General features: G+C 39.6%; 2 protein-coding genes and 2 long non-coding RNA genes across 5 annotated transcripts; all 4 read left to right on the top strand.

The window, feature by feature from the left end:
• The first annotated feature begins 15,301 nt into the window (after positions 1-15,301).
• On the top strand, positions 15,302-16,861 carry LOC133148569 (uncharacterized). Its single transcript, XM_061271611.1, has 3 exons — positions 15,302-15,754; positions 15,816-15,919; positions 16,160-16,861. Exons 1-3 carry the CDS (start codon positions 15,438-15,440, stop codon positions 16,174-16,176), a joined length of 438 nt encoding a protein of 145 aa, XP_061127595.1. The 5' UTR covers positions 15,302-15,437; the 3' UTR covers positions 16,177-16,861.
• Positions 16,862-19,552: 2,691 nt separating this feature from the next.
• Positions 19,553-20,056, top strand: LOC133148570 (uncharacterized). The gene is made up of 3 exons (XR_009712671.1): positions 19,553-19,648; positions 19,739-19,836; positions 19,920-20,056. It is a non-coding gene; the product is annotated as an uncharacterized LOC133148570 (long non-coding RNA).
• A 19,146-nt stretch (positions 20,057-39,202) lies between these two features.
• Positions 39,203-43,142, top strand: LOC133148567 (uncharacterized). Its single transcript, XM_061271610.1, has 2 exons — positions 39,203-39,820; positions 40,061-43,142. The coding sequence occupies exons 1-2, from the start codon at positions 39,339-39,341 to the stop codon at positions 41,055-41,057; spliced, it is 1,479 nt and encodes a 492-aa protein (XP_061127594.1). The 5' UTR covers positions 39,203-39,338; the 3' UTR covers positions 41,058-43,142.
• A 330-nt stretch (positions 43,143-43,472) lies between these two features.
• LOC133148571 (uncharacterized) lies at positions 43,473-43,978 on the top strand. Of its 2 annotated transcripts, none has more exons than XR_009712673.1 (3): positions 43,473-43,570; positions 43,666-43,758; positions 43,842-43,978. It is a non-coding gene; the product is annotated as an uncharacterized LOC133148571 (long non-coding RNA). The 2 variants fall into 2 exon arrangements; XR_009712672.1 differs by having other exon boundaries at positions 43,661-43,758.
• Positions 43,979-56,287: the final 12,309 nt, after the last annotated feature.

The following is a 56,287-nucleotide window of genomic DNA, read 5'->3' as shown; positions in this document are numbered from 1 at the left end:
GGCATGATTAGCCTTTGGGAAACGTTGTTTTCCATTCATAAAAATTAATTACATTTTGATTTTATTCAACAGGCCTGCAAATCCAGCCTCATCATTACCGTCGTTGGTATACTCTATGGGGAAGAGGTGGTGGAGGTTGTGTCGGATTCGGGGGAAGTGACAGTCATCAAACTTGATATCTGGCAAAAAACCTTCAGCCAGCCCCCCCATATCCCACAAGATGGGATGCCCATTATTGTCACTCGTGTGCAGGGTGACGTGACTAAGATCGAATGTGTGAATGAATGCATGCATGAATGTATGTATGTATGTATGTATGTATGTATGTATGTATGTATGTATGTATGTATGTATGTATGTATGTATGTATGTATGTATGTATGTATGTATGTATGTATGTATGTATGTATGTATGTATGTATGAATGTATGAATGAATGAATGAATGAATGAATGAATGATGCATAATTGAATGAATTGTTGAAATTTATTGAATGGTTGAAATTAATTGAATGTGTGATTGAATAAATGTTACATGTTTACTTTTCTAACAACAATTGTTCATCATATTTCTACCTATTCCACAACTTCCCACTTATCAAAAACTTCACATCTTTTATTTTGAAATCCACACCCAATTCGCCAATATTTCATTTTTCCCTTCTCATTTCTACATTTTTCAACCGATTCAACCCATTCCAACTTTCAACTGTTCATCATTTTTCTACCTATTCCACAACTTCCCACTTACCAAAAACTTCACGTCTTTTATTTTGAAATTCACACCCATTTCCTTTTTCCCTTCTCATTTCTACATTTTTCAACCGATTCAACCCATTCCAACTTTCAACTGTTCATCATTTTTTTTCCTATTCCACAACTTACCAAAAAGTTCACATCTTTTATTTTGAAATTCACACCCAGTTCCTTTTTCCCTTCTCATTTCTACATTTTTCAACCGATTCAACTCGTTTCAACATCATTCTGCAACATTCCTTAAATATTTATTCAACTTCTTCACCTTCACACGCAATTCCTTCAGGAATTGCAAATTCTAGTTGTGTGAAGGCGAAGGCCTTCACACATTGATATTCTACTTTAATGTGTGAAGGCGAAGGCCTTCACACATTGATATTGTACTTTATTATTAAACAACTTATTCCTCCCACTTTTTTGACATCTAACTACTCCCACATGCTTCAACCCATTCACCTCGTTCAAACTTTCACACGTTCCAAAAATTCATGGCACGCTTGCCAGTATTTTTCGCGTTCATAACATTTACCGTTTTTAAGTAATTAGCAAATTTGTGCCTTTTATTTCCCCATTCATTCTTAATGGCAATGTCAACCCGAGCCAGTTTCCTGTAGTGGGTTCGATTCCCACATTGGGCGTCATTAATTATTCTACTCTTTATTCTTCCCGCTTATCATTTTCAACGCTTATCATTTGTAACTAACATTCGCATTCAACATTCATTACATTAAGCAATTTCCACCACTTTGATTACGTATTCGCATTCAACAAACACATTCATTACATTAACCAAATTCAACCAATAAAAGAAAGGGACTCAATTAGCTCGTGGGAAACACAAGTGATTCCAGTACACGAGCATCTTTCCCGAGTGGTATCAAAACCCGCGTCAGTTCGATTCCCACATTGGGCGTCATTATTTATTTTACTCTTTATCCTTCCCGGTTATCATTTTCAACGGTTATCATTTGTAACTTTTGTCATTCGCATTCAACATTCATTACATTAAGCAATTTCCACCACTTTGATTACGCATTCGCATTCAACAAACACATTCATTACATTAACCAAATTCAACAGTTACTGAGGTAGGAACCTGATTAGCTCAGTTGGAAACACAATGGCAATGTCAACCTGCGCCAGTTTCCTGTAGTGGGTTCGATTCCCACTTTGGGCGTCACAAAGTATTTTACTCTTTATTCTTCCCCCTTATCATTTGTACCTTTTTTGTAACATTTGTAACGTTTCATTTTTAACGCTTATCATTTGTACCTTTTTGTAACATGTATTTGTAACATTTTCCCATTTATTTCACAATTATCTATTTTCCCTTTGTATTCTTCCCGCTCATCATTTTTAACGCTTAACGTTTGTAACTTAACATCTGCCTTCGCCTTCACACGCAATTTCTTCCGAAATTGCAATTCTAGTTATTATTAAACAACTTATTCCTCCCACTTTTTTGACATCCAACTACTCCCACATGCTTCAACCAATTCACCTCGTTCAAACTTTCACACGTTCCAAAAATTCATGGCACCCTTGCCACCTTTTTTCCCCTTCATAACATTTACCGTTTTTAAGTAATTAGCAAATTTGTGCATTTATTTCCCCATTCATTCTTAATGGCAATGTCAACCCGAGCCAGTGTCCTGTAGTGGGTTCGATTCCCACATTGGGCGTCATTAATTATTTTACTCTTTATTCTTCCCGCTTATCATTTTCAACGCTTATCATTTGTAACTAACATTTGCATTCAACATTCATTACATTAAGCAATTTCCACCACTTTGATTACGTATTCGCATTCAACAAACACATTCATTACATTAACCAAATTCTACCAGTATGTAGACAGGGACACAATTAGCTCGTGGGAAACACAAGTGATTCCAGAACACGAGCGGCTTTCCCGAGTGGTATCAAAACCCGCGCCGGTTCGATTCCCACATTGGGCGTCGTTATTTATTTTACTCTTTATCCTTCCCGGTTATCATTTTCAACGGTTATCATTTGTAACTTTTGTCATTCGCATTCAACATTCATTACATTAAGCAATTTCCACCACATTGATTACGCATTCGCATTCAACAAACACATTCATTACATTAACCAAATTCAACCAGCATGAAGGAAGGATCCTCATTAGCTCAGTCGGAAACACAATGGAAATGTCAACCCGAGCCAGTTTCCTGTAGTGGGTTCGATTCCCACATTGGGAGTCATAAATTATTTTACTCTTTATTCTTCCCCCTTATCACTTTAAACGCTTATCATTTGTACCTTTTTTGTAACATTTGTAACGTTTCATTTTTAACGCTTATCATTTGTACCTTTTTGTAACATGTATTTGTAACATTTTCCCATTTATTTCACAATTATCTATTTTCCCTTTGTATTCTTCCCGCTCATCATTTTTAACGCTTAACGTTTGTAACTTAACATCTGCCTTCGCCTTCACACGCAATTTCTTCCGAAATTGCAATTCTAGTTATTAGTGTGAAGGTGAAGACCTTCACACTATTGTTATTCCTGTCCTTTATTGTGTGAAGGCGAAGGCCTTCACACATTGTTATTCTACTTTATTATTATTTTTATTAAACAACTTATTCCTCCCACTTTTTTGACATCCAACTACTCCCACATGCTTCAACCGATTCACCTCGTTCAAACTTTCACACGTTCCAAAAATTCATGGCAAGCTTGCCACTTTTTTTCTCGTTCATAACATTTACCGTTTTTAAGTAATTAGCAAATTTGTGCCTTTTATTTCCCCATTCATTCTTAATGGCAATGTCAACCCGAGCCAGTTTCCTGTAGTGGGTTCGATTCCCACATTGGGCGTCATTATTTATTTTACTCTTTATTCTTCCCGCTTATCATTTTCAACGCTTATCATTTGTAACTAACATTCGCATTCAACATTCATTACATTAAGCAATTTCCACCACTTTAATTACGTATTCGCATTCAACAAACACATTCATTACATTAACCAATTTCAACCACGGCATAGTAAGGGACTCAATTAGCTCGTGGGAAACACAAGTGATTCCAGTACACGAGCATCATTCCCGAGTGGTATCAAAACCCGCGTCAGTTCGATTCCCACGTTGGGCGTCATTATTTATTTTACTCTTTATCCTTTCCCTTATCATTTTCAACGCTTATCATTTGTACCTTTTTTGTAACATTTGTAACATTTCATTTTTAACGCTTATCATTTGTACCTTTTTGTAACATGTATTTGTAACATTTTCCCATTTATTTCACAATTATTTCTTTCCCTTTTCATTCTTCCCTCTCATCATTTTTAACGCTTAACGTTTCTAAATTACCATCTGCCTTCGCCTTCACACGCAATTTCTTCCGAAATTGCAATTCTAGTTATTATTATTCTACTTATTCTGCCCACTTTTTCGGCGCTTAACTACTTCCACATACTTCAACCGATTCACTCCATTCCACTTTTCACTTATTCCAAATATTCATGGCAACACTGCTTAGATTTTTTTCCTTCCAAAAATTTTCCGTTTTCGCAAAATTCACAAATTTACGGCGATTTTTGCCCCATTCATTCTTAATGGCAGATTCAACATTTCACATTTATGTTGTTCCAGTTTGAAATTCACATAATTCAACACATTCAAATCACATTGGGGACATTCCCAAACTTGCCAAATTCAACATTTTCACGTTTTCATCTTTTATTTTGAAATTCACACTCTATTCCTTTTTCCCTTTTCCCTTCTCATTTCTACATTTTTCAACCGATTCAACCCATTCCAACTTTCAACTGTTCATCTTTTCTCTACCTATTCCACAACTTCCCACTTACCAAAAACTTCACATCTTTTATTTTGAAATTCAACCAAAATTCTCTAAAATTTCCTTTTTTCTACTCTAATTTCTACATTTTTCAACCGATTCAACCCATTCCAACTTTCAACTGTTCATAATTTTTCTACCTATTCAACAACTTCCCACTTATCAAAAACTTCACTTCTTTTATTTTGAAATTCACACCCAATTCCTTTTTCCCTTCTCATTTCTACATTTTTCAACCGATCCAACCCATTCCAACTTTCAACTGTTCATCATTTTTCTACCTATTCAACAACTTCCCACTTATCAAAAACTTCACTTCTTTTATTTTGAAATTCACACCCAATTCCTTTTTCCCTTCTCCTTTCTACATTTTCAACCGATTCAACCCATTCCAACTTTCAACTGTTCATCATTTTTCTACCTATTCCACAACTTCCCACTTACCAAAAAATTCACATCTTTTATTTTGAAATTCACTCCCAATTCCTTTTTCCCTTCTCATTTCTACATTTTTCAACTGATTCAACCCATTCCAACTTTCAACTGTTCATCATTTTTCTACCTATTCCACAACTTCCCCCTTACCAAAAACTTCACATCTTTTATTTTGAAATTCACACCCACTTCCTTTTTCCCTTCTCATTTCTACATTTTTCAACCGATTCAACCCATTCCAACTTTCAATTGTTCATCATTCTTCTACCTATTCCACAACTTCCCACTTACCAAAAACTTCACATCTTTTATTTTGAAATTCACACCCAATTCCTTTTTCCCTTCTCATTTCTACATTTTTCAACCGATTCAACCCATTCCAACTTTCAACTGTTCATCATTTTTCTACCTATTCCACAACTTCCCACTTACCAAAAACTTCACGTCTTTTATTTTGAAATTCACGCCCAATTCCTTTTTCCCTTCTCATTTCTACATTTTTCAACCGATTCAACCCATTCCAACTTTCAACTGTTCATCATTCTTCTACCTATTCCACAACTTCCCACTTACCAAAAACTTCAAATCTTTTATTTTGAAATTCACTCCCAATTCCTTTTTCCCTTCTTATTTCTACATTTTTCAACCGATTCAACCCATTCCAACTTTCAACTGTTCATCATTTTTCTACCTATTCCACAACTTCCCACTTACCAAAAACTTCACATCTTTTGTTTTGAAATTCACACCCAATTCCTTTTTCCCTTCTCATTTCTAAATTTTTCAACCGATTCAACCCATTCCAACTTTCAACTGTTCATCTTTTTTCTACCTATTCCACAACTTCCCACTTACCACAAACTTCACGTCTTTTATTTCTAAATTCACACCCATTTCCTTTTTCCGTTCTCATTTCTACATTTTTCAACCCATTCAACCCATTCCAACTTTCAACTGTTCATCATTTTTTTTCCTATTCCACAACTTACCAAAAACTTCACATCTTTTATTTTGAAATTCACACCCAATTCACCAATATTTTCTTTTTCCCTTCTCATTTCTACATTTTTCAACCGATTCAACCCATTCCAACTTTCAACTGTTCATCATTTTTCTACCTATTCCACAACTTACCAAAAACTTCACATATTTTATTTTGAAATTCACACCTACTTCCTTTTTCCCTTCTCATTTCTACATTTTTCAACCGATTCAACCCATTCCAACTTTCAACTGTTCATCCTTTTTCTACCTATTCCACAACTTACCAAAAACTTCACATCTTTTATTTTAAAATTCACACCCAATTCTCCAATAATTCCTTTTTCCCTTCTCATTTCTACATTTTTCAACCGATTCGACCCATTCCAACTTTCAACTGTTCATCCTTTTTCTACCTATTCCACAACTTACCAAAAACTTCACATCTTTTATTTTGAAATTCACACCCAATTCTCCAATAATTCCTTTTTCCCTTCTCATTTCTACATTTTTCAACCGATTCAACCCATTCCAACTTTCAACTGTTCATCCTTTTTCTACCTATTCCACAACTTACCAAAAACTTCACATTTTTTATTTTGAAATTCACACCCAATTCTCCAATATTTCCTTTTTCCCTTCTCATTTCTACATTTTTCAACCGATTCAACCCATTCCAACTTTCAACTGTTCATCCTTTTTCTACCTATTCCACAACTTACCAAAAAATTCACATCTTTTATTTTGAAATTCACACCCAATTCTCCAATATTTCCTTTTTCCCTTCTCATTTCTACATTTTTCAACCGAATCAACCCATTCAAACTTTATTCACTTTGTTCACCTTATGCTTACCATATTCACCCCCTTCACCACCACTTCTACTATGCTTTCGCAATTCAGCCCTTGACCCCCACTTCCAGTGTAGCGGCCATCTTGGATTGACCCTGAAGTGACCTAATGAACCCAGAATGAACCGAAAGTGCCCGCGGGCAAACTGCGTCCCGTGGTGCAGTTTTTATTGGCCCGCAGCAAATTCTGAAAACATGCATATGGCCCGCACAAGAAGCTTGAGCTCAACGCTGTTGCACTTCTCAGTTTCACCACTAGATGGAGCCCGCCACACAAATGAAATCAAGCAAAGAAAATCTTTTACCACGAGTCCCCACAAATGGCTGCCCCTACACCACCACCCCCCCACCCCCGGAAGAGAAGCGAACACGCTGCGTTTGACGTCTCGCGTGAGTTAGATCCGCTTATCGCGATTGTTGCAGGCCGCGCACAGTGCTCAGTCACAGACGGCGGTTACCGAAAGAGATTGTTGCTGTGATTGTGTGCGTGTTTGCCAAAAAGTAAGTATAGACTTTTAAGTGTTACATTGTTTACTGTTGTGCTGATGTCTGATCCCAGACTGTTTCGTGTGTGCGCCGTTTGGTTGGTAATGCTTCACATAAGAAGTCGTTTATTTGCTTTATAATCTCAGTGAAGCATCGCCGCTAGCTAGCATTAGCGAAACGTCCACTAGCAACTACCTTGTAGCTCGGCTCCGGAGTTCAATAGGCGTAAAGAGATTCAACATAAGAGGCGGTTGCTGTGTCGAATCAAATATTTTATGTCAAACTTTGATTCTTTAAATAATCGCAATAATATGTATACAAGTGTCTTTATTTCATCGGGACTTTTGCGGTGGCGCACGGCGACCCGATATGACGTCATATTGTAGTTTTTTCCCCCTCGCGTTTACTTGTAGCCAACAAATCGGCGACTAAATATGACGTCACATTGTAGTTTTGACCGTCGCGTTTTCACTATTCTTAGGCATACTGTAATAGAAATAAATTGTTATGTTTAGTAGACAAACAAAGCATCTTGACAACCTGTTGTTTCAGTGTCCTATGTTGCAAAATCAATGTACATTTTGGCGTTAAATTGTTGCTTTGGAAAGTGACGTCACCACGCCTAGTCTCGCGTGAGTTATATCCGCTTATCGCGATTGTTGCGGCCCGCGCGCAGTGGTCAGTCACAGACGGCGCGTATCGAGAGAGACCGTTGCTGTGATCGTGTGGCTGTTTGCCAAAAAGTGAGTTATACATTTAAGTGTTACTCCTGTTTACTTTTGTGCTGTTTGTCTGATTCCACATTGTTTCGTGTATGCGCCGTTGGGTTGGTAGCTTCGGCGATGCTTTACATAAGTCGTTTATTTGGTTTCTTTTCTCAGTGAAGCATTGCCGCTAGCTAGCTAGCTAGCATTAGCGAAACGTCTTCGTTGCAGCTCGGCTCCGGAGTTCAATAGGCGTAAAGAGCTTCAACATAAGAGGCGGTTGCTGTGTCGAATTACATTTTCTATATCAAACTTTGATTCATTATATAATCGCAATAAATGTCTTTATTTCGTCGGCGCGTTTACGGTGGCGCACGACGACCGGATATGACGTCACATTGTAGTTTTCCCGCCTCGCGTTTACTTGTATGCTACAAATCGCCGACCAAAAATGACGTCATATTGTAGTTTTTTTCCTTCGCGTTTATTTACATGCCACAAATATATGGTTTTAAATTATGACGGGATTAAAAGTAATCATATGGCATCGTGCTGACATTTCAGGCTGTCATGAGATTAAAAATCATGTATACATTTACATATAAAGTAGACATGTAAATCTAGGTCTCTTTTCTCATGCCAGATGACAAAATTACTTATACCTGCTCTCGTACAAAAGAAGCATCCAGGAGCAAATGATTAGTTTCTCAATTGTGCGTTTTTTGTACTGTTCAAGTTTGGGATAAAGTCAAATAGCATTCATTAAAAAATAGGATGATGAATTATCATTAGTACTACAGTTGTGCATTGTGACTACTGTATCATTAAAAGCTGTTTTTGACTAGTTAGGAAATATTGACTTTCAATCTCGCCACCGTATTTCTCTCACTATTTGTAATCATAAAAGACATTCAAAGCATTGTGGAAATGTCAGTTAATTATTTGTTTCCTGCTTTCTGTTATTTCTTTCCTTGCAGTACATAACTACTTCCAAGGTGAGGCATGATTCAGTCAGTCAATTTTATGTTATCATCATTATAAAGTGATTGTATTTCAAGTTCCTGTGATGATAGCTTTGAAATCGTGATTAAATTTGGCTACTGTTTACGTATTTTAGTCAATGGTTTGTTTAATTTTGATTACTATGCTTATGTATTGTTATTGTGCTTTTGGTTAAGTAGTGAGCACTGAAGTTCAAAACCTGTGTCTTTTCCCATGCTGGATGACAAAATTACTTATACCTGATCTGATACAAAAGAATCATCCAGGAGCAAATTGTTAGTTTAGCATTCTTTTATGTTATAATTGGGGTCACTGTACCATTTACATTTTTACATTGCGGTAACATTGTATACTGACATGCTTCCGCCATAATCAAAGTTTCATTTTCTCCATCTCATAAACTCCAGTGCGAAGGACACCGTCACTGTACATCATTACATTGTGCCATAATATTTTCAAGATGTGATATACCACCCACAAATTCTTTAGTACCACATTCTTCTCACTATTAAGCCTCTTGTATACAAGTTAAAACTACAGTTAAAACAGTTTTGCGTCTGATTTTTCCAATGTTATGTAATGTCTTATTTTAATAAATAACTTCATCAATTCTAATGTAATTTTGCTTTCAGTTCGTTGTAAATCGAAAGTATGACTAATTACATTGTACCTTATTGATATATGTTGTTTTTTTTCCTGCAGAGCTCTGTGACCTGCGGTTCTGGCACGCTCCGTGGACCTGTATTTCTGAGACGCTCCGTGGCCTGTAGTTCTGTGACGCTCCAGGGACCCTGTGGCTGACCCCCTATACCCTCTTTGTGGCTGCTCTATCTTTTGTCTTCTGTCTTCCTTCTATCTCACATCCATCATAACTTGCCATGCCGAGGAAAGGAAGGCGATCCCAGGCTGTAAAGTTGAGCTGGGAGCGACGTTTAAATCGTCGATGCTCCCCGCCGCCAGTTACATGCAGTGATCCAACCTTACCTACCCGGCATAATGACGTCACAAGTGCAGATTCTGCACGTTTTGAAACTCCTGACACATGTGCCAATACTGCACTTTTTGAACCTACTGCACTTTTTGAACCTGAACATGGCCTTGAGCCACACTTTGAAACTGAACGCGGTCATGCTCCACGCTCTCAAACTTACGCACGTGGTCATGATCCGCCTTTTGAAACTGACGCACGTGGCCATGATCCACTTTGTCAAACTCCTGCACGTGCCCTTGATGCACAATTTGAGACTGATTCTTGTGACACTGGGCCTGACATTCCCGCTGCAGCCACGGCTTCTGTGCAACCTCATTTGGTAACGTATGTGTTGGCATCTCACAGCCAAAATCATCCCAGATATGGAGAATTCAGAAACAGTCAATGTGTGGCTAACTCTGTTACATTTCTGGCTTTCTTGCAGGAGTTAAATCACCTGACCAGCTCTGATCTTGATGCTGTTCTTAATGTTGGCAATGAACTGTATACATGTACTGTTGCTGCACTGAAAGCCCAAGGATGCTTCTTGGACAGATTTCTGACGGCTGATGAACTTCCAGGGGTTGTGCGTGGTTTTTCTAAGCAGCATGTCTTAATAAAGAGTCAGTCAATGGGTGGTTTGTTCACCTCTTTCTACGGAGATGAGCTGTTCCTGAACCTTCGTGACAGACTCCGGTGCTTGACCTCAGGGGTCAATTGTGCGCTTCTGATTATGCGGTTAACGTGCATTGCTGTTTTCCGAGACCACCAAGGCAGGTATGGTTTTTTTGATCCCCACTCTAGAGGACGAGACGGCCTCCATGATGACAACGGCACAGCGATCATGATGCTCTTCACATGTGTGTCCGACCTGATCGATAAGTTGACGAAGGTTTATACAAGCTTGAGGTGCTCTGGCGATGAGCCATATGAGCTTGTACCGATCTGCTTCGAACCTGTTGAAGTTCCCGTAAGTAACCATGAGATGGCGCCATGTACACAGATTCCTCCCGTGATGAGCATCGATGACGCTGCCGCAAGCAGACCTGTTGCTGAAATTGTCCCACGTGTTGAGACGAGCGAGACTACACCGTGTTCAGGTGAACATCACTACCAAGAATTTCCCGATAACGGTGAAGTGGTTTTGACAACAGGTAAACAGCTGCCAAATGTGTCAAAAATTGCGAAATCTAGTAGGAGAAAGTTCCTACGACAAATAAAAGCACAGGAAACAAAAGAAAAATCTGAAGTAAGACGTAAAAAACAGGAACTAAAGAGAATGATGAAAAACTCTAAACAGAAGGAACAGTACAGTCAAAATGCAGAGGTAAGACAAAGGAAATTGGGTTATATTAGGACCCGTTATCAACAGGACAAGCGTTTTTGTGCCAAACAAAAGTCCTATTTTACACAACGTTGTCAGACAGATCCTGAGTTTAAGAAGAAAAACCGTACCCGTTTCTCACGTCGTTATAGGACAGATGAGTGTTTTACGATGAGACGACGCGCTTACATTACACAACGTTACCGTGACGATGTTGCGTTTAAGAACCGACAGCGTTCTTACATCACAGAACGTTACCGTGACGATGTTGGGTTTAAGAACAGACAGCGTTCTTACATCACAGAACGTTACCGTGATGATGTTGAGTTTCGAAACAGGCAGCGATATTACATTACACGCCGTTATTTAAACAACCCTGAATTCCGATTAAAACATCAGGAAATCATGAGGCGCATAATGAAAACAAAATCTGATTCACTGAGGACCAAAACAATGCGCAGAGTAAGTACGCTTTTGAAAAAATACAAAGTCATAAACCGACTGTGTAGGGAGCGAAACGACTGTGTGCTTATGAAAGCTGTTGATGTATTCAAAGCCCAAATTAAGAATGGCCCCACATTTGTCTGCACTGTTTGCCACAGAGCATTGTTTCCGAACCAAGTACGCGCTTGTCAACGTAGATTTTATAAGAAAAACAGACATGTTGTTGCAAGTTGTCTCACGGGACAATTTGTCCATATCTGTGATGATGAATGTCAGCCCTCGTGCAGCGTACCAGCTGAAAGAAAACTGGAGTGGATATGTCACACTTGCTTTAGTCACCTCAAAGATGGTAAAATGCCTGCACTTGCTGTTGCGAACAATCTGACACTCTCTGATATTCCAAAGGAACTGTGTGGATTGAACATACTGGAGAGACACCTCATTTCCAAATGCATATCATTTGCCAAAATTGTACCTCTTCCCAAAGGTCAACAACGAGCCATTCGTGGAAATGTGGTGTGCGTGCCATCGGAAGTACAAGAGACGGTCAATGTCTTGCCCAGACTAAGAAGTAAGTCACAGATGTTGAGAGTGAAACTGAAGAGACGGCTTTGCTACAAAGGCCATCAGTTTTTTCAAACCGTCACTTGGTCCAAGCTAATGAGCGCTCTGATGAAACTGCAACAAGTCCATCCACAGTACAGAGACATAACTATTCGCGACGATGCGGACCTTTGCGACCCAACCCTCACTGACGATGAGAGCAGCTCCGATGAAGCGCAAATGAGCGACAGTGAGTACAATGTGGAAGCTCTGGAGGAGATATACAGATTTGAGAGTGATGCTCTGTGTGGGATGAACAGTGACTCACAACATGACAACAGTGGTAACAAACAGCAACAAGAAAATGTGGAAGACGGTGATCAACCAAATGGTGGAGTGATACTTGAATCATGTCTCCAACCCAATGATGTGTCAGAGGAAATTATGAGTTTTACAGAGGGCATTTATTGTGTTGCTCCTGCAGAAAGAAACAACCCAGTAAGCTTTTTCAAGACTCCCAAGCTTGAGGCCATGGCTTTTCCAGTGCAGTTTCCCACTGGTCAAAACACCCTCGATGAAGAGAGAGCAATTAAACTCACACCAAGCAAATATTTCAAAACGCGTCTGTGTTGTGTGGATGAACGCTTTGCTCGAGATACCAACTACTTGTTCTTTGCCCAGTTTGTGACTGAAATTTACCAGGCAACGTCGAGCATGACAATACAGCTGCGCAAAGGTAAGCCTTTTACCAGGGATGGTCGAAGGATAAACAATGCCATGCTTCAGGACAAACGTGAAGTTGAGAAACTGGTGCGCAGCAAAGATGCTGTCCGATTCATGACACCGCTGAGAGGTACGCCGGCCTATTGGGAGAGAACCACCAAAGATCTTTTTGCTATGATCCGGCAGCTGGGCACACCCACGTTCTTTTGCACATTTTCTGCTGCCGAAATGCGTTGGGAAGAGGTCATCACCGCCATCAAAGCGCAACAAGGTGAAGTAGTGAATTTCGCCCAACTTGACTGGGCTACCAAGTGTGAGATCCTACGCAGCAATCCTGTGACGACGATGCGCATGTTCGACAAGCGTGTGGAAGCTCTGTTCAGAGATTTGATCCTCTCTCCGGCGCAACCGATTGGTGAGGTCGTCGACTACTTTTACCGACTGGAGTTTCAACACAGAGGAAGTCCTCACATTCATTGCCTCATATGGGTTCGAGGTGCCCCTGTATTTGAGGAAGCCACGGATGGAGCCATCTGTCATTTTGTGTCTCGCTACATCTCGGCCGAGCTGCCGGACCCGCAGAAGGAACCGGAATTGTACAAAAAGGTCACAGAGGTTCAGATGCACAGCAAAAGTCACTCCAAATCGTGCGTCAAACACCAAGGTGCAAATTGCCGCTTTGGATTCCCCAAACAACCGTGCGATGAAACAATGATCGTCAGACCTGCGCCCGTCGACGACGACAATCGAGATCAACGCAATGATGATCGCTTGGCGTCGAATGCCAAGCTTGTTCCCGTGCTAAATCTGCTGAATGAGCCTGAAACGGCATGCCTGACTTTGCCTCAGCTACTGGCTAAATGTAAGCTCACCGGTGACGAGTACATGAACTGTTTGCGCATGACGGCCTCGTCGAGTTCTGTCGTGCTTAAGCGAGAACCGAAAGACTGCTGGGTCAACAACTACAACCGCCATTTGCTTCTTGCCTGGGATGGAAACCTGGACATCCAATACATCCTGAATGCCTACTCTTGCATCGCATACATCTGCAGCTACATCAGCAAGGCTGAACACGGTCTGAGCCAATACCTGAAATCGGTCATTGAAAACTCCCGCTGCGCAAATGTCAACGAGAGCGATGAAATGAAGCAAATTATGCAAGCGTACTCCAAGAAAAGAGAAGTGAGTGCTCAGGAATGCGTCGCACGTGCGTGCGGCTTGCATATGAAACAGTCCTCCCGCATGGTGGTATTTGTACAAACGAGTGACAATGCGCTGAAAATGAGTTATCCTCTCTCGCTCCTTGAGGGCAAAACGCAGGAATCTCATGAAGTGTGGATGACTGGCCTGCCGGAAAAATACAAATCCAGACCTCAAACAGAGGAATTCGAAGTCATGTGCTTGGCTGATTTTGCATCAATGTGCAGAATTGTTTATGGCAAACAAGCCAAAGGTAAGAATGTTTTGCCTCTGCTGAACGACATGGGCTTTGTCCAGAAAAGAACAGAAAAACATGCGGTCATCAAATACTGCAAATACTCTGAACAAAAGAATCCGGAGGAATATTACTGCTGCTTGCTCAAGCTGTACCTGCCTCATCGTGCTGATTGCCAATTAAAATCTGAACGCTGTCCTTCCTATCAGTTGTTTCATGATAACGCCTGTGTGCAGTTACCGTATAACGACTCTGTGGAGCGCGTGTGCCAAATTGTCAGAAGGAACAGAGAAAGGTATGAGAAATACAGTCGAGACATTGACAACGCCATCCAAGAGGTGGAGGAGAGTGGGCTCATCATAAACGAATGGTGCCACCTGGCTCCCGAGAGTGAGTTGCAAAGACTCGAATGCGTTGAGGAAATGAACGCGAGAGATGAACCGAACGACAACGTGGAGGAAAATGTCCCGGACTATAACGTCAGGTCCAAAACAACCCAAATGTCCATCGTGACAGAGCCTGCTGCCATCGATCCCGCGGTGTTACGCGACATGTATCGTAACCTGAACCAAAAGCAAGCGTCCGTCTTCTACAAGGTCAGAGATTGGTGCATAAAACGTGTGTGTAGCTCAAAGCCCATTGAGCAGTTCTTCTACCACATCAACGGTGGCGCCGGGACCGGCAAATCTCATCTCATCAAGTGTATCCACGCTGACGCTACCAAAATACTGCAGAGACTACCACGACTGGCTGAGGAGGCTGACATTTCCAAGCAAACGGTTGTTCTCGCAGCTTTCACTGGCACGGCGGCGTTCAACATTTCCGGGGCAACGTTGCATTGTCTACTCAAACTGCCGAGAAGTCTCAAACCCCCGTACCACGGGCTGGGCAATAAACTGGACGAAGTCCGAGCCGAGCTGTCCATCGCCGAAATACTCATCATCGATGAGATTTCCATGGTGTCGAAAGACCTCTTCGCCTACGTGAATGCCAGGTTGAAACAAATCAAAGGAATTAATTTACCTTTCGGTGGCATGTCTGTTCTTGCTGTTGGAGATTTCTTTCAGCTCCCTCCCGTGAGACAGTCCAAACCTCTGTGCGTGTACGATCCTACGCGGCTGGACCACTGGCGTGACGACTTCAAAAAGATCACGCTCACCGCCATCATGAGGCAGAAAGACGATGTCGCCTTTGCCGAACTGCTGAACCGACTCCGCGTCAAAGAAAAGTCAGATGAACTGTCGGAAATGGACAGAGCTCTCCTTGCCACGAGGTACACTTCCCCAGAAATGTGTCCAAAGCATATTCTGCATGTTTTTGCCACCAATAAACAGGTGGATGGCCATAACTCTGCGATGCTGGAACTGCTTCATAAGGACATTGTGCAGATTGACGCGGATGACTACAAGAAAGACAAAGGAACTGGCAGAATGGCAAGGCAAGCTTCCCCTGTGCAAGGCGCTAAGAATGAGCTCCCGGACTCCATCAAAGTTGCCCTGGGTGCTCGTGTTATGATCACACGGAACGTTGATGTTCAATCAGGTCTGTGCAACGGAATGTTTGCAAAAGTTGTCAAATTGGTGAACTATCCAAATGAAGCCCGTGTCCAGAAACTTGGGTTGGAACTCGATCATGTGAGTAACAATGCGCGTGCTGCTAACCCCGTGTACATTGACAGACTGGAGGAGAAGCTGAACAAGGCTGGAGTGACGCGCCGACAGTTTCCCATCAAGCTTGCTTTTGCCTGCACGATCCACAAGGTACAAGGCATGACAACGTCACAGGCTGCAGTTTCGCTGAAAGGTGTTTTCGAACACGGCATGGGGTACGTAGCTCTGAGTAGAGTGACTTCGCTCAGTGGTCTGCATATTCTGCATATGGATGAGAGAAGGCTTCATGCAAATCCACAAATCACTGCTGCTCTTGCTGAGATGGCAGAGGATTCTTTGGAGAGCGTCATGCCCCTCCTTCACGTGATGCCGTCGGTAGATCGGGCAAATCACCTGGTTGTCGTCCATCATAACACCGAAGGGCTGTCTTGTCACGTGCAAGATATCGTGTCTCATCACGAACTGCTTTTCGCTGATGTTTTGTGCTTCACAGAGACACACCTCCAAGGATCAGTGGCCGATGGACGTGCTTGCTTGGAAGGCTACACGATGTTTTGCAGGAACCGAAGTGATTCTTACACAAACTGTCCTGACTTGGCGACAAAACGTGGTGGCGGCGTAGGTATTTGTGTCAAAAGTCACATCGCGGCCCAGGAAAAGAAATACGTTCAGGGTGTGACCGACATTGAATTTGTTGTGGTGAAACTTGAAGATCCCCTCAATGTGTTGATTGCTGCCGTTTACAGGCCTCCAGGCAACAGTCTGCGCACTTTTCTGCCGTACCTTGAAGTAATGGAGCATCATCAGATCTTGGTATGTGGAGATTTTAATGAAGATATGCTATCTGCCTCATTCAAGCCCATTCTTGATTTGTTCCGCTCGAAAGGCTACACGCAACTCATAGCCACTGCTACCACTGACAAAAACACATTGCTTGACCTCATTTTTGTCTCTCGACCTCAGTGTGCCCTTCATTCAGGTGTCCTGCAAACGTACTACAGCTATCACAATCCTGTTTTCTGTGTTTTGACCAGTGAAAGGTAAGTCACAGCTAAATCAGCATTTTCTAAAACAACAAGGATGGAAATCGAAACGTCAACGGTGTCGTAAGTGTATAATAATAGTGGTGGGATGCGGTGGGTGATTTGTTGACTTGAGGAGAGATGGGATCCAGAGTGGAAGTGCTCATTACTTGACCTCTTTTTCTTTCTCTCGACCTCTGTGCTCTTTATTCAGGTTCCGTGCGAACATACAACAGCTATCACAATCCTGTTTTCTGTGTTTTGACCAGTGAAAGGTAAGTCAAATCTATATCATGTTTTTCAGTAGTTGGAAAAACAACGAGGACAGACGTCGAATGGCGTAAGTGTATAATATTAGTGGTGGGATGTGGTGGGTGATTTGTTGACTAGAGATGAAATGGGATCTGGGGCTCAGAATGGTAAACGTAATGTTGCCATTAGCCTCACAATTTCCACATAGAAAATAACTACCAACCCATGTGGATAGCGATAGCTGGAAAAGCAGCTTTATACTGATAATATAAATTGGTGGCAATGAAGTCCACCCCTATTTTGGACACTGAGGTTTGTGCATGATGCTAGCAATAAACCTGTTGCCTGGCTGGCATTACAAATGGAGAAAACATCGAATTGGAAAATACTTATCGATGGCAAAGGTTTGCTTGACGCGAGAAACATGCTTCAGAGTGAGTGAAGGGGAGACGGAGAGGAGTGGCCTTTTTAACTTGGATTCACTTTTATCATTTTTAAATGGTCCCAGGCAAATCATAGAAGAGTGATAAATGGAAACAAACCGTGAGTAAAGCCTTACATGAAACTGTCATTAAAAAGTATCATGAGTAAAGGTGGTCATACATGTAAAGACAAGGACAGTTGATGTAGCTGAACTCATGTCTGTGGTGGTAAGTTGAGATGGGCCTGTATGTTGAGATGGAATGGGGGTTGTTGTGGACTCAAGTTCAGTTAAGGGAAGGCCAAGGCTTTTGAAATTTTCTACAAGCCTTCCCTTAACTTGATGTAACTTTTTAAAATTTTAAACTTTTTAGACTTTTTAATTAGCTTTCAAAAAGTCTTCCCTTAACTCAAGTTGATTTAACTTTTTAACTTGTAACATTTTTAACTTTTTAAACTTTTAACTTAAAATGCTCACTTTCTAAATTTTTAACTCTTGTAACATTTTTAACTTTTTAAACTTTTAACTTAAAATGCTCACTTTCTAAATTTTTAACTCTTGTAACATTTTTAACTTTTTAAACTTTTAACTTAAAATGTTTCACTTTCCAAATTTTTAACTTTTGAAACTTTTACATTTTTTAAACTATCTTAGACGAGTTAAGGGGAGACTTTTTAGCGTTTTACATGTTTTTATTTCTGATTTTAGTTATAGAAAGGCCTTTTAAACTTTTTTTTTTGAATTGTTTTTCACATTAATTACTTCATTTTTTTATGTATTATATTTTTTCTACGTCATAATCGTGAGGCGACAACAGAAAACAGACGAGGTAAGTTTCTCATCATTAGACATGTTTTATCTTTCTTTCAAAAGACACTAAATGCTGCTATTTCACTCTTCTGTATTTTAACAGTTCATTTTATGTGGCGAAAGCAGCTCATCCACAGTCCACTGACCAAAGACATCCTCTCTTCGGCCATGTACCAGCCAAATGCCGCCTTAAGTCCAGGAAAAGTTTTCTGAAAAGTGTCCCACCCCTCAGAACGCCGAACACAGGCAGTGAAAGAGTCACTCGGCGGGAAGAAAGACTTGACAATCTTCCACCAGAAACTACAATGGAGCTTAAAGCAAGCGAGGCAATGACCCCAGGAGCAGACACCAACTATGTATGCAACGTGGAAATGCCTAAATAGACTAAGATCTGGTGTTGGACGTGCAAAAGTCACTCTCGCCAAATGGGGACATCTGGAGGATCGGAACAGCGAGTGTGACTGTGGCACTGAACCACAGACCATGCAACACCTCCTGCCCCTGCTGGAACATCCCTGCACAGCATCGAATTTAGCAGAGTTTAACGAGAAGGGACAGAAATGTGTTCAGCTGTGGCTCAACCACATCTAGCCAAGCCTGTAACTAACTGCCTTGTAGCCACGATAAGAAGTAGCTCATCCCAGAATCGAGGCCAGAGGTAGCCATGACATATTACTTTATTGTAATGTAAGTGTAGAAACTCAATGTTTTTTTGATGAGAACCCACCTAACAGACCAAACAGAACTACTTTACAGGCTTTCTTGTCGTCACAGAGGGCAACAGTTTCAAGAACACCTGTATAAGGGAGGCCTGCATCATGGAACACAAACTCCCAAACACACATGACTTCTCCTGCTTCTTCTGTGAGTAGCCAAGACGGTAATTTGTCAGGAAGCGCTCTTTAATTTTACCGCTTCTCCTCAACATGAATTGATTAACATATTATGTTGCAGCACAGCGAGAGCCACGCATTTCAAGAAGACTTGTACAAGGGAGGCCTGCATCATGGAACACAAACTCCCAAACACACATGACTTCTCCTGATTCTTCTGTGAGTAGGCAAAGAGGAAATTTGTCAGGAACCACTTTTTAATTTTACCGCTTCTCCTCAACATGAATTGATTAACATATTATGTTGTAGCACAGCGAGAGCCACGCATTTCAAGAAGACTTGTACAAGGGAGGCCTGCATCATGGAACACAAACTCCCAAACACACATGACTTCTCCTGCTTCATCTGTGAGTAGCCAACAAGGAAAATTGTCAGGAAGCACTCTTTAATTTTACCCCTTCTCCTCAACACCTCTTTCATGTTCCTCTAGTATGTTCCTGGGTCTTGCCTGTGGTTCTACATGCATCCAGTCATGCAGACAGAGAACACCTTAGCCTTTAACTGTCGGAAGCTGTCCCTCTGCGAGGCCTCATAGTATAGTCTGTTTTCTGTTCTCATTCATTCATTTATTTATTTATTTATTTATTTATTTATTTATTTATTTATTTATTTATTTATTTATTTATTTATTGATTGATTGATTGATTGATTGATTGATTTATTGATTGATTGATTTATTGATTTATTGGCCTTTCTATATTTCTTTGCCTTAAATTTTGTTTATTAAGTTTTGTGTTTCCAATATGTGCATGTTCATTTCATCACATACAAGTCCAGTCCAATGTATACGTTCTTGTTTGTCATTTTGTATGTTCAGTATTTATTGAGTCAGTTAAACATTTTATCTATTTTTTTTATTATTTATAAGATTTCACGCATTATATATTCCATTCTGCCCAAAACAACTAATATCATGCTGTATTTTGGTTCCAAAAAGCACCATGCAACTGTTTTTTTTCCTTCTTGTTTAGAAGGAAAAGTGTAAAGTGTATGTTGACAACTTATGTTGTGATTTGTCGTATAAAATAACCTGTTTTGAATGACATTATTCATAATTGACATTTATTTAATTCTTTCTTTAATAGAAAATAGGTCTTTTCTGTGTTGATATGAAACTGTAATTAAATACTTATTTTTGATTTTAACTCTGCATGTTCATTCATTACTTTCACACTACTCACTAAATATTTTAATGTGATGTTATCATTATTCATCAGCCAATGCATGCATCAGGGGGGAAGTGGGTTGTTTTTGGGGAAATGAGACAATTATTGAAAGTTTATTAATATATTGTCTTGTGATCATAGTTTATTGTTATGTTGTCTTGTATGTATGTTGTCTTGTATGTACATTCTATAAGTTGATATAGTGTCCATTATTTTATCTTCGCGATTGTACTGATCACGTTGCATTGAAATACTTTGAAAACAAATCGGAAACCTCATAAACCGTGGCGATTATAGTTATTACCATTACTGTAAGGCTATTTTATTACTATCATGATCATATTTTAAATATACTGAAATATCGCCACTCAATCGTATCGTCACGTATCGCGTGATTTTACGGGGACGTCTTTTTCTGTCTCTACTTAAAGTGGACGCTACCATTTTTCACCTTTTAAGGGGGGGGGCTCTAAAAGCGTTGAGTCCACGTAAATATAAACATGCACATGTTCACTCAATTGTGTAATCATATTTCACACGAATTTAGAGCGATGTGTTCCGGTCTCAGTGTTTTTTTTCTGTATGTACTAAAGTTTTGACGGTACGACTAAAACTTACCCTCTCTTTTCAGACTTCGCTCAGACCTTTCGCGCCGACCTTTCGCGCCGCCGAAAAGTGGGGAGGGACTTTACACGGTCTCATTATCAACTTGAAGACGAGATAGGTAAGTGGAAAGCCGAGATTTCCTCACAACTGTATTAAAACCCCTAAGTATATACTTACATTTTAACCAGGATTGTTGCGTTAGTGGGGAAAGTAGCACTTCCCCACTTCTAATTACGATCGTCACAGTTCTATTACTGTACTATTACATGTTATTACTCATTAACTGTACATATAGAAAAAAATAGTCTCCTGTTCTCACGACGGACTTTTGCCGAGTTGTTTCTCGGTGAATTTAGTATGGATTAATTCCATCGGTTGATGAACGTGAACATTATTCGCGGCACAAGTATTGTATTTTCAGTGACCACATCTTTGGTTTGCGTCGAGCAAAAAAAAAAAAAAAAAAAAAAAAGGCCGCCATTACGAAATGCGCATATAGCAAATGAACTTGTAATTATTAATTAACTAGTCAGTCGAAAATACATGTTTGTTTTGCGTTCCTATTTATGACGGAGGATTCCCCATTTTATTGCTCTTGCGTTTAAGTATTATACACTATCGTCCGCCGTGTGCATTTGCCATCTAACAAGATGGACGCATGATGCTTGCACTTTGCGTTACGGAGTAACGACATTTCTGGAAAGATACACGACGCGTAATTCATTTATTTCAGACGACACCTCGTAGTCGCCACACGCAAATGGATAAAAATGGTTTACGGTGTTCTTTTATTAAAATCTTTGTTTTAGGTTAGCCCCCCCAAAAAACGCACAGGCGCCATTATGAAATGTGCTTCCAAATTTATATAGCAGATGACATTGTAACTGTAACCACTGATATGCACTGACCGAGTAAGATCAGTAGTATTCATTGCCCAGTGTTAATTTGTAGCAGTCTTGATATGCTCCACACCAATGAACTATTGACTTTGGCACTCTGCAGTGACATCTGGTGGATGTTAAAATCATTGCTGGCAAACTCTTTCTTTTTTCAGTATAACATTTAAATAATTGTTGTTGTTTTTATTATACGTGGTATCCATTTATTTTTATCCAATTTCAATATGGTAATGATATCTTGTGTCGCTAATAAAATAATCTCAAAGTCAGTCAGATGTATTATAATATTTATTATTAAATGAATAATTTGCCATTTGCCATCTACTAACTAAACAAGTCAATTTATCTCTTTTTTTTCTCTTTCAGAATGGCGACAAAAATGATTGCTGCTAAAGCCGTTGCTATAAGGAGTGCTGTTCGAGCGCGGAGCTGGATTTGTGGTGCGGATGGCACCTTGTCCATGCAAGGACAGCATAATAATGTAACTGTTGCCCTCTGTGACGGCAAGAAAGCCTATCAAGTCGTTCTGTTTGAACACTTGGCAGCCCTTGTCACAGAGGGCAACAGTTACATATTTTTAAACTTTGGTGTCGACGAACGGGGCGTTTTGCTCCTCACTAAACCCGGCTCCAAGATCTTCATCGGGGCGGAAGTGCAGACCAGCCCACAGTTGGAGGAAGAGGCCAGGGCCCTGGTCTACCCCAACTCAGTGGCATCATCTCCTCAGGAAGTAGTGAAAAAACTACCTGACGAGATGGTGTCACTGGATGGCATAATTACAGATGTAAGTCACCTGCACCCACAAATGCACATATACACACATGTATTTGTGTACACCTGTGAAGACATGATGCATGTGCAATAATGTACATGCATGCGTATGCAAAGCCAACCAACCGACCCACCCACCCACCGACCCACACGCACGCACACACACACAATATCATTGAAATCCTCTGTTTAGTACTAAGGTACCAATTTTTTTTTTTTTTTTGTCATCGTTAAGGTTGTGTACACTGACACATGACACGCTCATTGTCAAACATAATTATTCTAATTGTGATATCAATTTGGTTCACTTTAGATGCGTCCAATCCGCATGGTGCGCCAAAGGGGGAACCACCTTGCGCCTTTTCGGCATTTGACACTTAAAAAGGTAAGTAGCCATTTGTACTTCCCCTGTTGTAGCACTTTGCACACATACTTTTTTTAAACTACCGCAGGATGATGCCACTGTCAAAATTGGCCTTTGGCGGGATGCGAATCTCATGGAGTTGAAAGTAGGGGGTTCCTTCCTCTTCACCCACCTGAGTGCCCGGGTGACCGATTCTGGAGTAATGCTCCACTCCACTATATACACAGATATAACGGTTAGTAAATGGCTTCATAGCAGTGGAATTGAAAAGGTGCTTGCTTATTATTTTTTTTGCTCATTTTTGCAGTTGCAATTGCAGCCTTCCGCCCAGCGCGTAACCGTAGCCCGCTGCCGACCGCGCAACTGCTCCGCGCTGGTTGCATTATTGTGACAGAGTCGTCGCTGAAATTTAGAAATGATTTGTAACGTCCTGATGTACTTTCCAAAATTGAAGTGTACCTCAGTGCGCAGGGAGCTTAATTTGGTCCGATCGCGCAACCGCCCGCAGCGCGCCAGGCGCTCACTGTCGCATTGTCTTTGTGTTTTAGGATGGCTTTACTGCTCCCACTTGCTTTTTTTGGAGGCATGATTAGCCTTTGGTAAACGTTGTTTTCCATTCATAAAAACTAATTTGCTTTTTATTTTATTCAACAGGCCTGCAACTCCAGCCTCATCGTCACGGTCGTTGGTATCCTCTATGGGGAAGAGGTGGTGGAGGTTGTCTCGGATTTGGGAGAAGTCACAAGCATCAAGCTGGATATCTGGCTAAAAACTTTCAGCCAGCCCCCCCATATCCCACAAGATGGGATGCCCATTATTGTCACTCGTGTGCAGGGTGACGTGACTAAGATCGAATGTGTGAATGAATGCATGCATGAATGTATGTATGTATGTATGTATGTATGTATGTATGTATGTATGTATGTATGTATGTATGTATGTATGTATGTATGTATGTATGTATGTATGTATGTATGTATGTATGTATGTATGTATGTATGTATGTATGTATGTATGTATGTATGTATGAATGTATGAATGAATGAATGAATGAATGAATGAATGATGCATAATTGAATGAATTGTTGAAATTTATTGAATGGTTGAAATTAATTGAATGTGTGATTGAATAAATGTTACATGTTTACTTTTCTAACAACAATTGTTCATCATATTTCTACCTATTCCACAACTTCCCACTTATCAAAAACTTCACATCTTTTATTTTGAAATCCACACCCAATTCGCCAATATTTCATTTTTCCCTTCTCATTTCTACATTTTTCAACCGATTCAACCCATTCCAACTTTCAACTGTTCATCATTTTTCTACCTATTCCACAACTTCCCACTTACCAAAAACTTCACGTCTTTTATTTTGAAATTCACACCCATTTCCTTTTTCCCTTCTCATTTCTACATTTTTCAACCGATTCAACCCATTCCAACTTTCAACTGTTCATCATTTTTTTTCCTATTCCACAACTTACCAAAAAGTTCACATCTTTTATTTTGAAATTCACACCCAGTTCCTTTTTCCCTTCTCATTTCTACATTTTTCAACCGATTCAACTCGTTTCAACATCATTCTGCAACATTCCTTAAATATTTATTCAACTTCTTCACCTTCACACGCAATTCCTTCAGGAATTGCAAATTCTAGTTGTGTGAAGGCGAAGGCCTTCACACATTGATATTCTACTTTAATGTGTGAAGGCGAAGGCCTTCACACATTGATATTGTACTTTATTATTAAACAACTTATTCCTCCCACTTTTTTGACATCTAACTACTCCCACATGCTTCAACCCATTCACCTCGTTCAAACTTTCACACGTTCCAAAAATTCATGGCACGCTTGCCAGTATTTTTCGCGTTCATAACATTTACCGTTTTTAAGTAATTAGCAAATTTGTGCCTTTTATTTCCCCATTCATTCTTAATGGCAATGTCAACCCGAGCCAGTTTCCTGTAGTGGGTTCGATTCCCACATTGGGCGTCATTAATTATTCTACTCTTTATTCTTCCCGCTTATCATTTTCAACGCTTATCATTTGTAACTAACATTCGCATTCAACATTCATTACATTAAGCAATTTCCACCACTTTGATTACGTATTCGCATTCAACAAACACATTCATTACATTAACCAAATTCAACCAATAAAAGAAAGGGACTCAATTAGCTCGTGGGAAACACAAGTGATTCCAGTACACGAGCATCTTTCCCGAGTGGTATCAAAACCCGCGTCAGTTCGATTCCCACATTGGGCGTCATTATTTATTTTACTCTTTATCCTTCCCGGTTATCATTTTCAACGGTTATCATTTGTAACTTTTGTCATTCGCATTCAACATTCATTACATTAAGCAATTTCCACCACTTTGATTACGCATTCGCATTCAACAAACACATTCATTACATTAACCAAATTCAACAGTTACTGAGGTAGGAACCTGATTAGCTCAGTTGGAAACACAATGGCAATGTCAACCTGCGCCAGTTTCCTGTAGTGGGTTCGATTCCCACTTTGGGCGTCATAAAGTATTTTACTCTTTATTCTTCCCCCTTATCATTTGTACCTTTTTTGTAACATTTGTAACGTTTCATTTTTAACGCTTATCATTTGTACCTTTTTGTAACATGTATTTGTAACATTTTCCCATTTATTTCACAATTATCTATTTTCCCTTTGTATTCTTCCCGCTCATCATTTTTAACGCTTAACGTTTGTAACTTAACATCTGCCTTCGCCTTCACACGCAATTTCTTCCGAAATTGCAATTCTAGTTATTATTAAACAACTTATTCCTCCCACTTTTTTGACATCCAACTACTCCCACATGCTTCAACCAATTCACCTCGTTCAAACTTTCACACGTTCCAAAAATTCATGGCACCCTTGCCACCTTTTTTCCCCTTCATAACATTTACCGTTTTTAAGTAATTAGCAAATTTGTGCATTTATTTCCCCATTCATTCTTAATGGCAATGTCAACCCGAGCCAGTGTCCTGTAGTGGGTTCGATTCCCACATTGGGCGTCATTAATTATTTTACTCTTTATTCTTCCCGCTTATCATTTTCAACGCTTATCATTTGTAACTAACATTTGCATTCAACATTCATTACATTAAGCAATTTCCACCACTTTGATTACGTATTCGCATTCAACAAACACATTCATTACATTAACCAAATTCTACCAGTATGTAGACAGGGACACAATTAGCTCGTGGGAAACACAAGTGATTCCAGAACACGAGCGGCTTTCCCGAGTGGTATCAAAACCCGCGCCGGTTCGATTCCCACATTGGGCGTCGTTATTTATTTTACTCTTTATCCTTCCCGGTTATCATTTTCAACGGTTATCATTTGTAACTTTTGTCATTCGCATTCAACATTCATTACATTAAGCAATTTCCACCACATTGATTACGCATTCGCATTCAACAAACACATTCATTACATTAACCAAATTCAACCAGCATGAAGGAAGGATCCTCATTAGCTCAGTCGGAAACACAATGGAAATGTCAACCCGAGCCAGTTTCCTGTAGTGGGTTCGATTCCCACATTGGGAGTCATAAATTATTTTACTCTTTATTCTTCCCCCTTATCACTTTAAACGCTTATCATTTGTACCTTTTTTGTAACATTTGTAACGTTTCATTTTTAACGCTTATCATTTGTACCTTTTTGTAACATGTATTTGTAACATTTTCCCATTTATTTCACAATTATCTATTTTCCCTTTGTATTCTTCCCGCTCATCATTTTTAACGCTTAACGTTTGTAACTTAACATCTGCCTTCGCCTTCACACGCAATTTCTTCCGAAATTGCAATTCTAGTTATTAGTGTGAAGGTGAAGACCTTCACACTATTGTTATTCCTGTCCTTTATTGTGTGAAGGCGAAGGCCTTCACACATTGTTATTCTACTTTATTATTATTTTTATTAAACAACTTATTCCTCCCACTTTTTTGACATCCAACTACTCCCACATGCTTCAACCGATTCACCTCGTTCAAACTTTCACACGTTCCAAAAATTCATGGCAAGCTTGCCACTTTTTTTCTCGTTCATAACATTTACCGTTTTTAAGTAATTAGCAAATTTGTGCCTTTTATTTCCCCATTCATTCTTAATGGCAATGTCAACCCGAGCCAGTTTCCTGTAGTGGGTTCGATTCCCACATTGGGCGTCATTATTTATTTTACTCTTTATTCTTCCCGCTTATCATTTTCAACGCTTATCATTTGTAACTAACATTCGCATTCAACATTCATTACATTAAGCAATTTCCACCACTTTAATTACGTATTCGCATTCAACAAACACATTCATTACATTAACCAATTTCAACCACGGCATAGTAAGGGACTCAATTAGCTCGTGGGAAACACAAGTGATTCCAGTACACGAGCATCATTCCCGAGTGGTATCAAAACCCGCGTCAGTTCGATTCCCACGTTGGGCGTCATTATTTATTTTACTCTTTATCCTTTCCCTTATCATTTTCAACGCTTATCATTTGTACCTTTTTTGTAACATTTGTAACATTTCATTTTTAACGCTTATCATTTGTACCTTTTTGTAACATGTATTTGTAACATTTTCCCATTTATTTCACAATTATTTCTTTCCCTTTTCATTCTTCCCTCTCATCATTTTTAACGCTTAACGTTTCTAAATTACCATCTGCCTTCGCCTTCACACGCAATTTCTTCCGAAATTGCAATTCTAGTTATTATTATTCTACTTATTCTGCCCACTTTTTCGGCGCTTAACTACTTCCACATACTTCAACCGATTCACTCCATTCCACTTTTCACTTATTCCAAATATTCATGGCAACACTGCTTAGATTTTTTTCCTTCCAAAAATTTTCCGTTTTCGCAAAATTCACAAATTTACGGCGATTTTTGCCCCATTCATTCTTAATGGCAGATTCAACATTTCACATTTATGTTGTTCCAGTTTGAAATTCACATAATTCAACACATTCAAATCACATTGGGGACATTCCCAAACTTGCCAAATTCAACATTTTCACGTTTTCATCTTTTATTTTGAAATTCACACTCTATTCCTTTTTCCCTTTTCCCTTCTCATTTCTACATTTTTCAACCGATTCAACCCATTCCAACTTTCAACTGTTCATCTTTTCTCTACCTATTCCACAACTTCCCACTTACCAAAAACTTCACATCTTTTATTTTGAAATTCAACCAAAATTCTCTAAAATTTCCTTTTTTCTACTCTAATTTCTACATTTTTCAACCGATTCAACCCATTCCAACTTTCAACTGTTCATAATTTTTCTACCTATTCAACAACTTCCCACTTATCAAAAACTTCACCTCTTTTATTTTGAAATTCACACCCAATTCCTTTTTCCCTTCTCATTTCTACATTTTTCAACCGATCCAACCCATTCCAACTTTCAACTGTTCATCATTTTTCTACCTATTCAACAACTTCCCACTTATCAAAAACTTCACTTCTTTTATTTTGAAATTCACACCCAATTCCTTTTTCCCTTCTCCTTTCTACATTTTCAACCGATTCAACCCATTCCAACTTTCAACTGTTCATCATTTTTCTACCTATTCCACAACTTCCCACTTACCAAAAAATTCACATCTTTTATTTTGAAATTCACTCCCAATTCCTTTTTCCCTTCTCATTTCTACATTTTTCAACTGATTCAACCCATTCCAACTTTCAACTGTTCATCATTTTTCTACCTATTCCACAACTTCCCCCTTACCAAAAACTTCACATCTTTTATTTTGAAATTCACACCCACTTCCTTTTTCCCTTCTCATTTCTACATTTTTCAACCGATTCAACCCATTCCAACTTTCAATTGTTCATCATTCTTCTACCTATTCCACAACTTCCCACTTACCAAAAACTTCACATCTTTTATTTTGAAATTCACACCCAATTCCTTTTTCCCTTCTCATTTCTACATTTTTCAACCGATTCAACCCATTCCAACTTTCAACTGTTCATCATTTTTCTACCTATTCCACAACTTCCCACTTACCAAAAACTTCACGTCTTTTATTTTGAAATTCACGCCCAATTCCTTTTTCCCTTCTCATTTCTACATTTTTCAACCGATTCAACCCATTCCAACTTTCAACTGTTCATCATTCTTCTACCTATTCCACAACTTCCCACTTACCAAAAACTTCAAATCTTTTATTTTGAAATTCACTCCCAATTCCTTTTTCCCTTCTTATTTCTACATTTTTCAACCGATTCAACCCATTCCAACTTTCAACTGTTCATCATTTTTCTACCTATTCCACAACTTCCCACTTACCAAAAACTTCACATCTTTTGTTTTGAAATTCACACCCAATTCCTTTTTCCCTTCTCATTTCTAAATTTTTCAACCGATTCAACCCATTCCAACTTTCAACTGTTCATCTTTTTTCTACCTATTCCACAACTTCCCACTTACCACAAACTTCACGTCTTTTATTTCTAAATTCACACCCATTTCCTTTTTCCGTTCTCATTTCTACATTTTTCAACCCATTCAACCCATTCCAACTTTCAACTGTTCATCATTTTTTTTCCTATTCCACAACTTACCAAAAACTTCACATCTTTTATTTTGAAATTCACACCCAATTCACCAATATTTTCTTTTTCCCTTCTCATTTCTACATTTTTCAACCGATTCAACCCATTCCAACTTTCAACTGTTCATCATTTTTCTACCTATTCCACAACTTACCAAAAACTTCACATATTTTATTTTGAAATTCACACCTACTTCCTTTTTCCCTTCTCATTTCTACATTTTTCAACCGATTCAACCCATTCCAACTTTCAACTGTTCATCCTTTTTCTACCTATTCCACAACTTACCAAAAACTTCACATCTTTTATTTTAAAATTCACACCCAATTCTCCAATAATTCCTTTTTCCCTTCTCATTTCTACATTTTTCAACCGATTCGACCCATTCCAACTTTCAACTGTTCATCCTTTTTCTACCTATTCCACAACTTACCAAAAACTTCACATCTTTTATTTTGAAATTCACACCCAATTCTCCAATAATTCCTTTTTCCCTTCTCATTTCTACATTTTTCAACCGATTCAACCCATTCCAACTTTCAACTGTTCATCCTTTTTCTACCTATTCCACAACTTACCAAAAACTTCACATTTTTTATTTTGAAATTCACACCCAATTCTCCAATATTTCCTTTTTCCCTTCTCATTTCTACATTTTTCAACCGATTCAACCCATTCCAACTTTCAACTGTTCATCCTTTTTCTACCTATTCCACAACTTACCAAAAAATTCACATCTTTTATTTTGAAATTCACACCCAATTCTCCAATATTTCCTTTTTCCCTTCTCATTTCTACATTTTTCAACCGAATCAACCCATTCAAACTTTATTCACTTTGTTCACCTTATGCTTACCATATTCACCCCCTTCACCACCACTTCTACTATGCTTTCGCAATTCAGCCCTTGACCCCCACTTCCAGTGTAGCGGCCATCTTGGATTGACCCTGAAGTGACCTAATGAACCCAGAATGAACCGAAAGTGCCCGCGGGCAAACTGCGTCCCGTGGTGCAGTTTTTATTGGCCCGCAGCAAATTCTGAAAACATGCATATGGCCCGCACAAGAAGCTTGAGCTCAACGCTGTTGCACTTCTCAGTTTCACCACTAGATGGAGCCCGCCACACAAATGAAATCAAGCAAAGAAAATCTTTTACCACGAGTCCCCACAAATGGCTGCCCCTACACCACCACCCCCCCACCCCCGGAAGAGAAGCGAACACGCTGCGTTTGACGTCTCGCGTGAGTTAGATCCGCTTATCGCGATTGTTGCAGGCCGCGCACAGTGCTCAGTCACAGACGGCGGTTACCGAAAGAGATTGTTGCTGTGATTGTGTGCGTGTTTGCCAAAAAGTAAGTATAGACTTTTAAGTGTTACATTGTTTACTGTTGTGCTGATGTCTGATCCCAGACTGTTTCGTGTGTGCGCCGTTTGGTTGGTAATGCTTCACATAAGAAGTCGTTTATTTGCTTTATAATCTCAGTGAAGCATCGCCGCTAGCTAGCATTAGCGAAACGTCCACTAGCAACTACCTTGTAGCTCGGCTCCGGAGTTCAATAGGCGTAAAGAGATTCAACATAAGAGGCGGTTGCTGTGTCGAATCAAATATTTTATGTCAAACTTTGATTCTTTAAATAATCGCAATAATATGTATACAAGTGTCTTTATTTCATCGGGACTTTTGCGGTGGCGCACGGCGACCCGATATGACGTCATATTGTAGTTTTTTCCCCCTCGCGTTTACTTGTAGCCAACAAATCGGCGACTAAATATGACGTCACATTGTAGTTTTGACCGTCGCGTTTTCACTATTCTTAGGCATACTGTAATAGAAATAAATTGTTATGTTTAGTAGACAAACAAAGCATCTTGACAACCTGTTGTTTCAGTGTCCTATGTTGCAAAATCAATGTACATTTTGGCGTTAAATTGTTGCTTTGGAAAGTGACGTCACCACGCCTAGTCTCGCGTGAGTTATATCCGCTTATCGCGATTGTTGCGGCCCGCGCGCAGTGGTCAGTCACAGACGGCGCGTATCGAGAGAGACCGTTGCTGTGATCGTGTGGCTGTTTGCCAAAAAGTGAGTTATACATTTAAGTGTTACTCCTGTTTACTTTTGTGCTGTTTGTCTGATTCCACATTGTTTCGTGTATGCGCCGTTGGGTTGGTAGCTTCGGCGATGCTTTACATAAGTCGTTTATTTGGTTTCTTTTCTCAGTGAAGCATTGCCGCTAGCTAGCTAGCTAGCATTAGCGAAACGTCTTCGTTGCAGCTCGGCTCCGGAGTTCAATAGGCGTAAAGAGCTTCAACATAAGAGGCGGTTGCTGTGTCGAATTACATTTTCTATATCAAACTTTGATTCATTATATAATCGCAATAAATGTCTTTATTTCGTCGGCGCGTTTACGGTGGCGCACGACGACCGGATATGACGTCACATTGTAGTTTTCCCGCCTCGCGTTTACTTGTATGCTACAAATCGCCGACCAAAAATGACGTCATATTGTAGTTTTTTTCCTTCGCGTTTATTTACATGCCACAAATATATGGTTTTAAATTATGACGGGATTAAAAGTAATCATATGGCATCGTGCTGACATTTCAGGCTGTCATGAGATTAAAAATCATGTATACATTTACATATAAAGTAGACATGTAAATCTAGGTCTCTTTTCTCATGCCAGATGACAAAATTACTTATACCTGCTCTCGTACAAAAGAAGCATCCAGGAGCAAATGATTAGTTTCTCAATTGTGCGTTTTTTGTACTGTTCAAGTTTGGGATAAAGTCAAATAGCATTCATTAAAAAATAGGATGATGAATTATCATTAGTACTACAGTTGTGCATTGTGACTACTGTATCATTAAAAGCTGTTTTTGACTAGTTAGGAAATATTGACTTTCAATCTCGCCACCGTATTTCTCTCACTATTTGTAATCATAAAAGACATTCAAAGCATTGTGGAAATGTCAGTTAATTATTTGTTTCCTGCTTTCTGTTATTTCTTTCCTTGCAGTACATAACTACTTCCAAGGTGAGGCATGATTCAGTCAGTCAATTTTATGTTATCATCATTATAAAGTGATTGTATTTCAAGTTCCTGTGATGATAGCTTTGAAATCGTGATTAAATTTGGCTACTGTTTACGTATTTTAGTCAATGGTTTGTTTAATTTTGATTACTATGCTTATGTATTGTTATTGTGCTTTTGGTTAAGTAGTGAGCACTGAAGTTCAAAACCTGTGTCTTTTCCCATGCTGGATGACAAAATTACTTATACCTGATCTGATACAAAAGAATCATCCAGGAGCAAATTGTTAGTTTAGCATTCTTTTATGTTATAATTGGGGTCACTGTACCATTTACATTTTTACATTGCGGTAACATTGTATACTGACATGCTTCCGCCATAATCAAAGTTTCATTTTCTCCATCTCATAAACTCCAGTGCGAAGGACACCGTCACTGTACATCATTACATTGTGCCATAATATTTTCAAGATGTGATATACCACCCACAAATTCTTTAGTACCACATTCTTCTCACTATTAAGCCTCTTGTATACAAGTTAAAACTACAGTTAAAACAGTTTTGCGTCTGATTTTTCCAATGTTATGTAATGTCTTATTTTAATAAATAACTTCATCAATTCTAATGTAATTTTGCTTTCAGTTCGTTGTAAATCGAAAGTATGACTAATTACATTGTACCTTATTGATATATGTTGTTTTTTTTCCTGCAGAGCTCTGTGACCTGCGGTTCTGGCACGCTCCGTGGACCTGTATTTCTGAGACGCTCCGTGGCCTGTAGTTCTGTGACGCTCCAGGGACCCTGTGGCTGACCCCCTATACCCTCTTTGTGGCTGCTCTATCTTTTGTCTTCTGTCTTCCTTCTATCTCACATCCATCATAACTTGCCATGCCGAGGAAAGGAAGGCGATCCCAGGCTGTAAAGTTGAGCTGGGAGCGACGTTTAAATCGTCGATGCTCCCCGCCGCCAGTTACATGCAGTGATCCAACCTTACCTACCCGGCATAATGACGTCACAAGTGCAGATTCTGCACGTTTTGAAACTCCTGACACATGTGCCAATACTGCACTTTTTGAACCTACTGCACTTTTTGAACCTGAACATGGCCTTGAGCCACACTTTGAAACTGAACGCGGTCATGCTCCACGCTCTCAAACTTACGCACGTGGTCATGATCCGCCTTTTGAAACTGACGCACGTGGCCATGATCCACTTTGTCAAACTCCTGCACGTGCCCTTGATGCACAATTTGAGACTGATTCTTGTGACACTGGGCCTGACATTCCCGCTGCAGCCACGGCTTCTGTGCAACCTCATTTGGTAACGTATGTGTTGGCATCTCACAGCCAAAATCATCCCAGATATGGAGAATTCAGAAACAGTCAATGTGTGGCTAACTCTGTTACATTTCTGGCTTTCTTGCAGGAGTTAAATCACCTGACCAGCTCTGATCTTGATGCTGTTCTTAATGTTGGCAATGAACTGTATACATGTACTGTTGCTGCACTGAAAGCCCAAGGATGCTTCTTGGACAGATTTCTGACGGCTGATGAACTTCCAGGGGTTGTGCGTGGTTTTTCTAAGCAGCATGTCTTAATAAAGAGTCAGTCAATGGGTGGTTTGTTCACCTCTTTCTACGGAGATGAGCTGTTCCTGAACCTTCGTGACAGACTCCGGTGCTTGACCTCAGGGGTCAATTGTGCGCTTCTGATTATGCGGTTAACGTGCATTGCTGTTTTCCGAGACCACCAAGGCAGGTATGGTTTTTTTGATCCCCACTCTAGAGGACGAGACGGCCTCCATGATGACAACGGCACAGCGATCATGATGCTCTTCACATGTGTGTCCGACCTGATCGATAAGTTGACGAAGGTTTATACAAGCTTGAGGTGCTCTGGCGATGAGCCATATGAGCTTGTACCGATCTGCTTCGAACCTGTTGAAGTTCCCGTAAGTAACCATGAGATGGCGCCATGTACACAGATTCCTCCCGTGATGAGCATCGATGACGCTGCCGCAAGCAGACCTGTTGCTGAAATTGTCCCACGTGTTGAGACGAGCGAGACTACACCGTGTTCAGGTGAACATCACTACCAAGAATTTCCCGATAACGGTGAAGTGGTTTTGACAACAGGTAAACAGCTGCCAAATGTGTCAAAAATTGCGAAATCTAGTAGGAGAAAGTTCCTACGACAAATAAAAGCACAGGAAACAAAAGAAAAATCTGAAGTAAGACGTAAAAAACAGGAACTAAAGAGAATGATGAAAAACTCTAAACAGAAGGAACAGTACAGTCAAAATGCAGAGGTAAGACAAAGGAAATTGGGTTATATTAGGACCCGTTATCAACAGGACAAGCGTTTTTGTGCCAAACAAAAGTCCTATTTTACACAACGTTGTCAGACAGATCCTGAGTTTAAGAAGAAAAACCGTACCCGTTTCTCACGTCGTTATAGGACAGATGAGTGTTTTACGATGAGACGACGCGCTTACATTACACAACGTTACCGTGACGATGTTGCGTTTAAGAACCGACAGCGTTCTTACATCACAGAACGTTACCGTGACGATGTTGGGTTTAAGAACAGACAGCGTTCTTACATCACAGAACGTTACCGTGATGATGTTGAGTTTCGAAACAGGCAGCGATATTACATTACACGCCGTTATTTAAACAACCCTGAATTCCGATTAAAACATCAGGAAATCATGAGGCGCATAATGAAAACAAAATCTGATTCACTGAGGACCAAAACAATGCGCAGAGTAAGTACGCTTTTGAAAAAATACAAAGTCATAAACCGACTGTGTAGGGAGCGAAACGACTGTGTGCTTATGAAAGCTGTTGATGTATTCAAAGCCCAAATTAAGAATGGCCCCACATTTGTCTGCACTGTTTGCCACAGAGCATTGTTTCCGAACCAAGTACGCGCTTGTCAACGTAGATTTTATAAGAAAAACAGACATGTTGTTGCAAGTTGTCTCACGGGACAATTTGTCCATATCTGTGATGATGAATGTCAGCCCTCGTGCAGCGTACCAGCTGAAAGAAAACTGGAGTGGATATGTCACACTTGCTTTAGTCACCTCAAAGATGGTAAAATGCCTGCACTTGCTGTTGCGAACAATCTGACACTCTCTGATATTCCAAAGGAACTGTGTGGATTGAACATACTGGAGAGACACCTCATTTCCAAATGCATATCATTTGCCAAAATTGTACCTCTTCCCAAAGGTCAACAACGAGCCATTCGTGGAAATGTGGTGTGCGTGCCATCGGAAGTACAAGAGACGGTCAATGTCTTGCCCAGACTAAGAAGTAAGTCACAGATGTTGAGAGTGAAACTGAAGAGACGGCTTTGCTACAAAGGCCATCAGTTTTTTCAAACCGTCACTTGGTCCAAGCTAATGAGCGCTCTGATGAAACTGCAACAAGTCCATCCACAGTACAGAGACATAACTATTCGCGACGATGCGGACCTTTGCGACCCAACCCTCACTGACGATGAGAGCAGCTCCGATGAAGCGCAAATGAGCGACAGTGAGTACAATGTGGAAGCTCTGGAGGAGATATACAGATTTGAGAGTGATGCTCTGTGTGGGATGAACAGTGACTCACAACATGACAACAGTGGTAACAAACAGCAACAAGAAAATGTGGAAGACGGTGATCAACCAAATGGTGGAGTGATACTTGAATCATGTCTCCAACCCAATGATGTGTCAGAGGAAATTATGAGTTTTACAGAGGGCATTTATTGTGTTGCTCCTGCAGAAAGAAACAACCCAGTAAGCTTTTTCAAGACTCCCAAGCTTGAGGCCATGGCTTTTCCAGTGCAGTTTCCCACTGGTCAAAACACCCTCGATGAAGAGAGAGCAATTAAACTCACACCAAGCAAATATTTCAAAACGCGTCTGTGTTGTGTGGATGAACGCTTTGCTCGAGATACCAACTACTTGTTCTTTGCCCAGTTTGTGACTGAAATTTACCAGGCAACGTCGAGCATGACAATACAGCTGCGCAAAGGTAAGCCTTTTACCAGGGATGGTCGAAGGATAAACAATGCCATGCTTCAGGACAAACGTGAAGTTGAGAAACTGGTGCGCAGCAAAGATGCTGTCCGATTCATGACACCGCTGAGAGGTACGCCGGCCTATTGGGAGAGAACCACCAAAGATCTTTTTGCTATGATCCGGCAGCTGGGCACACCCACGTTCTTTTGCACATTTTCTGCTGCCGAAATGCGTTGGGAAGAGGTCATCACCGCCATCAAAGCGCAACAAGGTGAAGTAGTGAATTTCGCCCAACTTGACTGGGCTACCAAGTGTGAGATCCTACGCAGCAATCCTGTGACGACGATGCGCATGTTCGACAAGCGTGTGGAAGCTCTGTTCAGAGATTTGATCCTCTCTCCGGCGCAACCGATTGGTGAGGTCGTCGACTACTTTTACCGACTGGAGTTTCAACACAGAGGAAGTCCTCACATTCATTGCCTCATATGGGTTCGAGGTGCCCCTGTATTTGAGGAAGCCACGGATGGAGCCATCTGTCATTTTGTGTCTCGCTACATCTCGGCCGAGCTGCCGGACCCGCAGAAGGAACCGGAATTGTACAAAAAGGTCACAGAGGTTCAGATGCACAGCAAAAGTCACTCCAAATCGTGCGTCAAACACCAAGGTGCAAATTGCCGCTTTGGATTCCCCAAACAACCGTGCGATGAAACAATGATCGTCAGACCTGCGCCCGTCGACGACGACAATCGAGATCAACGCAATGATGATCGCTTGGCGTCGAATGCCAAGCTTGTTCCCGTGCTAAATCTGCTGAATGAGCCTGAAACGGCATGCCTGACTTTGCCTCAGCTACTGGCTAAATGTAAGCTCACCGGTGACGAGTACATGAACTGTTTGCGCATGACGGCCTCGTCGAGTTCTGTCGTGCTTAAGCGAGAACCGAAAGACTGCTGGGTCAACAACTACAACCGCCATTTGCTTCTTGCCTGGGATGGAAACCTGGACATCCAATACATCCTGAATGCCTACTCTTGCATCGCATACATCTGCAGCTACATCAGCAAGGCTGAACACGGTCTGAGCCAATACCTGAAATCGGTCATTGAAAACTCCCGCTGCGCAAATGTCAACGAGAGCGATGAAATGAAGCAAATTATGCAAGCGTACTCCAAGAAAAGAGAAGTGAGTGCTCAGGAATGCGTCGCACGTGCGTGCGGCTTGCATATGAAACAGTCCTCCCGCATGGTGGTATTTGTACAAACGAGTGACAATGCGCTGAAAATGAGTTATCCTCTCTCGCTCCTTGAGGGCAAAACGCAGGAATCTCATGAAGTGTGGATGACTGGCCTGCCGGAAAAATACAAATCCAGACCTCAAACAGAGGAATTCGAAGTCATGTGCTTGGCTGATTTTGCATCAATGTGCAGAATTGTTTATGGCAAACAAGCCAAAGGTAAGAATGTTTTGCCTCTGCTGAACGACATGGGCTTTGTCCAGAAAAGAACAGAAAAACATGCGGTCATCAAATACTGCAAATACTCTGAACAAAAGAATCCGGAGGAATATTACTGCTGCTTGCTCAAGCTGTACCTGCCTCATCGTGCTGATTGCCAATTAAAATCTGAACGCTGTCCTTCCTATCAGTTGTTTCATGATAACGCCTGTGTGCAGTTACCGTATAACGACTCTGTGGAGCGCGTGTGCCAAATTGTCAGAAGGAACAGAGAAAGGTATGAGAAATACAGTCGAGACATTGACAACGCCATCCAAGAGGTGGAGGAGAGTGGGCTCATCATAAACGAATGGTGCCACCTGGCTCCCGAGAGTGAGTTGCAAAGACTCGAATGCGTTGAGGAAATGAACGCGAGAGATGAACCGAACGACAACGTGGAGGAAAATGTCCCGGACTATAACGTCAGGTCCAAAACAACCCAAATGTCCATCGTGACAGAGCCTGCTGCCATCGATCCCGCGGTGTTACGCGACATGTATCGTAACCTGAACCAAAAGCAAGCGTCCGTCTTCTACAAGGTCAGAGATTGGTGCATAAAACGTGTGTGTAGCTCAAAGCCCATTGAGCAGTTCTTCTACCACATCAACGGTGGCGCCGGGACCGGCAAATCTCATCTCATCAAGTGTATCCACGCTGACGCTACCAAAATACTGCAGAGACTACCACGACTGGCTGAGGAGGCTGACATTTCCAAGCAAACGGTTGTTCTCGCAGCTTTCACTGGCACGGCGGCGTTCAACATTTCCGGGGCAACGTTGCATTGTCTACTCAAACTGCCGAGAAGTCTCAAACCCCCGTACCACGGGCTGGGCAATAAACTGGACGAAGTCCGAGCCGAGCTGTCCATCGCCGAAATACTCATCATCGATGAGATTTCCATGGTGTCGAAAGACCTCTTCGCCTACGTGAATGCCAGGTTGAAACAAATCAAAGGAATTAATTTACCTTTCGGTGGCATGTCTGTTCTTGCTGTTGGAGATTTCTTTCAGCTCCCTCCCGTGAGACAGTCCAAACCTCTGTGCGTGTACGATCCTACGCGGCTGGACCACTGGCGTGACGACTTCAAAAAGATCACGCTCACCGCCATCATGAGGCAGAAAGACGATGTCGCCTTTGCCGAACTGCTGAACCGACTCCGCGTCAAAGAAAAGTCAGATGAACTGTCGGAAATGGACAGAGCTCTCCTTGCCACGAGGTACACTTCCCCAGAAATGTGTCCAAAGCATATTCTGCATGTTTTTGCCACCAATAAACAGGTGGATGGCCATAACTCTGCGATGCTGGAACTGCTTCATAAGGACATTGTGCAGATTGACGCGGATGACTACAAGAAAGACAAAGGAACTGGCAGAATGGCAAGGCAAGCTTCCCCTGTGCAAGGCGCTAAGAATGAGCTCCCGGACTCCATCAAAGTTGCCCTGGGTGCTCGTGTTATGATCACACGGAACGTTGATGTTCAATCAGGTCTGTGCAACGGAATGTTTGCAAAAGTTGTCAAATTGGTGAACTATCCAAATGAAGCCCGTGTCCAGAAACTTGGGTTGGAACTCGATCATGTGAGTAACAATGCGCGTGCTGCTAACCCCGTGTACATTGACAGACTGGAGGAGAAGCTGAACAAGGCTGGAGTGACGCGCCGACAGTTTCCCATCAAGCTTGCTTTTGCCTGCACGATCCACAAGGTACAAGGCATGACAACGTCACAGGCTGCAGTTTCGCTGAAAGGTGTTTTCGAACACGGCATGGGGTACGTAGCTCTGAGTAGAGTGACTTCGCTCAGTGGTCTGCATATTCTGCATATGGATGAGAGAAGGCTTCATGCAAATCCACAAATCACTGCTGCTCTTGCTGAGATGGCAGAGGATTCTTTGGAGAGCGTCATGCCCCTCCTTCACGTGATGCCGTCGGTAGATCGGGCAAATCACCTGGTTGTCGTCCATCATAACACCGAAGGGCTGTCTTGTCACGTGCAAGATATCGTGTCTCATCACGAACTGCTTTTCGCTGATGTTTTGTGCTTCACAGAGACACACCTCCAAGGATCAGTGGCCGATGGACGTGCTTGCTTGGAAGGCTACACGATGTTTTGCAGGAACCGAAGTGATTCTTACACAAACTGTCCTGACTTGGCGACAAAACGTGGTGGCGGCGTAGGTATTTGTGTCAAAAGTCACATCGCGGCCCAGGAAAAGAAATACGTTCAGGGTGTGACCGACATTGAATTTGTTGTGGTGAAACTTGAAGATCCCCTCAATGTGTTGATTGCTGCCGTTTACAGGCCTCCAGGCAACAGTCTGCGCACTTTTCTGCCAAGCTTGGGAAATCTCTTGCGGTACCTTGAAGTAATGGAGCATCATCAGATCTTGGTATGTGGAGATTTTAATGAAGATATGCTATCTGCCTCATTCAAGCCCATTCTTGATTTGTTCCGCTCGAAAGGCTACACGCAACTCATAGCCACTGCTACCACTGACAAAAACACATTGCTTGACCTCATTTTTGTCTCTCGACCTCAGTGTGCCCTTCATTCAGGTGTCCTGCAAACGTACTACAGCTATCACAATCCTGTTTTCTGTGTTTTGACCAGTGAAAGGTAAGTCACAGCTAAATCAGCATTTTCTAAAACAACAAGGATGGAAATCGAAACGTCAACGGTGTCGTAAGTGTATAATAATAGTGGTGGGATGCGGTGGGTGATTTGTTGACTTGAGGAGAGATGGGATCCAGAGTGGAAGTGCTCATTACTTGACCTCTTTTTCTTTCTCTCGACCTCTGTGCTCTTTATTCAGGTTCCGTGCGAACATACAACAGCTATCACAATCCTGTTTTCTGTGTTTTGACCAGTGAAAGGTAAGTCAAATCTATATCATGTTTTTCAGTAGTTGGAAAAACAACGAGGACAGACGTCGAATGGCGTAAGTGTATAATATTAGTGGTGGGATGTGGTGGGTGATTTGTTGACTAGAGATGAAATGGGATCTGGGGCTCAGAATGGTAAACGTAATGTTGCCATTAGCCTCACAATTTCCACATAGAAAATAACTACCAACCCATGTGGATAGCGATAGCTGGAAAAGCAGCTTTATACTGATAATATAAATTGGTGGCAATGAAGTCCACCCCTATTTTGGACACTGAGGTTTGTGCATGATGCTAGCAATAAACCTGTTGCCTGGCTGGCATTACAAATGGAGAAAACATCGAATTGGAAAATACTTATCGATGGCAAAGGTTTGCTTGACGCGAGAAACATGCTTCAGAGTGAGTGAAGGGGAGACGGAGAGGAGTGGCCTTTTTAACTTGGATTCACTTTTATCATTTTTAAATGGTCCCAGGCAAATCATAGAAGAGTGATAAATGGAAACAAACCGTGAGTAAAGCCTTACATGAAACTGTCATTAAAAAGTATCATGAGTAAAGGTGGTCATACATGTAAAGACAAGGACAGTTGATGTAGCTGAACTCATGTCTGTGGTGGTAAGTTGAGATGGGCCTGTATGTTGAGATGGAATGGGGGTTGTTGTGGACTCAAGTTCAGTTAAGGGAAGGCCAAGGCTTTTGAAATTTTCTACAAGCCTTCCCTTAACTTGATGTAACTTTTTAAAATTTTAAACTTTTTAGACTTTTTAATTAGCTTTCAAAAAGTCTTCCCTTAACTCAAGTTGATTTAACTTTTTAACTTGTAACATTTTTAACTTTTTAAACTTTTAACTTAAAATGCTCACTTTCTAAATTTTTAACTCTTGTAACATTTTTAACTTTTTAAACTTTTAACTTAAAATGCTCACTTTCTAAATTTTTAACTCTTGTAACATTTTTAACTTTTTAAACTTTTAACTTAAAATGTTTCACTTTCCAAATTTTTAACTTTTGAAACTTTTACATTTTTTAAACTATCTTAGACGAGTTAAGGGGAGACTTTTTAGCGTTTTACATGTTTTTATTTCTGATTTTAGTTATAGAAAGGCCTTTTAAACTTTTTTTTTTGAATTGTTTTTCACATTAATTACTTCATTTTTTTATGTATTATATTTTTTCTACGTCATAATCGTGAGGCGACAACAGAAAACAGACGAGGTAAGTTTCTCATCATTAGACATGTTTTATCTTTCTTTCAAAAGACACTAAATGCTGCTATTTCACTCTTCTGTATTTTAACAGTTCATTTTATGTGGCGAAAGCAGCTCATCCACAGTCCACTGACCAAAGACATCCTCTCTTCGGCCATGTACCAGCCAAATGCCGCCTTAAGTCCAGGAAAAGTTTTCTGAAAAGTGTCCCACCCCTCAGAACGCCGAACACAGGCAGTGAAAGAGTCACTCGGCGGGAAGAAAGACTTGACAATCTTCCACCAGAAACTACAATGGAGCTTAAAGCAAGCGAGGCAATGACCCCAGGAGCAGACACCAACTATGTATGCAACGTGGAAATGCCTAAATAGACTAAGATCTGGTGTTGGACGTGCAAAAGTCACTCTCGCCAAATGGGGACATCTGGAGGATCGGAACAGCGAGTGTGACTGTGGCACTGAACCACAGACCATGCAACACCTCCTGCCCCTGCTGGAACATCCCTGCACAGCATCGAATTTAGCAGAGTTTAACGAGAAGGGACAGAAATGTGTTCAGCTGTGGCTCAACCACATCTAGCCAAGCCTGTAACTAACTGCCTTGTAGCCACGATAAGAAGTAGCTCATCCCAGAATCGAGGCCAGAGGTAGCCATGACATATTACTTTATTGTAATGTAAGTGTAGAAACTCAATGTTTTTTTGATGAGAACCCACCTAACAGACCAAACAGAACTACTTTACAGGCTTTCTTGTCGTCACAGAGGGCAACAGTTTCAAGAACACCTGTATAAGGGAGGCCTGCATCATGGAACACAAACTCCCAAACACACATGACTTCTCCTGCTTCTTCTGTGAGTAGCCAAGACGGTAATTTGTCAGGAAGCGCTCTTTAATTTTACCGCTTCTCCTCAACATGAATTGATTAACATATTATGTTGCAGCACAGCGAGAGCCACGCATTTCAAGAAGACTTGTACAAGGGAGGCCTGCATCATGGAACACAAACTCCCAAACACACATGACTTCTCCTGATTCTTCTGTGAGTAGGCAAAGAGGAAATTTGTCAGGAACCACTTTTTAATTTTACCGCTTCTCCTCAACATGAATTGATTAACATATTATGTTGTAGCACAGCGAGAGCCACGCATTTCAAGAAGACTTGTACAAGGGAGGCCTGCATCATGGAACACAAACTCCCAAACACACATGACTTCTCCTGCTTCATCTGTGAGTAGCCAACAAGGAAAATTGTCAGGAAGCACTCTTTAATTTTACCCCTTCTCCTCAACACCTCTTTCATGTTCCTCTAGTATGTTCCTGGGTCTTGCCTGTGGTTCTACATGCATCCAGTCATGCAGACAGAGAACACCTTAGCCTTTAACTGTCGGAAGCTGTCCCTCTGCGAGGCCTCATAGTATAGTCTGTTTTCTGTTCTCATTCATTCATTTATTTATTTATTTATTTATTTATTTATTTATTTATTTATTTATTGATTGATTGATTGATTGATTGATTTATTGATTGATTGATTTATTGATTTATTGGCCTTTCTATATTTCTTTGCCTTAAATTTTGTTTATTAAGTTTTGTGTTTCCAATATGTGCATGTTCATTTCATCACATACAAGTCCAGTCCAATGTATACGTTCTTGTTTGTCATTTTGTATGTTCAGTATTTATTGAGTCAGTTAAACATTTTATCTATTTTTTTTATTATTTATAAGATTTCACGCATTATATATTCCATTCTGCCCAAAACAACTAATATCATGCTGTATTTTGGTTCCAAAAAGCACCATGCAACTGTTTTTTTTCCTTCTTGTTTAGAAGGAAAAGTGTAAAGTGTATGTTGACAACTTATGTTGTGATTTGTCGTATAAAATAACCTGTTTTGAATGACATTATTCATAATTGACATTTATTTAATTCTTTCTTTAATAGAAAATAGGTCTTTTCTGTGTTGATATGAAACTGTAATTAAATACTTATTTTTGATTTTAACTCTGCATGTTCATTCATTACTTTCACACTACTCACTAAATATTTTAATGTGATGTTATCATTATTCATCAGCCAATGCATGCATCAGGGGGGAAGTGGGTTGTTTTTGGGGAAATGAGACAATTATTGAAAGTTTATTAATATATTGTCTTGTGATCATAGTTTATTGTTATGTTGTCTTGTATGTATGTTGTCTTGTATGTACATTCTATAAGTTGATATAGTGTCCATTATTTTATCTTCGCGATTGTACTGATCACGTTGCATTGAAATACTTTGAAAACAAATCGGAAACCTCATAAACCGTGGCGATTATAGTTATTACCATTACTGTAAGGCTATTTTATTACTATCATGATCATATTTTAAATATACTGAAATATCGCCACTCAATCGTATCGTCACGTATCGCGTGATTTTACGGGGACGTCTTTTTCTGTCTCTACTTAAAGTGGACGCTACCATTTTTCACCTTTTAAGGGGGGGGGCTCTAAAAGCGTTGAGTCCACGTAAATATAAACATGCACATGTTCACTCAATTGTGTAATCATATTTCACACGAATTTAGAGCGATGTGTTCCGGTCTCAGTGTTTTTTTTCTGTATGTACTAAAGTTTTGACGGTACGACTAAAACTTACCCTCTCTTTTCAGACTTCGCTCAGACCTTTCGCGCCGACCTTTCGCGCCGCCGAAAAGTGGGGAGGGACTTTACACGGTCTCATTATCAACTTGAAGACGAGATAGGTAAGTGGAAAGCCGAGATTTCCTCACAACTGTATTAAAACCCCTAAGTATATACTTACATTTTAACCAGGATTGTTGCGTTAGTGGGGAAAGTAGCACTTCCCCACTTCTAATTACGATCGTCACAGTTCTATTACTGTACTATTACATGTTATTACTCATTAACTGTACATATAGAAAAAAATAGTCTCCTGTTCTCACGACGGACTTTTGCCGAGTTGTTTCTCGGTGAATTTAGTATGGATTAATTCCATCGGTTGATGAACGTGAACATTATTCGCGGCACAAGTATTGTATTTTCAGTGACCACATCTTTGGTTTGCGTCGAGCAAAAAAAAAAAAAAAAAAAAAAAAGGCCGCCATTACGAAATGCGCATATAGCAAATGAACTTGTAATTATTAATTAACTAGTCAGTCGAAAATACATGTTTGTTTTGCGTTCCTATTTATGACGGAGGATTCCCCATTTTATTGCTCTTGCGTTTAAGTATTATACACTATCGTCCGCCGTGTGCATTTGCCATCTAACAAGATGGACGCATGATGCTTGCACTTTGCGTTACGGAGTAACGACATTTCTGGAAAGATACACGACGCGTAATTCATTTATTTCAGACGACACCTCGTAGTCGCCACACGCAAATGGATAAAAATGGTTTACGGTGTTCTTTTATTAAAATCTTTGTTTTAGGTTAGCCCCCCCAAAAAACGCACAGGCGCCATTATGAAATGTGCTTCCAAATTTATATAGCAGATGACATTGTAACTGTAACCACTGATATGCACTGACCGAGTAAGATCAGTAGTATTCATTGCCCAGTGTTAATTTGTAGCAGTCTTGATATGCTCCACACCAATGAACTATTGACTTTGGCACTCTGCAGTGACATCTGGTGGATGTTAAAATCATTGCTGGCAAACTCTTTCTTTTTTCAGTATAACATTTAAATAATTGTTGTTGTTTTTATTATACGTGGTATCCATTTATTTTTATCCAATTTCAATATGGTAATGATATCTTGTGTCGCTAATAAAATAATCTCAAAGTCAGTCAGATGTATTATAATATTTATTATTAAATGAATAATTTGCCATTTGCCATCTACTAACTAAACAAGTCAATTTATCTCTTTTTTTTCTCTTTCAGAATGGCGACAAAAATGATTGCTGCTAAAGCCGTTGCTATAAGGAGTGCTGTTCGAGCGCGGAGCTGGATTTGTGGTGCGGATGGCACCTTGTCCATGCAAGGACAGCATAATAATGTAACTGTTGCCCTCTGTGACGGCAAGAAAGCCTATCAAGTCGTTCTGTTTGAACACTTGGCAGCCCTTGTCACAGAGGGCAACAGTTACATATTTTTAAACTTTGGTGTCGACGAACGGGGCGTTTTGCTCCTCACTAAACCCGGCTCCAAGATCTTCATCGGGGCGGAAGTGCAGACCAGCCCACAGTTGGAGGAAGAGGCCAGGGCCCTGGTCTACCCCAACTCAGTGGCATCATCTCCTCAGGAAGTAGTGAAAAAACTACCTGACGAGATGGTGTCACTGGATGGCATAATTACAGATGTAAGTCACCTGCACCCACAAATGCACATATACACACATGTATTTGTGTACACCTGTGAAGACATGATGCATGTGCAATAATGTACATGCATGCGTATGCAAAGCCAACCAACCGACCCACCCACCCACCGACCCACACGCACGCACACACACACAATATCATTGAAATCCTCTGTTTAGTACTAAGGTACCAATTTTTTTTTTTTTTTTGTCATCGTTAAGGTTGTGTACACTGACACATGACACGCTCATTGTCAAACATAATTATTCTAATTGTGATATCAATTTGGTTCACTTTAGATGCGTCCAATCCGCATGGTGCGCCAAAGGGGGAACCACCTTGCGCCTTTTCGGCATTTGACACTTAAAAAGGTAAGTAGCCATTTGTACTTCCCCTGTTGTAGCACTTTGCACACATACTTTTTTTAAACTACCGCAGGATGATGCCACTGTCAAAATTGGCCTTTGGCGGGATGCGAATCTCATGGAGTTGAAAGTAGGGGGTTCCTTCCTCTTCACCCACCTGAGTGCCCGGGTGACCGATTCTGGAGTAATGCTCCACTCCACTATATACACAGATATAACGGTTAGTAAATGGCTTCATAGCAGTGGAATTGAAAAGGTGCTTGCTTATTATTTTTTTTGCTCATTTTTGCAGTTGCAATTGCAGCCTTCCGCCCAGCGCGTAACCGTAGCCCGCTGCCGACCGCGCAACTGCTCCGCGCTGGTTGCATTATTGTGACAGAGTCGTCGCTGAAATTTAGAAATGATTTGTAACGTCCTGATGTACTTTCCAAAATTGAAGTGTACCTCAGTGCGCAGGGAGCTTAATTTGGTCCGATCGCGCAACCGCCCGCAGCGCGCCAGGCGCTCACTGTCGCATTGTCTTTGTGTTTTAGGATGGCTTTACTGCTCCCACTTGCTTTTTTTGGAGGCATGATTAGCCTTTGGTAAACGTTGTTTTCCATTCATAAAAACTAATTTGCTTTTTATTTTATTCAACAGGCCTGCAACTCCAGCCTCATCGTCACGGTCGTTGGTATCCTCTATGGGGAAGAGGTGGTGGAGGTTGTCTCGGATTTGGGAGAAGTCACAAGCATCAAGCTGGATATCTGGCTAAAAACTTTCAGCCAGCCCCCCCATATCCCACAAGATGGGATGCCCATTATTGTCACTCGTGTGCAGGGTGACGTGACTAAGATCGAATGTGTGAATGAATGCATGCATGAATGAATGTATGTATGTATGTATGTATGTATGTATGTATGTATGTATGTATGTATGTATGTATGTATGTATGTATGTATGTATGTATGTATGTATGTATGTATGTATGTATGTATGTATGTATGTATGTATGTATGTATGTATGTATGAATGAATTAATGAATGAATGAATGATGCATAATTGAATGAATTGTTGAAATTTATTGAATGGTTGAAATTAATTGAATGTGTGATTGAATAAATGTTACATGTTTACTTTTCTAACAACAATTGTTCATCATATTTCTATTGATGATAGAATACCTATTCCACAACTTCCCACTTACCAAAAACTTCACATCTTTTATTTTGAAATCCACACCCAATTCGCCAATATTTCATTTTTCCCTTCTCATTTCTACATTTTTCAACCGATTCAACCCATTCCAACTTTCAACTGTTCATCATTTTTCTACCTATTCCACAACTTCCCACTTACCAAAAACTTCACGTCTTTTATTTTGAAATTCACACCCATTTCCTTTTTCCCTTCTCATTTCTACATTTTTCAACCGATTCAACCCATTCCAACTTTCAACTGTTCATCATTTTTTTTCCTATTCCACAACTTACCAAAAATTTCACATCTTTTATTTTGAAATTCACACCCAGTTCCTTTTTCCCTTCTCATTTCTACATTTTTCAACCGATTCAACTCGTTTCAACATCATTCTGCAACATTCCTTAAATATTTATTCAACTTCTTCACCTTCACACGCAATTCCTTCAGGAATTGCAAATTCTAGTTATTATTATTATTCAACATCTTCTGCCCACTTTTTTGACGCTTAACTACTTCCACATTCTTCAACCGATTCACTCCATTCCACTTTTCACTTATTCCAAATATTCATGGCACGACTGCTCACATTTTTCTCGTTCCAAAAATTTTCCGTTTTCGCATAATTCATAAATTTATGGCGATTTTTGCCCCATTCCTTCTTAATGGCAGATTCAACATTTCACATTTACGTTGTTCCAGTTTGAAATTCACATCATTCAACACATTCAAATCACATTGGGGACATTCCCAAACTTCCCAAATTCAAAATTTTCACGTTTTCACTTTAAATATTTGCATAAAATTTTGCAAAATTTCATAAAATTTCCTTTTTCACTTCTAACTTCTACATTTTTCCACCGATTCAACTCGTTCCAACTTTCAACTATTCATCTTTTGCCTACCTATTCCACAACTTCCCACTTACCAAAAACTTCACATCTTTTATTTTGAAATCCACACCCAATTCGCCAATATTTCATTTTCCCCTTCTCATTTCTACATTTTTCAACCGATTCAACCCATTCCAACTTTCAACTGTTCATCATTTTTCTACCTATTCCACAACTTCCCACTTACCAAAAACTTCACGTCTTTTATTTTGAAATTCACACCCATTTCCTTTTTCCCTTCTCATTTCTACATTTTTCAACCGATTCAACCCATTCCAACTTTCAACTGTTCATCATTTTTTTTCCTATTCCACAACTTACCAAAAAGTTCACATCTTTTATTTTGAAATTCACACCCAGTTCCTTTTTCCCTTCTCATTTCTACATTTTTCAACCGATTCAACTCGTTTCAACATCATTCTGCAACATTCCTTAAATATTTATTCAACTTCTTCACCTTCACACGCAATTCCTTCAGGAATTGCAAATTCTAGTTGTGTGAAGGCGAAGGCCTTCACACATTGATATTGTACTTTATTATTAAACAACTTATTCCTCCCACTTTTTTGACATCTAACTACTCCCACATGCTTCAACCGATTCACCTCGTTCAACCTTTCACACGTTCCAAAAATTCATGGCACGCTTGCCAGTATTTTTCGCGTTCATAACATTTACCGTTTTTAAGTAATTAGCAAATTTGTGCCTTTTATTTCCCCATTCATTCTTAATGGCAATGTCAACCCGAGCCAGTTTCCTGTAGTGGGTTCGATTCCCACATTGGGCGTCATTAATTATTTTACTCTTTATTCTTCCCGCTTATCATTTTCAACGCTTATCATTTGTAACTAACATTCGCATTCAACATTCATTACATTAAGCAATTTCCACCACTTTGATTACGTATTCGCATTCAACAAACACATTCATTACATTAACCAATTGCAACCACGACATAGTAAGGGACTCAATTAGCTCGTGGGAAACACAAGTGATTCCAGTACACGAGCATCATTCCCGAGTGGTATCAAAACCCGCGTCAGTTCGATTCCCACATTGGGCGTCATTATTTATTTTACTCTTTATCCTTCCCGGTTATCATTTTCAACGGTTATCATTTGTAACTTTTGTCATTCGCATTCAACATTCATTACATTAAGCAATTTCCACCACTTTGATAACGCATTCGCATTCAACAAACACATTCATTACATTAACCAAATTCAACCAGCAAGAAGGAAGGATCCTCATTAGCTCAGTCGGAAACACAATTGAAATGTCAACCCGAGCCAGTTTCCTGTAGTGGGTTCGATTCCCACATTGGGAGTCATAAATTATTTTACTCTTTATTCTTCCCCCTTATCATTTGTACCTTTTTTGTAACATTTGTAACATTTCATTTTTAACGTTTATCATTTGTACCTTTTTGTAACATGTATTTGTAACATTTTCCCATTTATTTCACAATAATTTATTTTCCCTTTTCATTCTTCCCGCTTATCATTTTTAACGCTTAACGTTTGTAAATTAACATCTGCCTTCGCCTTCACACGCAATTTCTTCCGAAATAAAATTCTAGTTATTATTATTCTACTTATTCTGCCCACTTTTTCGGCGCTTAACTACTTCCACATACTTCAACCGATTCACTCCATTCCACTTTTCACTTATTCCAAATATTCATGGCAACACTGCTCACATTTTTCTCATTCCAAATATTTTCCGTTTTCGCATAATTCATAAATTTATGGCGATTTTTGCCCCATTCATTCTTAATGGCAGATTCAACATTTCACATTTACGTTGTTCCAGTTTGAAATTCACATCATTCAACACATTCAAATCACATTGGGGACATTCCCAAACTTGCCAAATTCAAAATTTTCACGTTTTCACTTTAAATATTTGCATAAAATTTCGATTTTCACTTCTAACTTCTACATTTTTCCACCGATTCAACTCGTTTCAACTTTCAACTATTCATCTTTTGCCTACCTATTCCACAACTTCCCACTTACCAAAAACTTCACATCTTTTATTTTGAAATTCAACCAAAATTCTCTAAAATTTCGTTTTTCTACTCTAATTTCTACATTTTTCAACCGATTCAACCCATTCCAACTTTCAACTGTTCATCATTTTTCTACCTATTCCACAACTTACCAAATACTTCACATCTTTTATTTTGAAATTCACTCCCAATTCCCTTTTCCCTTCTCATTTCTACATTTTTCAACCGATTCAACCCATTCCAACTTTCAACTGTTCATCATTTTTCTACCTATTCCACAATTTCCCACTTACCAAAAACTTCACATCTTTTATTTTGAAATTCACACCCAATTCCCTTTTCCCTTCTCATTTCTACATTTTTCAACCGATTCAACCCATTCCAACTTTCAACTGTTTATCTTTTGCCTACCTATTCCACAACTTCCCACTTACCAAAAACTTCACATCTTTTGTTTTGAAATTCACACCCAATTCCCTTTTCCCTTCTCATTTCTACATTTTTCAACCGATTCAACCCATTCCAACTTTCAACTGTTCATCATTTTTCGACCTATTCCACAACTTTCCAAAATCTTCACATCTTTTATTTTGAAATTCACACAATTCATTTTCCCCTTCTCATTTCTACATTTTTCAACCGATTCAACCCATTCCAACTTTCAACTGTTCATCATTTTTCTACCTATTCCACAACTTCCCCCTTACCAAAAACTTCACATCTTTTATTTTGAAATTCACACCCACTTCCTTTTTCCCTTCTCATTTCTACATTTTTCAACCGATTCAACCCATTCCAACTTTCAATTGTTCATCATTCTTCTACCTATTCCACAACTTCCCACTTACCAAAAACTTCACATCTTTTATTTTGAAATTCACACCCAATTCCTTTTTCCCTTCTCATTTCTACATTTTTCAACCGATTCAACCCATTCCAACTTTCAACTGTTCATCATTTTTTTACCTATTCCACAACTTCCCACTTACCAAAAACTTCACATCTTTTATTTTGAAATTCACACCCAATTCCCTTTTCCCTTCTCATTTCTACATTTTTCAACCGATTCAACCCATCCCAACTTTCAACTGTTCATCATTTTTCTACCTATTCCACAACTTACCAAAAACGTCACATCTTTTATTTTGAAATTCACACCCAATTCCTTTTTCCCTTCTCATTTCTACATTTTTCAACCGATTCAACCCATTCCAACTTTCAACTGTTCATCATTTTTCTACCTATTCCACAACTTCCCAAAAACTTCACATCTTTTATTTTGAAATTCACACAATTCCCTTTTCCCTTCTCATTTCTACATTTTTCAACCGATTCAACCCATTCCAACTTTCAACTGTTCAGCATTTTTCTACCTATTCCACAACTTCCCACTTACCAAAAAATTCACATCTTTTATTTTGAAATTCACGCCCAATTCCCTTTTCCCTTCTCATTTCTACATTTTTCAACCGATTCAACCCATTCCAACTTTCAACTGTTTATCATTTTTCTACCTATTCCACAACTTCCCACTTACCAAAAAATTCACATCTTTTATTTTGAAATTCACGCCCAATTCCCTTCTCATTTCTACATTTTTCAACCGATTCAACCCATTCCAACTTTCAACTGTTCATCATTTTTCTACCTATTCCACAACTTCCCACTTACCATTAAGTTAACATCTTTTATTTTGAAATTCACACCCAATTCCTTTTTTCCTTCTCTTTTCTACATTTTTCAACCGATTCAACCCATTCCAACTTTCAACTGTTCATAATTTTTCTACCTATTCCACAACTTACCAAAAACTTCACATCTTTTATTTTGAAATTCACACCTAATTCCTTTTTCATTTCTCATTTCTACATTTTTCAACCGATTCAACTTGTTTCAACATCATTCTGCAACATTCCTTAAATATTTATTCAACTTCTTCACCTTCACACGCAATTCCTTCAGGAATTGCAAATTCTAGTTGTGTGAAGGCGAAGGCCTTCACACATTGTTATTCTACTTTATTATTATTTTTATTAAACAACTTATTCCTCCCACTTTTTTGACATCCAACTACTCCCACAGGCTTCAACCGATTCACCTCGTTCAACCTTTCACACGTTCCAAAAATTCATGGCAAGCTTGCCACTTTTTTTCTCGTTCATAACATTTACCGTTTTTAAGTAATTAGCAAATTTGTGCCTTTTATTTCCCCATTCATTCTTAATGGCAATTTCAACCCGAGCCAGTTTCCTGTAGTGGGTTCAATTCCCACTTTGGGCGTCATAAATTATTTTACTCTTTATTCTTCCCCCTTATCATTTGTACCTTTTTTGTAACATTTGTAACATTTCATTTTTAACGCTTATCATTTGTACCTTTTTGTAACATGTATTTGTAACATTTTCCCATTTATTTCACAATAATTTATTTTCCCTTTCTACTCTTCCCGCTCATCATTTTTAACGCTTAACGTTTGTAAATTAACATCTGCCTTCGCCTTCACACGCAATTTCTTCCGAAATTGCAATTCTAGTTATTATTATTAGTGTGAAGGTGAAGACCTTCACACTATTGTTATTCCTGTCCTTTATTATTATTATTCAACATCTTCTGCCCACTTTTTTGACGCTTAACTACTTCCACATACTTCAACCTATTCACTCCGTTCCACTTTTCACTTATTCCAAATATTCATGGCACGTCTGCTCACATTTTTCTCGTTCCACAAATTTTCCGTTTTCGCATAATTCACAAATTTATGGCGATTTTTGCCCCATTCATTCTTAATGGCAGATTCAACATTTCACATTTACGTTGTTCCAGTTTGAAATTCACATCATTCAACACATTCAAATCACATTGGGGACATTCCCGAACTTGCCAAATTCAAAATTTTCACGTTTTCACTTTAAATATTTGCATAAAATTTTGCAAAATTTCATAAAATTTCATTTTTCACTTCTAACTTCTACATTTTTCCACCGATTCAACTCGTTCCAACTTTCAACTATTCATCTTTTGCCTACCTATTCCACAACTTCCCACTTACCAAAAACTTCACATCTTTTATTTTGAAATTCTACCCAAATTCTCTAAAATTTCCTTTTTCTACTCTAATTTCTACATTTTTCAACCGATTCAACCCATTCCAACTTTCAACTGTTCATCATTTTTCTACCTATTCCACAACTTACCAAATACTCCACATCTTTTATTTTGAAATTCATTTCCAATTCCTTTTTCCCTTCTCATTTCTACATTTTTCAACCGATTCAACCCATTCCAACTTTCAACTGTTCATCACTTTTTCTACCTATTCCACAACTTCCCACTTCCCTAAAACTTCACATCTTTTATTTTGAAATTCACACCCAATTCCTTTTTCCCTTCTCGGTTCTACATTTTTCAACCGATTCAACCCATTCCAACTTTCAACTGTTCATCATTTTTCTACCTATTCCACAACTTCCCACTTACCAAAAACTTCACGTGTTTTATTTTGAAATTCACACCCAATTCCTTTTTCCCTTCTAATTTCTACATTTTTCAACCGATTCAACCCATTCCAACTTTCAACTGTTTATCATTTTTCTACCTATTCCACAACTTTCCAAAATCTTCACATCTTTTATTTTGAAATTCACACAATTCCCTTTTCCCTTCTCATTTCTACATTTTTCAACCGATTCAACCCATTCCAACTTTCAACTAATCATCATTTTTCTACCTATTCCACAACTTCCCACTTATTAAAAACTTCACTTATTTTATTTTGAAATTCACACCCAATTCCTTTTTCCTTTCTCATTTCTACATTTTTCAACCAATTCAACCCATTCCAACTTTCAACTGTTCATCATTTTTCTACCTATTCCACAACTTACCAAAAACTTCACATCTTTTATTTTGAAATTCATACCCAGTTCCTTTTTCCCTTCTCATTTCTACATTTTTCAACCGATTCAACTCGTTTCAACATCATTCTGCAACATTCCTTAAATATTTATTCAACTTCTTCACCTTCACACGCAATTCCTTCAGGAATTGCAAATTCTAGTTAGTGTGAAGGTGAAGACCTTCACACTATTGTTATTCCTGTCCTTTATTATTATTATTCAACATCTTCTGCCCACTTTTTTGACGCTTAACTACTTCCACATACTTCAACCTATTCACTCCGTTCCACTTTTCACTTATTCCAAATATTCATGGCACGTCTGCTCACATTTTTCTCGTTCCACAAATTTTCCGTTTTCGCATAATTCACAAATTTATGGCGATTTTTGCCCCATTCATTCTTAATGGCAGATTCAACATTTCACATTTACGTTGTTCCAGTTTGAAATTCACATCATTCAACACATTCAAATCACATTGGGGACATTCCCGAACTTGCCAAATTCAAAATCTTCACGTTTTCACTTTTAAAATTTGCATAAAATTTTGCAAAATTTCATAAAATTTCATTTTTCACTTCTAACTTCTACATTTTTCCACCGATTCAACTCGTTCCAACTTTCAACTATTCATCTTTTGACTACCTATTCCACAACTTCCCACTTACCAAAAACTTCACATCTTTTATTTTGAAATTCAACCCAAATTCTCTAAAATTTCCTTTTTCTACTCTAATTTCTACATTTTTCAACCGATTCAACCCATTCCAACTTTCAACTGTTCATCATTTTTCTACCTATTCCACAACTTACCAAATACTCCACATCTTTTATTTTGAAATTCATTTCCAATTCCTTTTTCCCTTCTCATTTCTACATTTTTCAACCGATTCAACCCATTCCAACTTTCAACTGTTCATCACTTTTTCTACCTATTCCACAACTTCCCACTTCCCTAAAACTTCACATCTTTTATTTTGAAATTCACACCCAATTCCTTTTTCCCTTCTCGGTTCTACATTTTTCAACCGATTCAACCCATTCCAACTTTCAACTGTTCATCATTTTTCTACCTATTCCACAACTTCCCACTTACCAA

The sequence above is a fragment of the Syngnathus typhle genome, unplaced genomic scaffold (assembly GCF_033458585.1).
Source record: "Syngnathus typhle isolate RoL2023-S1 ecotype Sweden unplaced genomic scaffold, RoL_Styp_1.0 HiC_scaffold_117, whole genome shotgun sequence".
Classification (NCBI taxonomy): Eukaryota; Metazoa; Chordata; class Actinopteri; order Syngnathiformes; family Syngnathidae; genus Syngnathus; species Syngnathus typhle.
The sequence above is the reverse complement of the archived record's forward strand: the minus strand, read 5'-3'. Positions and strand labels throughout refer to the sequence as shown.

Coding starts and splice junctions, on each gene's coding strand:
- LOC133148569 (XM_061271611.1), top strand. CDS start 15,438: ATGGTGTCGAAAGACCTCTTCGCCTACGTGAATGCCAGGTTGAAACAA. Junction 15,755..15,815: donor AGAGCTCTCCTTGCCACGAG/GTACACTTCCCC, acceptor ACCAATAAACAG/GTGGATGGCCATAACTCTGC.
- LOC133148567 (XM_061271610.1), top strand. CDS start 39,339: ATGGTGTCGAAAGACCTCTTCGCCTACGTGAATGCCAGGTTGAAACAA. Junction 39,821..40,060: donor GGAACTGGCAGAATGGCAAG/GCAAGCTTCCCC, acceptor GTACATTGACAG/ACTGGAGGAGAAGCTGAACA.